Here is a 69,616-nt window from a genome sequence, read left to right as displayed (position 1 = left end):
CATACCCCACCCCCATGGGCTGATGGTGCAGGAATTTGATGTAATCTTTCATAGGCCAGCACATGAGCAGAGGACCATGAGTGCTGGACACTTGTGTCACCAAAGACCAGCTGGGGCTCTCAGTTACAGAAAAGACACTGAGGGAAAAGAAACTCCTGAGAATGGGAGGGCTTCTAAGAGAGGAAAAAACAAACAAACTGCTGAACTTTCTTGTCTGAGGTCTTTATTGGGCAATGGCAGAAAGCAGAGAAAGGCTGAGTTGCCAAGATTGGTCATCTCTCTGAGGTGCCATGTCTGAATGGGTGGAGGTCCGCGCTGAGCACGTCCTGATGGGATCTGATGGTGTGCAGCATTGTGCTGCCTGCCTGGTTTACTTCACAGTACTTGAGGCTTCCTTTGTCTGTTTGATATTGACCTTGACTGTTGGCTAGCTGTGGCTGGTGTCGGTCCCTGGGCTGCTGTCACTAACCCCTGACCTTACAAGTGTCTCGTCTATTATACTAAACACTCTGTCCCTCAGTCGCCACAGTGCAGCTGCAGCCCTTCTGAGGCAGCAGCTCCTAATGCACAGAGTAGTTGGGGTCTCTTTTCTGAAACAGGTACAGGCTTGTTAGAAGTCATCTCTCTCCAACTTAGTCGGCTGTGAATGTGCCCTAGGGTGACAGCCAGTCTGCCTTGCCCTTCCTCATACTAAGCTGCCACCATTTTCGGCACTCTAGACTTCCGTCATACTAATAACCCTACTCTTCCTTTCAACCTCAGCCTGCCCTCTCTGCGGCGGCGGCTGTGTAAGGCATGCATTTTCACTGTGGGCGTCTCCTTTCCCGCCTTCTCCCTCACTGAGATGTGCAGTCACGCCTGGGCTGTCGAGACAGTGGGGCCTGAGGGGTGCAGTTGAGGTTGATCCATGTGAGGGTGGAGTGTCTGTTGTAGACAAGGCTGGCCTCGAACTCAGAGATCCATCTGCCTCTGCCTCCTCAGGGGTTAAAGGTGTGCACCACCACTGCCAGGCATCTGGCGTGACTTCTCGTCCTCACACGGGATGGGATGGTGTCCCTCTTTCCTGCAGAGGTTCTTATATGCTCTGGGATTCATCCCAGGCTGAGGTGTCTGAGAACGGAACACCTTTTAGGTGCAATCCTGAGGTGGTATGTGGTGGCACACACACCTTTCTTATTTTTATTGGGCACAACTTGATGAGTCAGTTCTGTCACGAGTATGGGGACACTCTGAAAACGGCTAAGTACTAAATGGCTAGTCTTCAGAGTGGCACTCAGTGCTGTGAGATTTGTGGGTCTCTGCTTCCCTGGGGGGCGGTGGGCAGAAGGTAAGTCACAGGGATCCAAAGGCCGTGAGCACGGAGAAGAAAGGCTACTCCAGGAAGCACTTCAGGGGGATAATTCAGCTTTATTTGGGGGAGAACAAAGGCTATAGAGTCCCGGGGAGCGGGTGGGGGGCTCCCAGGACAGGTGTACGTAACTGGTTGAAAGTAGGCGCTTTAATAATGCTTGATTTGTGTTTGGCAGCATGTTCCTACCGTATCAACGGGAACACAGCACCTAATTAGCCTACAGGCGCAGGGAGGGGAGGGCTAGCGGGAACTGTGTCAAAGGCCATGTAGCAAATGTGGTCAGAGGTATCTGTGCCTAAAGACACTGTCCAGATGAGGTCAGGCAGAGAGCGGGAGGCCCTGCTGGGGAGAGAGAGTCCTCTGTCTAGGGCAGAGCTCAGTGTAGCTGCCCGGACTGGGAGGACTGCAACCTCAAACATGAGTCTTTCCAACAGAGATTCTTTGAAAGCACAGTATGATGCATGACTGAGGCCCAGAGGGAAGGACGCGTGGCTAGCACCTTCACATTAGCCTCTGATTAGGCAAAAGGGCTCATTCAGAGAATATGAGATCCGGAGGCGTTGGCTTGCTCTTTCTTAGGCTGGCAGGGGTCGGGCGTTAGGGTGTGTGAGAGAACAAGCAAGCAAGATGGCTGTTGAGAGCCCTCCCTGGGGCTGAGGGCAGCGGCGCACACCTGTAATCTCAGCACTTGGGAGGCAGAGGTAAGTAGATCACTGTGAGTTCGAGGCCAGCCTGGTCTACAAAGCAAGTTCAAGACAGCCAAGGCTACACAGAGAAACTCTGCCTCGAAAAACAAAACATAACAAAAACCCCCCAAAATAAAAACCTAAAAACCAACCCCTCCCCCCCAAAAGTAGAAGGGGGCCAGGTGTTGGTGGCAGCGGCGCAGGCCTTTAATCCTAGTACTCAGGGAGGCAGAGGCAGATGGATATAAGTTCGAGGCCAGCCTGGTCTCAGAGTAAATTCCAGGACAGCCACGGCTACACAGAGAAACCCTGTCTCAAAAACAAACTAACAAATCCAAAAACAAAACAAAACAAAATAAACCAAACTAAACCAAACCAACCAAACAAAAGTAGAAGGGGTCAACTGGGAAGAGGAGTGGATAATAGAATTTGTATGAAAATGCAATAATTCCAGCACCGAGGAAGCAGCGGCAGGCTGATTTCTGTGGGTTCGAGGACAGTCTGGGCTACACAGTGGGCCCTTGTGTCAGAAAAAAAAAAAGGGAAACTAATTGTTATATATAAATAACATATGCGCTGGAAAGATGGCTCAGAGTGGTTAAGAGCACTTGACTACTCTTCCAGAGGTCCTGAGTTCGATTCCCAGCAACCATACGGTGGCTCACAGCCATCTATAATGTGATCTGATGCCCTCTTCTGGCCTGCAGGTGCACATGTAGGCAGAGCACTGTACACATAATAAATAAATAAATATTTTAAAAAACATTAAAGGGGGTGGAGAGATGGCTCAGCAGTTAAAAGCACTTGTTTCTCTTGCAGAGAAACCATGTTCAAGGTCCAGTATCCACATGGCAGCTCAAAAACATCTGTGATTCTAGTTCTTTAATGTCCATGGGCACTGCACATACACGGTGCACACACACAGATGCAGGCAAAGCACTCATCCACATAAAAGCAGTTTTAAAAGACATGACAAAAGGGGCTGGAGAGATTACTCAGCGGTTTCGAGCCGGCGCTGTGGGATGATACAGCACCATCAAAGGGGATGCAAGGGGAGTTTCCTGATCTGCAACAGCAAGAGTGAGGACTGGCCAGATGGCTGTGGGGGCAGCATGCGTGTCAGCGACAGCTGTGCCACGCACCTGTTCCTGTGTCAGCTGGCACCCACCCACAGGATGCTGGGAGGAACTCTAGGAGTGAGTTTAAAAAAAAAAAAAAAAAAAAAAGAACACTTCTGAGCCTTTAATCCCAGCACTTGGGAGGCAGAGACAGACGGGTCTCTAAGATCTCTGGTCTACAGAGTGTGAGTTCCAGGACAGCCAGGGCCACACTGTCTTGAGACACTAAAGCCAACCAGCTATGGTAGCAAACACCTTTGAGTTCAACACTTTGGAGGCAGAGGCAGAGGCAGGCGGATCTCACGAGGGCCCCTTTTTGTTTTGTTAGACGGGGCCTCACTGTGTAGTGCTAGTTAACTTGGTCATTCCGACATGAGCCAGACTGGCTTCGAACTCACAGAGATCCATCTGCCTCTGTTTTTGGTGTGCTGAGATTAAATGTGTGGGCCGTCACACCAGGCGGAGGCTCTTTTACACACTAGCCAGAACTGTGCCCTGGAAAACTGTCAGGGGTCTCACCAGCACTGTAGTACTCTAGGGACTAAAGCTGGAGGCAGAGGCGGAGAGAGCTGGGTGATACTTAACAAGTCGGCGACATGGCCCAGCAGGGAGAGGCCCTGCAGCCTGATGAGCAGAGTCCAGTCCCTGGATGACACGGGAGAAGGGGAGAGTAACAACTGCCATCAACTGTTCTCTGACCTCTGCAGGTTGCCCCCTCTCCCTTCTGCTCCATGCATGTGCGCATGCACACACCACTCAAACGCAGTAAACTATAAATTCTCAAATCCCGTCTTTGCTAGCCACAGTATCAGATATCTGAAGTCTCAGAACTTCAGAAGTTGAGGCAGGAGGATTTCCAGACCAGCCTGATCTATACAGTGAGTTCTAGGCCAGCTTGGATTCCAGGGTGAAACTTTGTCTCCAACAGAGAGGTGCTCATCAGTATGAGGCTTAGGTGGGAATTCTGATTCTAACCCCCACCCACCCCTCTTTTTGTGTGTGTGTGTGTGTGTGTGTGTTTTTGAGACAGGATTTCTCTGTGTAGCCTTGGCTGTCCTGGACTCGCTTTGTAGACCAGGCTGGCCTCAAACTCACAGCGATCTGTCTGCCTCTGCCTCCCCAGTGCTGGGATTAAAGGCGTGCGCCACCGCGCCCGGCCAGATCCTACCCTTTAGAGCACTGGGAGCACGAGTGTGTGCCACCTGGCCTGCTTATTTTCTCATTCTTACACGTCTCAGCTCTAGAGACACTGCCATAGGCACTAGAGACCAAACATCATCCAATGACCAAGTCCCTCTCCTTAGCCTTACCTATTATCACCCCCCACCGATACTGGAGTTACTGGTGGTTGTTAGCATCCATATGGATACTGCTCTCTGGAAGAGCAGCCAGTGCTCCTAACTACTGAGCCATCTCTTGAGTCCTTACACAGCATTTAACAAAAATTGTCCCTGATAACTGGAACTTGGAATTTTTCTAGGAAATGGAGCAATAATACAGTGTCAACTGTCAATGTACCGGATCTGTTCTCATCAATATCACTGATGAGGGGCTGGAGAGATGGCTCAGAGGTCAAGAGCACTGGCTGCTCTTCCAGAGGTCCTGAGCTTAATTCCCAGCAACCACATGACAGCTCACAACTATCTGTAATGAGATCTGGTGCCCTCTTCTGCCGTAGGCAGAACATTATATAAGTAATAAATCAATCTTTAAATAAAAAACACCACTGATGACTTCTATTTTCTGTAATCCATAGGGTCAATTCTATTAGTGTGAATGGAACTTGTCAGTGTGCCACTTTCCTTACGGGCTAGGAACGGGATGTTTGGTTCTAAGGTTTCAAAAGTCTCTTGGTTCCCTCCTTGCTCTTTTTCCTCAGTCCCCTTACGAGCTTGTAATTCCCCTGGATGATTTGTGGACTTTACCTTCTTTCTCCTTGTAGCCTTGGCTGTCCTGGACTCACTTTGTAGCCCAGGCTGGCCTTGAACTCACAGTGATCCACCTGCCTCTCCCTCCCGAGTGCTGGCATTAAAGGCGTGCGCCACCACGCCCGGCTGTCTTTATTTTTTTGAGTGTGTTGTCTGATTATAGATATGTGTACTGTGTGTGTGGTGTATGAGGGGGCCAGGAAAGGGCGCTCGATTCCTTAGAACTGGAGTTACAGACAGTTGTGAGCCACCACGTGCATGCTGGGAACCAAACCTGGGGCCTCTACAAAAGCAGCAAGAGCTCTTAACCACTGATCCATCTCTCCAGCTGTTTTTAAAACTCAGAGGCAGGACCTTACTGGATAGCCCAGGCTGGAACAAAACGTGTGCTTCTTGCCTCAGCCTTCCCAGTGCTGAGTTTCCAGGTGTGCCAACACAGCCTTCTCTTCCTCCTCCTCCTTTCTTCTCTTCTTTTGCTTTTTCTTTCTTTCCTTTTTTTCTGATACAAAGAGGTTTATTTGAGGGAAAAGGGATGGGAGGAGTTAGAGCCTGGGTTAGCAATGAGGGTGGAGCAAGAGACAGAGATCGTGGGAGACTGTAGGAGAGAGAAGTGATAGTGAGAAAGGGGGACCCTAGAGAGAGACAGGGGTGTTGTGGGGGGGAGAACCAAGGGGGTAAAAGCCCTTGGTTTTCAAGACAGGTTTCTCTGTGTAGCCCTGGCTGTCTTGGAACTCACTCTGTAGACCAGGCTGGCCTCGAACTCAAGAGATCCGCTTGCTTCTGCCTCCTGAGTGCTGGGATTAAAGGTGTGCACAGCACGTCCAGCAGGCATGAAACCCCTTTGAACAACCTTCAGATTCCACATGACCAGACTCAGCTCTCTATCTGCTAGCCCCCGCCTCACACTACCACAGAGAACATTTTGTGCCTCCTTCCTGGGGTGTCCCTGACCCGGAGAGCTGCAAAATCAGTCAGCTCTTCTGGGATTATTAGATTGCAATCTCACCAGCAAAGCACTCACCCATGTACCCTATCTGAAATACACCCTCTCACACTTCCTGTCTTTCTTTCCTGCCTTGACATTTTGTAATCTAAAAACGTTCCTAGTTTTCAATTTTTGGGCCCCCTTTGTTGAGACAGGGTTTCTCTGTGTAGCCCTGGCATTCCTGGACTCACTCTGCAGACCAGGCTGGCTTTGAATTTAAGAGAGATTTTTTTGCTTCTGCCTCCTGAGTGCTGGGATTGAGGGTGTGTGTGCCACTACTGCCAGGCTGAAATTTTGTTTTGTTTTTTTAAAAAGATTTATTTATTTATTATGTGTACAATGCTCTGCCTGCCAGAAGAGGGCATTAGATCACATTACAGAGGGCTGTGAGGCACCAGGTGGTTGCTGGGAATCGAACTCAGGACCTTTTGAAAGAAAAGAGAGTGCTTTTAACCTCTGAGCCATCTCTCCAGCCCCAAATTAATTTTTTAAAAATATACTTTACCTACGGATGTTTAGGTTTATAGAAAAATTGGGCAAAAAAATACAGATGGTACTCATATATTCCTCATCAATTTCCCTTATTATCTCTTTGAATGATGATGCATTATCATTATTTAGTAATCACTTTCGTGACAGGCTCTCACTACGTTAACCAGGCTGGACAGGAACAACTGGCTGTCAGTGAGCCTGCTCGTCTTGGCCTTTGGAGCGACTGAGACCTCAGCTTTGTGAGACTGCCCAGGTCACACCGGGGTTCTGGTTTCTTTAAGTTTATGGTGGCCTTGAAGGCGTGCTCCTCCTGCCCCACCTCCCAGGTGTTGGGGTTACGAGATGTCTACCACTATACCTAGTGTGAAAAATATTTCTTAAACAAATGACTAGCACATCTAACTGAAGAACAAATTTCTAGACAGAAGCTCCTGGCGAGGGAGTCTGTAATTCAGCATTTGTCCTTTTGGATCCTCAAACTTTTAGCCTCGCTGCTTTTGACTTTGTCAGTTAGTCTAGCTTGCCCTGGTTTGTTTCCTTTCAATAAGATGGCTATAAGCTGGGCGTGGTGGCGCACACCTTTCATCCCAGCACTCGGGAGGCAGAGGCAGGCGGATCGCTGTGAGTTGGAGGCCAGCCTGGTCTACAAAGTGGGTCCAGGACAGCCAAGGCTACACAGAGAAACCCTGTCTCAAAAAACAAAACAAAAAAAACCAAACCAAACCAAACCAAAATACTATAAAGATATTTTCCTCTAGAGTTGTGGTAAAGATTAAATGAGTTAACATAAAAGTCTAATCATAATACACATCTATGAAATAGTAATTAATAAATCTATGGAAAGACCCAGAAGAGGGTGTGGGAATGGAATGCTGGTCGGTCAGGTCCGGTAGGAGGCTTTTACCCCGTTGGCTGACACACGAAGAGCACCTCTGACTTTGATACTCCTGCCTCCATTTCAAACGCTGGGATTATGAGCATGGGGGACTACCACAGGGTCATAGGATACAAATAAGCTACGAACTGAGCCACATCCTCTGCTCTCCAACGAAGTCTCAGAGAAGGAAGGCTGCTGTGACCGCAGCACCTGCAGAGAAAGATGGCGGGTGAGGTGGAGGTGGGACCATTCATCCAGTTTGCTATTGCTTTATTTTTTGGTTTTTCGAGACAGGGTTTCTCTGTGTAGCCTTGACTGTCCTGGACTCACTTTGTAGAGCAGGCTGGCCTCGAACTCACAGGGACTAAAGGCGTGCGCCACCACCGCGCGGCTGCTACCGCTTTATAAACAGCGCTTCTACATTCTAAACTTTGCGTCCTCCCAAAAATAATCTTGGCAGGTGGATATTATAATTACTATTTTATTCATGAGACAATAGGTTCAGGGAGGCAGAACGACTTGCCGGACTCCGTCGTGCGGAATGCGGTGGTCCCAAGATTCCCACCCGTAAGCTCGAGCTTTCTGGGCCCCAGGGCAGGAAACAGCCTCCTTTCAAAGGCTTTACCAAAACCTGGGCCTGGTGACTCAGCAGCGTAGCCTTAGGTGAGACAACTTAGTGAAAACCCCGTCGCCAAAAGTGAGCTTCCGTGTTGCTGCATCTGCCTAGCACGTGCGATTGCCTATGTCCATCAGTTAAAAACAAACAAACAAAAAACCTCGACAAACTTCCTGCAATGCTGCCTGCTTGGACTGGGTGACGGCCCAGCTTCCACTCTCAACGCTGCAAAAAAGGTGAAAACGAAACCCAACCTTTCCAGACCCTAGTCCCGTGGGCCGGCAGACGGATCCCGCGAAAGCGTGCAGCCGGGTGCGCGGCAAACCCCGCCCCTCTCCCCGCCCCGGGGGCGGGGCCTCAAAGCGCGGGAACGCTCAACCCGAACAGCGTCGCCAGCTCGTGCAAGGGGCGGAGAAGGGGAGGGAAGTTAAAAAGACAAAAAAAGCCCCCTTAAACGGGAAGCGGCTCCGAGCGCCGCCTCCGCTCGTGTTGAGAGGCCTTTCGGCGCACTACCTCACGCTCTCTTTGGATGTGGCCCAGGCCACGCCAGCACTCCCAACGTCACCTTCCCCACTTCCGGTCCGCAGCGCGTCCGGGGTCCCGGTTCCGGTTTCTTCTACGACTCGAATCCCAAGGCTGGTCCGGCCGTCCCGCAGAGGGAGGAGCTGCGCGCAGTGCGTACGCCCCAAAGGCTGGCCCGCGCGAGAACCGCGCGCGTCCGGATTACAAAGCCGTCCGGGCCGCGCGAGCGACGCGAGGCGGCGGCCACGCCGATGACGTAATGTTTGGGGGTGGCGCCCCATCTTGTGCCCCCCCGCCCGCCCCACCGGCACGAACGCTTAACGAGCACTTAGGTTGCACCCGCAGCCGACGAGGTTCCCCTAGGCGCGCCGCCGCCCTGCTAGAGTTCCTAAGTTTGCAACGTGATGGGGGGAGACGGGGGTGGCGGCGTCCAGCTCCGAGCGACCAATAGCGAGAGGGCGGCCACGCTTCTGGGCTGAAGTCACCCGTCGCGTCCCGAAGCCGAGACTAAAGGGCTGTGGCTTCGTGCTAAAGCGACGGCGGCGGCGGCCAATGGCTTGCGAGCTGCGCAGACGGGGCAGGTGGACTCCCGCAGCAGCCCAATGGGGAGAGAGGCTCCTCCGCCGGGCGCAGGCCCTTCCTCCAATCGCGGTGAGGGGACGGAGCGGGCGGGGGCCCTTCCCGAGCGGGGCACGGAGGGCCAACCCCGTGCGGGGCTGGGTGGGGCTCAGCCGTGAACGACGGGCCCCCTGGCCAATGGCGAGTAGGAAAGCGGGCAGCCCGGCCCGGGATCGCGGAGGGAGCTGAGGGGGTGGGAGGAGGAGGAGGAGGAGGAGGCCTGAGCGGAGGGAAGCAGGAAGTAGCGGCGGCCGCGGGGAGGGCGGCGGCGACGGCAGCAGCAGTGGCGGCTGGAACCGGGTGGAGGCCGTGGGGGGGGTCTCAGCCCGCACCGGGACCGGAACAAGTGAGCGTGCACGCGCGAATACCCGCCCTTGGCCCCGCCCCCCGGGGGGGCGGGTAAATACCCCTGCCCCTCCCCCCCGCTCGGTCAACTACCCCCTTCTCCACGCCGCCGCCGCCCCCTGGGGCGGCTGCTTGCCAGGCGGGGTCGCCGCCTTCGTGCTCGGGGGCTGTTGGTGGGAACTCCAGTCTGTTGAAAGCACTGCTCTAGTCCGGTAATGTGGGAGAGGTGTGTGTTTGGGGGGGCTTGTTCCTGGACACCCCCCTCCCAAGTCCTGGCGCTCCTAGACCCAGAGGCAGTCCGGAGTGCGGCAAGGGGGGACTGGAGGCTGCGGGATGTCGCGACCTAAAATGGTGTCCGTGCCGGGCGGTGGGGGCGGCGGGGAATTGGGCCCAGCTGGAGCAGAGCCTGCATCCCGACCAGGTGCTGCTGGTCAGCGTCCGGGCCCGGGGCTGGACTCAAGCTGGCGTCCCGGAGCCTGGTGCGCGCCTTGCAGTCACTCGGGTCTCGAGAGAATCTCTCGGGGGGGGGGGGGACGGGTGGTCGGAGCCCGGGGCAAGACTGCTCGGCGCGCAGAGATGGAGGGGACCAGGTTCGAGTTGGGACTGACCTGGCTACAGAGCTTAGAGTCACGCAGGGACCGCCGCCCCCGCCCCCCCAGCCACCCCGCTTGTGTCTCCACTCGCCTCGCGCCACTCCCCACTGCTGGGGACTCCTGGCCCCCCACCCCCCCTCCACCTCCGATTCGCAGCGCCGCAGGTCCTAAAGGGCCTGGCCTGGCTGAGGCCTTGCCTTGAATTCTTAGCCCGTGAAAGTGAAAGAAGCGCCACTCGGCCTCAGTTTACCCTCCAGATTTTTAATGTACTTCTCGTTCCCTGCCCAAAACCCCGGACTTGCTTCCCGCGCCAGTCCCTGGCAGATGGCAGGGACTTAAATGCCGCCCGCTGCCCAGCTTGGCCTCAGCCTAATCGCCCCCCCCCCCCCCCCCCCCCCGGCCGTGCTCTGGGCTCTTGGTTTTTGCTCTGCACTGCAGGCCTTGGGCAGAGGGCAGTGGAGCCCCCACCCGACCGGGGCCTGTTCACCCCCATCCTGTTAAGCCCCTTCTAATTTGCTTTTGGAGAACAGAGGGGAAAGGCCGGAGGGAGATGGCAGCTCCACAGGCCTGGTGGCTGTGAGTGGCGGATCCTCACTGGCCTTAAGCCTCTCTCTGCTTGGCCCACTGTCTGCTCCAGGTGGCTATTGGATGACCTCCGAGTCACTCGCTCGCCTGAGGGAGGTTGTTGGGAGAGGCAAGTAAGCAGGTGTTGTCTGAGTCCCCATTGGTTTGTCCTCCTCCGACCGACCCACTCTGCTGGGAGCTGAGTGTGAAGGTAGCCCAGGTCTCCCGACTTGGGGGAGCTTTGTTTAAACCCAGGATGTGTAGAATTAAGTAGAGGAGTAAGGTACAGGGAAGACTCCTCTTTCTTCTAGTTGGTACCCTTGTCCCCTACCCCCCACCTTGGTTCCTGCAATGCCAGCCGCCACCTGCTGGGCCTCTGTCCAGTTACACCCTGAAGGCTGGGCCCAGGTGAGAGAATTGGCCCTGGGAAAATGGCTTGCGTCCTGGGCACAGACTGTATCGGGGAGTGAGCGAACCTGCCCCTTCTCTGTTGCTTCTTCCTAGATACAGAAATACTTCTGATTGTGAAGCTAGCGCTGGCGTCTCCCACAGTCTCTGAGCAGGCTTCATTGTGGCTCTAGTGACACATCAGTCTTGTGGGACTGGCCGCCTCCCCCAGCCCCCACTGGGCCAGGTTAAAGTTGGGGGAGACTTCCTAGGCTACCGTTACCCAAGAAGATGGAATTTGAGTTAGAGGGTAGACTGGCTGAGGAGCTTAGAGCAGAGATGACTGGGCACGAGGAGCTTTGCTGTGGTAGCTGTGTTGGACCAGTTTGTACCCTGGGGTTTCAACCCTGAGAGAGAAGGCAGAGGAGGGAGCCACTCTGGGGAAGGCAGGTGAGCAAGCCGCAGGTGTTTGTGACAGGGGAGGACTCAGCTGGGGCTCTTGTGACTGCCCTCCCCTCCCCCAACCTCCTTCTGTTCCCTATTCTCCTCGATCCCTGCTGACCCTGCTAGAGCTCCAGGTGCCCAGAGTGGCTCCAGGTCACATGACTTCAGGTGACCTGTGACCCTGGCCCTAGGTGGGCAGTGCAGCCAGCTCCTTCGTGACCTCACACGGCCCAGCTGCATTACTACATTGTATTTTGGGTTTGACTCATGCATACAGTTTTGTTTGTAGAAGAACTTTAATAAATGCATTTTTTTGTGACGTAGTAGAAGCAGGGCAGTGAAGGAACAGCCGGGGCAGAGCCGAAGGCAGAGACGCTGCAGAGATGGCCTTTCAGAGCTCTGTGGACCCCCAGTTCATAGTCCACGAAGAGTATGAATTGATCCCATGCTGACACAAAGAAGCCCCGAAAGTCTGCTGTCCTCCTTAATAGTCCTAAGGTTAGTTGGCTCCGGGCCAAGCCCAGGAACAGTCGGGCTGAGATGCTCCCTGAGAACCTTTAACTTCTACTCTTCTTTGTATTTCTACGAGTCTCTTTCCGTCAGTACCTGGTGTTTCCCCACTGACCTGACTTTAGGGTTTGGCACACTGAATATCTTAAGTGCATCTCTAGGACTCACGGTATGGTGGAGATGTGCCAAGTTGGAGGGGGCAAATACAGAGTTCCTGAGAGAAGAGTGAGGTTCAGGGTCTCTGTTTCAGGCACCCTGGATTCTCCTCACTCTCACTATCTTCACTAGGTCTGGGACCTGTCGCTATGGGGGACATGAAGACCCCTGACTTTGATGACCTCCTTGCTGCTTTTGACATCCCCGACATTGATGCAAATGAAGCCATTCATTCTGGGCCGGAAGAGAATGAGGGAGCAGGAGGCCACGGGAAGCCAGAGCCCAGCGTAGGAGGCGACCCTAAGGACAGGGCAGCCGCCGCCAAGGGTGACCCTGAGAGCCCAGCTGAGGCCTCTGATCATGGCCTTCCACAGCCCCCGGACACTTCCACGGTCAGCGTCATTGTCAAGAACACAGTGTGTCCTGAGCAGTCTGAGATCCTGACTGGGCATTCAGGAGAGGAGGAGACCAAGGCTGGGCATGCAACTAAGGAAGGACCTGTGGCGTCTTGTTTAATGCAAAATGGATTTGGGGGTCCTGAGCCATCCCTCTCAGAAACCCCCCATTCTCCAGCCCTTGCCAGTGGGGGTGCCTGGAAAGAAAAGGCTATGGAAGGCCAAACATGCTTGGACCTCTTTGCTCACTTTGGGTCTGAACCAGGACACCGCTCAGATCCCCTGCCTCCCAAACCTTCCCCGCCTCATGATGGTGACATGGCCCCTCGCTCCACTCCCTATGAGCTGGCCCCAGAAAATGGCTCAGCCCTGCTGCCTCCCAGCTCTCTCCTGCCACAGGTGACCGTGAAACAGGAAAGCTGCAGCCCCCAGCATTCCCAGGGCCTAACCCAGAGGAGCTCAGGTCTCAGCCCTGAGGCAGCGGGCATCCCTGCCAGTGCCTCGCCCGCCCAGGTGGCCGGGGTGTCCTTCAAGCAGTCTCCAGAACACCAGGGCGCTCCTGCTTCCCCTGTAAAGGCACCCAGTTGTACACCTCTGAAGGAGGAAGATGAGGGAACAGGGGACAAGACGCCCCCAAGAAGTCCCCAGAGTCCCTCAAGTGGAGCCGAGGCTGCCGACGAGGACAGCAACGACTCCCCCACGTCCTCCAGCTCCTCTGGGCCCCTCAAGGTGCGGATCAAGACTGTTAAAACATCCTGTGGCAATATCACAAGAACTGTCACTCGGGTTCCCTCAGAACCTGTCCCTCCTGCCCCTTTGGCTGAGGGGGCCATTCTGGCTGAGGCTAGCTTCTTGAAACTGTCCCCTGTAACTCCAACTCCTGAGGGTCCAAAGGTGGTGAGTGTCCAACTGGGTGATGGCACGAGACTGAAAGGTACAGTGCTGCCTGTGGCTACCATCCAGAATGCTAGCACTGCCATGCTAATGGCAGCTAGTGTTGCCCGCAAAGCAGTGGTTCTGCCAGGGGGGAATGCCACCAGCCCTAAGACTATGACTAAGAATGTGTTAGGTCTGGTGCCCCAAACTCTGCCTAAGGCTGAGGTGCGGACAGGGTTAGGTCTTGGGGGTCAGAAGGTGAATGGGGCCTCAGTGGTGATGGTACAGCCTTCTAAGTCTGCCACTGGGCCAGGCACAGCAGGCGGCTCGGTGATCTTGCGGACGCAGTCCAGCCTGGTAGAGGCCTTCAACAGGATCCTCAACAGCAAGAACCTGTTGCCCGCTTACAGACCGAACTTGAGTCCACCAGCTGAGGCTGGGCTGGCCCTACCTCCAACAGGCTACCGCTGCCTTGAGTGTGGGGATGCCTTCTCACTGGAGAAGAGCCTGGCACGGCACTATGACCGCAGGAGCATGCGCATAGAGGTCACCTGTAACCACTGTGCCCGTCGCCTGGTCTTCTTCAACAAGTGTAGCCTGCTTCTGCACGCCCGGGAGCACAAGGACAAGGGGCTTGTCATGCAGTGCTCACACCTGGTCATGAGGCCCGTGGCGCTCGACCAGATGGTGGGGCAGCCCGATATCACACCCCTGCTGCCGGTGGCTGTCCCACCTGTGCCTGGACCTCTGGCCTTGCCTGTTTTGGGCAAGGGGGAGGGGGCTGTCACTTCCTCTGCCGTTACTACCACAGTTGCCCCTGAAGCCCCTGTGCTGCCACTCCCAACAGAGCCGCCTGCTGCCCCTGCCCCCTCCGTTCACACGTGCTTTCGCTGCCTGGAGTGCAAGGAGCAGTGCCGCGACAAGGCTGGCATGGCAGCCCACTTCCAGCAGCCGGGCCCTCCTGCGCTCGGTTCGGCCGGCAATGTGAGTTGTCTCTCATGTCCCTTCTCTGGGGGAAGGGACAGCCAGCCACTATGGAGGTAAAAATCCAGGAAGGTACTGGGAGCTTGCTTAGACAAAGTAAGCGGGTCCAGTCCGGGCCCCCTCATGCGCTGAACCTTGGTTAACCTCTTGACAGGTGTGCCCGTCGTGTCCCATGATGCTCCCCAACCGCTGCAGCTTCAGCGCCCACCAGCGCACGCATAAGAACCGCCCCCCCCACGTCTGTCCTGAGTGTGGGGGCAACTTCCTACAAGCCAGTTTTCAGATCCATCTTCGAGAGGCCTGTCTGCACTTCTCTCGCCGTGTAGGATACAGGTGCCTCATACCTCCCCGTAGAACTCCAGGATCTGTTTCGTAGCAGTAACTTTTCAGATGCTCTCAGGGAGAGCCGTGTGTTGTGTTGACACACCTCATGCCCTGCCATCAGGTCACGCGCTGGGCGAGCAGTGGAGCGCCCAGCCCCCGGTGGCGTGAGCGCCAGCTCTGCCTCCTCAGAGCTCCGCTGGGGCCTGAGCCCCTTCCTTTCTCTGCCTTGCTCATGTTCCTTTTCTGATTTTCTTTTGAAATCCACCTTGTCCCAAGAGCAAGTGGGGTGCTTAGATGCCCCTACCTCACTGCAGTACCCTCCACTTCCTCTCCAAGGTGCCCCAGCTGTGCAGTGGTGTTTGGGGGTGTGAACTCCATCAAGTCCCACATACAGGCATCACACTGCGAAGTTTTCCACAAGTGCCCCATCTGCCCCATGGCCTTCAAGTCTGCACCCAGCGCTCACGCCCACCTCTACTCCCAGCACCCCAGCTTCCTCTCCCAGCAAGCCAAGTGAGACTGGGGAGAGCATGACAGGTGGTGGGCTGGAGGGTGGGGTGCCGGACAGGGCTCTGCTGGGCTGTTGTGGCGTTGACACTGACTTCTTCTGCCTCCACAGGCTGATCTATAAGTGTGCCATGTGTGACACAGTCTTCACTCACAAACCCCTCCTCTCCTCACACTTTGACCAGCACCTGCTGCCCCAGCGTGTCAGTGTCTTTAAGTGCCCATCTTGTCCTCTGCTTTTTGCCCAAAAAAGGACCATGCTGGAGCACCTCAAGGTACAGGAGGGGAGGGCCCGGGAATGGCTGCCGAGCTATTTGGCCTTTGGCAATGGGTTGCCAGGCTCTCCTCCACATGGCCATCCTCCGTGTCTTCCTTTTGTAGAACACTCATCAGTCTGGACGTTTGGGGGAAGAGGCAGTTGGGAAAGGGCCTGGAGACGCCCTTCTGACCCCTAAGACTGAGCCTGAGGAGCTGGCTGTGTCTCAGGCAGAGGCAGCCCCTGCTACTGAGGAGTCCTCTTCTTCTGAAGAGGAGCTGCCCAGCTCCCCTGACCCTCCCCGCCAAACCAAGCGACCCCGACGTGACCTGGGAAGCAAAGGCATCAAAGGTGGGGGTGGGGGGCCCGGGGGCTGGACTTGTGGCCTTTGTCACTCCTGGTTTCCTGAACGTGATGAGTATGTGACTCACATGAAGAAGGAGCATGGCAAGGTGAGCTGGTCCCGCCCTGGGGAAGGTGGGCTGAGGGCAGCCTTGGGGTTGGCATGAGTGGCTCAGGAATTCGCTCTCCGTGCTCTCCAGTCAGTGAAGAAGTTCCCCTGCCGCCTGTGTGAGCGCTCCTTCTGCTCTGCCCCCAGCCTGAGGCGCCACGTCAGGGTCAACCACGAGGGCATCAAGCGAGTTTACCCATGCAGGTAACCCTCCCTCCCCACCCTTCCTACCTGCCAGGCAACCCTGACTCCCACAGAGCACCTGTCCACCTGCCTCGTGCTTGGGGGACCCGAAGGTTGAGGCCACCCTTTCCTCTGGCAGCCTTCCTTCTTTCAGGAGCTGTGTGTGGGTCTTGGTCTTTGCCCGTGCCTCGGGTGCCATCTTGCCCACTTTCCCTCTGCTAGGTATTGCACGGAGGGAAAACGCACCTTCAGTAGTCGCCTGATCCTGGAGAAGCATGTCCAGGTGCGGCACGGCTTGCCCCTGGGGACCCAGGCCCCTTGTGGCCGAGGGGGCACGCTGGTTCGAGGCTCTGCTGGTAGAGCCCAGGTGAGAAAAGGCCCTCCTTGTGTTATGTCATGGGAGTGAGGAGCTAGTGAGCCCTTGGTCTCAGGAAGCCAGAGTTTCTTCCACTTCTCTCCAGGGGCCAGGACGGAAACGCCGCCAGTCTTCTGACTCATGCAGCGAGGAGCCTGACAGTACAACGCCACCAGCCAAGTCCCTGAGGGGTGGCCCTGGGTCAGGAGGCCACGGTCCTCTGCGCTGTAGGAGAGGTGGCTCAGCAGAACAGAGCCTTGTGGGGTTGCGGGTGGACGGTGGCACCCAGCAGTGCCTTGACTGTGGCTTGTGCTTCGCCTCCCCCGGCTCCTTGAGCCGCCACCGGTTCATTAGCCACAAGAAGAGACGTGCTGGGGGTAAGGCCGGTGCCCTGGGGCTGGGGGATGTGGACGAGGAGGCTCCTCCATTACGCTCTGACCCAGAGGGTGCAGGCTCACCTTCGCCTGCTTCTGGAGACCTGCTGACGTGTAAGGTCTGCGGTAAGAACTGCGACAGCCCTCTGAACCTCAAGACCCACTTCCGCACGCATGGCATGGCGTTTATCAGGGCCCGGCAGGGAGGCAGTGGGGACAACTAGGTCCCAGGCCCAGGCCTCTTCCCTGGGCTGGGGAGCTTAACATTTAATTCTTTCCACTCAAGGGAAAGATTTTGAGGATTCTAGTGACTTGCACCCTCCTCCCTCTTGTGTTTGGCCTCTGGGTCCTACTTAGTGGCACCTTTCTTCCTTTCTGAATCCAACACTAATGCTCCTGCTGCAGACCCCAGTGACTGGATGGGAGGACGGGATCTTGGCAAGCCTGCCAGACAGGCACAAAGAAAGGGCTGAAGGATGTGCAGGGTCGAGCTTCTGTCCCTCTGCTAGATTTCTCCGGGCACAGAGCAGGGTTTCTTCCTCTGGGCCGGGTTCTGCCCTAGTACCCCTCCTCCAGCACTCACTGGCACTAACGCCTCCACCCCAGTCCCTGCAGTGCCTTCCATTTGTCTTTTCACCCAGAAGTTTAGGGGTGGGGGGTTGGTGGGGATGAGTCCTGTCAAGTGGGGTCCAGGAAGAGCAGAGGACAGGCTCTCAGGAATCCTTTATTCTTGTAGTAGTAATCCTAACAGTGGGAGAAACGAGGGAGAAAACCAGACCATTAAAACTGCTTGTGGTTTAATCCCCATTCAGGCCTTTCTTTTTATGTGAGCTGGACAATGTGCACTGATAGGGAGGGGTGAGTCAGAACTGGGGAAGACCTTCTCAGGGAGACAGTATTGACAAGGAAGGACAGAAAAGGCAATCTTCCTTCATCTCGTGGGTCTGCCTTTTGTATGCTGGACTTAGCCTCTCCTACCCACCCTGCCCCCAGAAGCCACTCAGACCAGACACAGATGGCTAACTAAGGACTTTATTTCAAACGAAAAATTAAAAATTAAAAAAAAAAAAAAAATTGAGAGCTATTTCCCTGGGTGTGAGGAAAGGATCAGGGCAAGAAATTCCCCGTAGCTAGGCCAATACCTCAATACATTAGAGGGATTGTGTCAACTCCCTTCCTTACTCCCATGATGGGGAACCTCAGCAAGTGTCAGGGGGAATGTGGGCTGGGGCTCAGCCCCCGGGAGGGGACAGCTGGGCAGCAGCATGGCCAAACATAGGATTAAGTCCTAAGTACCAAGAACCCACTCCTCTTCACTTGCTGGACCCAGGGAAAATAAAAGACGGTTTGTAGAAAAACCTCTGAGACCCTGGAGAGGGGAAGAAGGCCCCAGTCCTCCTGTGCGTTTCTGTTGTTGGGAGGGCAGTGGATCCTGGGACCTGTCAGGTGGTAATACTGACACAGCAAGAGGTGGGGAGGAAGCCCCAGCAGGCTGGACCCCGTGGGTGGCTCTCCTACCCTCTGGTGAGCTCTCATGGTTACCACATGATCCTTTGTATTTCTTGCCTTCCATTTCCCTTGGGTAGGTGGTTAGGTAGGTGGGGCTTTGTGATTTTGGGGGTTCTTAGGCATGGGTCCTCCTGGGGAGGATGCCTTCAATCCCACCACTTGTAGGCCTGAGAAGGGTGTCACATGATGCCGTTGGTGAGGTACTGGAAGCCATCGTAGAGTTTGGTGGTGATGGACCTCATGCTGCCGTCTACCATCTGCTCCACCAACAGCTGCAGCTGCTCCTCCGTCATGCTCATGTGGAACCTGTCTTTGAGGTTGCGAATGGTGCTGGAGCCATGGAAGCAAGGAAGCTGAGAGCCTGGGGGAAGCAGTGGCTATTAAGGCTGTGGACGGTTAGGAAGGCAGCTAGCAGGTAGCCACGGGAGCAGAGGGGTGTCAAGTCCCTTTCCTCCCCCCACCGGGACCCTGACGGTGCAGAGGAAGCAGTCAGGAGGCCTTGCTTTGGTCCATCCTCATCCCATACTCCTTAGTTCTCCTGTAGGTGGGAGTGTGTGGGCAGAGGAGGGAAAGGCAAGCCCACAACTTCCCCCAGTAAGATTGCAGGGGAGGCTGGGAAGAGGCTCTGGGACTGGGCCCTGCACTTATCTGGCGGCGGGCCTCTGCCTATGCTATGTCTGACACTCACAGATGACCTGGGCCACCGTCACCACGGGGCCAGATAGAGATGCTCCTGAGCAACGGCGGCAACCTGTGGGGTAGGGGCGAGGATGGGGAGGAGGAGACTGGCAGCTCAGACAGGGTAAAATGTCCAGAGTCTGGGGTGGGGGCAATAAGAGAGGGCCGAGAGGAACTGGGAGAGGAGGGGAACCTGTGCAGGAGACAGGACAGAGTGAGAGGTAGAAGATGAGGCAGGAAGGGCTCAGTGCAGAGCAGGAGGAGGATAGCTCAGGTTGGGCACTCAGGACAGGTGTAAGGGGAAGAAGTGTGGGCGGAGCTATCAGAACCAGAGATGGTGATGGCGGAAGACGGGAAAGAGCAGGAGGTGGGAAACGGTCAGTTTCCCCTGTGAGGGCACCTGCAGCTTTCTGCTGCTCCTTTCCGCCTGCCCCCCCAAGTCCCTGTTCTGCCAGGGTGAAGAATGGTCTAAAGGGAAAATGGGAGGAATCCCCTGAGAAACGCTCCCCCACCTGGGTTGTGAGGTAGGGGCTGCTTCCTGGAAGTTGCAGTTCCGGGCCCCCTGGGCTGAGGCACAGGCCGAGCCCGAGCCCTACCTTGCTGCATGATCTCCACGATCTGCACCACCTTGTCCATGTGCTTGCGCGCGGCGATCAGCCCCTGCAGCATGAGCATCTTGTAGTAGTTGAACATGTCGCCGTCCAGGCCGCCCATTACCTGGGAGTGAGGACAGGGTCTGTGTGTACAGAGCGATTCTGGTGGCTCCTTTTCCCATGGGCCTCCTGGAATTTCCTTCTCTTAAGGCAAGTGTGTTAAATTTCACTATTTTCACTTCTCTTTTTCCCATAAGAAAGCTCCCAGGAAATCCTGCCTGGTCCTGACTTAATGCCATTTCTGTTCTACTCCTAATTTGGGGGAGCCCATCAGCTCCTCCTCTCAAGAGGAAAACCACAGTGACCTCTGGAGGCCGCTCTCCTTTTTGACTCACATCCACAAACTCTGTGGTCAGCTTAAAGGCTGACGTCTCAAAGCCCAGGTTTCGGGGTGAGCTGGAAAGGATGAAGCCGAAGTCGATGTGGATGATGTGGCCTTCTGCGTCCAGGAGGATGTTCCCATTGTGCCTGAGGGAGGAAGGGGAGGAGGAAGAGGCAGCAGTAAGTCTGGCTTAGGTTGGAGGGCTCAAGCTGCAACCCTGGCCTCACCATACTGGATGGGACGCCCCAGCCATGTTTCCTGTTGCTTACAAGTATGGGTCAATTTCCTAGACCTAAAACTAGCAACGAAAAGGAAGTCAGAAAACTAAGATAGACTGGGGTGTGAAATTCAATTATTAGCATCTTAATAAACATAGTTTTAAGATTAAGTTACAAGGCTGAGGATGGTGGAGTGCCTGCCTGTGACGCAGGGCCACGGGTTCCCGGCTTCATCCCCTAAACAGCATAAACTGAGTGTGAGCGATGGCATATGCCTGTGACTGTAGCACTTGGGTCGCCCACAAATAGAGGGTGAGGCCGGCCCAATACATGCTGAGTTCTCCCAAACTGTACTTCTAGTACCCAAACTTGAACCTGACTTAGCAGTAAACACACAGGTAAGAGAAAAAGGCCCCTGAGGCTCCAGCAACGAGTTGAATGAAGGGAGGCCCGTTATTCAGAGTCAGCTGACGTGTTTGATTTTTTTGTTTTGTTTTGTTTTTTTCATGACAGGGTGTCCCTGTGTAGCCCTGGCTGTCCCGGACTCACTTTGTACACCAGGCTGGCCTCGAACTCACAGAGATCTGTCTGCCTCTGCTTCCCAAGTGCTGGGATTATAGGCATTTGCTTTGTCTGATTATTTATTTATTTTTGAGATAGGGTCTATGTAGCCCTAGCTTGTCTGGTACCACTATATAGACCAAATTGGCTTCAAATTCAGAGTCACCTGCCTCCTGAGTGCTGGAATTATTTTAACTTCTAATTAGCTCACAGCAGAACCAAAGCCCCATCTGTAGAGAACAGTTAGAGGCAAGTCGACTAAGCTGTCTACCTTTTTAAAGACAGGTCTTACTGCCTGGTGTACTCAATGAATTCCCCTCAAGCTCAGAGCTCCGCCTCCATCTGCCTCTGAGTACTAGGACCCCTGACAGCTTGCCCAGGAAACCTTTCTGCTTCCCCAGCATTGGGAAGGGTGTACCACCACCCTGACTTTTTTTTTTTTTTTTAAGGTGTATTACATATACAGTGCTCTGCCTGCATGTACCCCTGCAGGCCAGCAGAGGGCACCAGATCAAATTGTAGAGGTTGTGAGCCACCATGTGGTTTCTGGGAATTGAACTCAGGTCCTCTGGAAGAGCAGTCACTGCTCTTAACCTCTGAGCCACCTCTCCAGCCCCATACCTGGCCTTTTTATGTGGGCTTTGGGGATTGAACTCAGGTTCTCGTGATTTTATGGTAGTAACTTTATGGACTGAACTGTCTCCTCAGGCACCCCCCTTCCCTAATGTTGTTACATCATATAGTCCAGGCCTGCCCTAGCCTCCTAAGTGCTGAGATTATACGAATGAGCCACATGTCTGCTGAGAAGAGTCTAGGTAGAAAACAGGCTAAGGGCAAATCCCTTACAGAAGACGCTCTTAGGAGTGGTATTCTACAGGCCAGCTGCGAGGGAGGAAGAGTTAAAGGGAGAAAGACCCAGGTCTGTGTTAGCATGCTGAGCACGCGAGGCTGGCCTGTTCAGCATGACCAGCCTTTCCCTATCAACAGAGGCTTTGTTAGGCTCAGCACTCACCCCCCTCTGAGGGCCACCTCTAAGTTGGTCAGACTGGCTGAAAGAGGAGGGGTGGAGAGAGAGCAGGGCCCACCTGAGTTGTGAGAAAGCACTAACAATGTAGCAGCCCATACAATCTAGAGACCCAGAGAAACAAATGACCCCACTGCTACACCCTACCTCCCACCCCCCCCAGGTGTCCAGAAGCCAGTGATGGACAATGTCTCTTGATCACCAGGCTAGCTTCTCTACCTGGAAACTGCCTTGGGACTTCTTCCGCAATGCAGAGTTTTGTTTTTAATTGTCTTTGTTTACTGTTTTCTGATTTGTCTTGACTAACTTTTTTGGATAAAATTTAAAATGTATTTATATTTTACCTTTTAAAACTCAGAACATAACAAATTCTATTTGCTGGAAATTCACACTATTAGAAATCCCTGAAGAAGGTAAGTAAGTTTCTTGGTTGCATCAGCAGACAGACATGCCCTTTTCAGTTCCCACAAGACAATTTTGTCAAATCTCCCTCCAGACTTCTACTGAGATCTTAATTCAGGGATACTACCAGAAATAAGAGGGAAGAAGTGATCCTTCCAAGTGTTAATACATAAAAGTTATTTCTTTTGGGCCAAGTGAGTTCCAACTTTGTTGAGCTAACTTCTCCCCAATAGGCAGAGAGACTCAAAACAGTGCATGGCTAAAAGGCTGGTGCCCTTTTGTTGCATCAGCTATGGATGAAAAAAACATTCATACGCAAACTAGACATGTGACACGAAAAGTGAATCCATATGCCTTTGCTGGTTTGTTTAAATTTTTTTAAAGAAGAGTCTCATGTGCCCCAAGCTGTCCTGGAACATATGAGGATGACTTTTCTTCCTCAATCCCCCAATGTGTACCACTGTGCTTGGTTTTATGGGTTGCTGGAGACTGAACCCTGGGCTTTGTGTATTCTAGATAAACTCTGCCAACTGAGCTACATACTCAGCCCTTCCACCTCCCTTTCTAAAGTTTGGGGGGATGGCTCTACAGTAAAGACCCCTGGCTGTTCTTCAAAAGGACCAAGGTTTGATTCCCAACATCCACTTAGCAGGCAGCTCACTGTAACTCCAATTCTAGGGGATCTGATATCCTCTTCCGGTCTTTGTGGGTACAAGGTATGTACACGGTGTGTATACACACATGCAGGCAAAACATACATGAAAATGCAATAATAAATATGTTTTGGAAAATTATACTAAAGAAAAAAATTTTTTTGTTTTGTTTTTTGAGACGGGGTTTCTCTGTGTAGCCTTGGCTGTCCTGGACTCACTCTGTAGACCAGGCTGGCCTCGAACCCACAGGGACCTACCTGCCTCTGCCTCCCGAGTGAAGGCGTGTGCCACCATGTCCGGCTAAAGAAAAATTTGAATGGTTCGCTCTTCCTGGGCCTGTTTTAGCAGGCTTGTGTTGATGTTAAAAATCACCTGATGGGGCTGGAGAGATGGCTCAGCTGTTAATACTGGCAATACTGGCTGCTCTTCCAGAGGACCCAGGTTCAAGTTCTGGCACTCACATGGCAGCTCACAACTGTAACTATAGTTCTAGGGACCTGACACCCTCACACAGACTGTACATGCAGGCAAGACACCAGTGCACATAAAAAAACCAAAAACCCAGATATTCTGCATGTTATGACCAATTTGCTATTACTGCCACTGTGATAACAGGCAACGGTTTTGTCCAACACTTTCCCCGAGGATGGCAGACTCTGCCCTGCCCTGCTGTGACCGTGCTGCAGCTTAGACCTAACAGGTGACCAACACCAACAACTTCCTTTCCTTTGTTGCTCAACGGTTCTTGGTTCTCTTTTCCTTTTCTTTTTGGGAAAGGATCCCATGTAGCTAGGATGATCCTGAACTTCCTACCTCTGCCTCCCAGTGTGAGGACCTTTCTCCAGCCCCTAAGTTTTCTAAAGGACTTAGCACCCACACAGTAACTAACACCATCTGTACCTCTACTCCCAAAGGATCTGACACCCTGGCTCTCTTGGGCACACTATGCAGGTGGTGCACACACATACATGTAGGTAAAACATTCATATATTTAGAAAAAATAAAATACAAAAAAGTTCGAGGCTAGCCAGAGCTGTTACACCGAGAAACTCTGTCTCAAAAAACCAAAAATAAAGTAGTTAGCTCCCTGCCCTGCAAAAGGAACAGGCTTTCATCTTCCAAACATTTTCTTTGGTGGTTTTATTATAATCTATTTTATCCTTTTTGTTTTGTTTTTTTTTGTTGTTGTTGTTGTTGTTGTTTCTCTGTATAGCCACGGCTGCTGCTTTGGAACCCCCTCTGTAGACCAGGCTGGCCTCAAACTCACAGAGATTCACCTGCCTCTGCCTCCCCAGTGCTGGGATTAAAGGTATCACCACTGCCAAGCTATTTTATCATTTTTACATATCAGTTTCTGAAATGAAATTCCTGAGGCTAACTGGTGCCAGCTTTCCGGTTCCCTGGCTTACTCAATCCTGAAGCTGAGCCTGGGATTCTAGGCCTTGGGTTCAAAATCCATGACACTCGGATGGTCTAAAACTTGTAGTCAAGACCTTACGATTGCACCCCAACAGCTCTCACACCGAGACAGCCCTTGCTCATTTCCTTTAGGCCCAGCAGGTGAAATGACCACAGGCCCCCAAGGCCACTGCTGCCCCTTCTCTGCTTCATGAGGGTGTCTCCCTGACAGTGCGTGTCACATACATGGCATATGTTTACCAAACAGACACTAGATTCTGAGCCGCTGCTGAACTGTCTGTCATGTGCTGCTTTGTCAGCTGGGAGCCCTGAGGGCAGAGGCCATCACACTCCTACTTAAAAAAATGGTTTTTTTCTTTTTCTTTTTTTTTTTTTTCTTTTTTTTTTTTTTGGTTTTTCGAGACAGGGTTTCTCTGTGTAGCCTTGGCCATCCTGGACTCACTTTGTAGACCAGGCTGGCCTCGAACTCACAGCGATCCGCCTGCCTCTGCCTCCCGAGTGCTGGGATTAAAGGCATGCGCCACCACGCCCGGCTAAAAAAATGGTTTTTTTTCCTTAAAGATTTATAGTGTGTATGTGAGTGCTCTGCCTGCATGTACACCTGCAGGCCAGAAGAGGGCACCAGATCACATTACAGATGGTTGTGAGCCACCATATGGTTGCTGGGAATTGAACTCAGGACCTCTGGAAGAGCAGGCAGTGCTCTTCGCCTCTGAACCATCTCTCTAGCCCCTTAAAAAAATGTTTAAGGGTGTATGTGTGCATATGGGCACATGCCATAGCGTGTATGTGGAATCAGATGACAGCTCTGTGGAGTTGGTTCCAGGGATTAAACAATTCCTTTTACCCACTGAGCCACCTTGCCAGGCCCCAGGCCCTGTGTGTTGTGGGACAGGTACAAGCCGCTGAAGCGCTCAGGCCCAACTCCCAACACTGCCTGTGGATAAGCCTCAGCTGGCAGAGGACGGCTGGAGCCATTGTTAATGCTTCACCTGTGTGAGGTCAGGCTTTATAAAAATCACGTGATAACTGAAAGAAACGACAATCTAGGTAAAACAAAAGTACTGAAAAATTGTGGAAATTAGCCGAGCCTAGTGGTGCACACCTTTAATCCCAGCACTCAGAGGCAGAGGCAGGCAGAAGATCTGAGTTCTAGACCAGCCTGGTCTACAAAGAGAGTCCAGGACAGCTAGTGCTACACGGATGACTCATTGGTTAAGAGCACTGGCTGTCCTTGGGGGATGCAGAGTTACTTTCCAGCACCCACATGGAAGTTTACCACTGCTTTTAACTCTATTCCAGAGGATCCACTGGCAATAGGCATGCACAGACATATATATAGGAAAAACACCCAAACATAATAATAAAAAAATAAAATTTAAAAAGGGGGAGGGGGTGAGATGGCTCAGAGGTTAAGAGCACTGGCTGCTCTTCCAGAGGTCCTGAGTTCAGTTCCCAGCAACCACATGGCAGCTCACAACCATCTATAATGTGATCTGGTGCCCTCTTCTGGCCTGCAGGTGTACATGCAGGCAAAGCGCTATATACATAATAATAAATAAATTTTTTAAAAAATAAAGGGAAATCATGTTGGAGTGGGGAAGGAGGAGAGCTCATAACTGGGAAATGCAAGTTTATTTCCACAGTCTCCCTCATCCATTTACTTTCTGCGTTTGGTCACTGACACACTACCTTTGCACCAGGCTCCATTATCTCTTGCTTTCTTGCTAAGGACCCAGTCAGACCGGCCCTCATCCACAGCACCATATGGCGTCTACATAGAGCAGAGCACATCCTTCCTATCCTGCAAAATAAAATTCTTGCTGAGCGTGGTGGCCCAGGCCTGTAAATCCAGCACTCAGGAGGCAGAGGCAGGAGATCTCTGTGAGTTCGAGGCCAGCCTGGTCTACATACCAAGTTCCAGGACAGACGGGGTCACACAGAAAGACCCTGTCTCACCGAGGGTGGTGGCGCCTTTAATCCCAGCACTTGGGGGGCAGAGGCAGGCAAGGCAGATCTCTTAAGTTCGAGGCCAGCCTGGTCTATAAAAGTGAGTCCAGGACAGCTATGGCTACACAGAGAAACCCTGCCCCCCTTCAGCCTCATAATGAAGGGCCTCCTCGTAGTCTTGTGCTGATGGCACTGCCCAATCCCAGGGGACATTTCCTCATCCCGCCCACAGCTTTATCTGTCTTCGTTTGCCCTTCAGCCCCTCAGTGAGACCTTCACCTACAAATGCCCATTCTCTTCTCACTTCCTCCACACTTGTCTGTCTTGTGGCTTCATGTCACATAAACAAATCTCTCCTACTAAGTCTGCGTTGTGTCATCACTGAGCACTCTATGTGAAGGGACAGAAGACCCTGTGAAAGATTCGGATGAGGGCACAAGTCACTTACCTGTCCTTGACTTGCAATAGGTAGCAGACCAAGCAGTAGCCAGCACAACTTTGTACAAAATTGCGCTGGGCACTGAGGAATGCCTCGGTGGTGTAGCTGCCATGTTCCTGTAGGAAGTAATCGAGCAAGGAGAGCTGTGACTGTTTCTTCACCTGGTGGATGGACACAGCATTGACTACTGGCTCGATCATGCCACTGTCAGCTGAAATCACAAGAATCTTATATGGCCTGATCCAAAGAGGCACGCGCTCCTGCTCCCAGATGCTCTGTGAAGAGACACAAAGGCACCGGGGATTGAGAGGGGCTCATCTTGCTCCAAACTAGAGAATAGGGTGTTTCTTCTCTTTAACTGCTCTTCCTTGGTGTCTTGGATTGAAGGAAAACCCTGGTTACAAGAGAGTCAGAGGTCAGCCTGAGTTACATGAACCTCCACCTCAAAAACAAAATCAAAGTCCTTAAGCCATCTGTTACATACTGTTTATAATCCTAGTATCTGGGAAGCTGAGGTAGAAGGTGATGAGGGGGGGACACAAAGACAGCAGTGACCTTGGCCAGGAGTAGAAAGGGTACAAAGCAAGTTACATTTGGCCTAGGCTACAAGTGAGACTCTTTCTAAAAACAAAACCACTGGGAGGTGGTGGCGCACACCTTTAATCCCAGCACTTGGGAGGCAGAGGCAGGCGGATCTCTGTGAGTTTAAGGCCAGCCTGGTCTACAACCAGAGTCCAGGGCAGCCAAGGCTACACAGAGAAATCCTGTCTCAAAACCAAACCCAACCAACCAACCAAACCAAACCAAACCAAAAATCAAGAGAAAGTTCAAGTTATCTCTACCTCTCAAGAAACCTGTAAACAAATATAAAGAACTGAACAGGTGAAGCCACTTGCAGATCACCAACCCAGGGAGGCAGGGGCTCAGCATCTCGACACAGCGCAGCAGCGCACATCTGTAACCCTCATACGGAAGCAGAGGAATGAGGACTGTCATGAATTCAGTGCCAGCCTGGACCACACAGTAAGTCCAGATAAACCACAACTGCGGAGTGGACCCTGGGAGGTGGCTCGGGGGTTAAGAGCACCTCCTGCTCTTACAGAGGACTTGGGTTCAGTTCCCAGCACCCAGGAGGCTTCTCACAATTGTTACTCCAGTTCCAGGAGGATCTGCCGCTGTTCATGGACACTGCACACATGTGCTGTGCAGAATGCATGCAGGGAAAACATCCATACACATAAAATAAATTAATCTTGAAAAAGAGACAAAGCAAAACAAAACCCAAATACTTGAACACAGTGTAAATCCATCCATCCCAGATCATTTGGAAGGTTCTGATAAAAAGGAAAAACCCAAACCTCGGTGGTGCACACCTGTAACCCTAGCCTTGGAAAGTGAAGGCGAAGGAGCAAGGGTGAAGCCGATCTTTGGTTATAACTGAGTCTGAGGCCAGCCTGAATGACGAGCAACTTTCTGAAATCACACTCCTCAACCAAAAAAGACCGCCTGACAGTCAGTGGCCAAAACAGGGCAGATGCAGTTCCAGAAAGAACCGACAGAGGCCGCCATGGAGCCGCTCATCACGTGGCTGTGCTGCTTTGGAAGGCTGCCCGCCAGCTTCAGTTTAGCCATTCAGACCTGGACAGGCAGCAGGAGCCCAGGAGGCTCTGGGAGGGAGAAGTCCTCAGGGGGCTGGAGCTGTACTGCCAGCCTTTCGTTTCATGACCCCTGTCTCTGTTCCTTTCTTCTCTGTGCTGAGTTCTCTTTCCTTTCCTCACCTGCAGTTGTTTCAACACCTGGAATGCCAGCAGCTCCTGACGCAGGTCATCTCCACACTTGACAATGACTGACAGGAGTCTCCAATTGGGGAGATGGCCGTAGGGGGAGCCTTCTCTGATCCTCCTGTGAAGACGGAGTCACAGGATGATGGCCTGCAGCGTAGGTGTTTAGAGGGGAGGGGCAGTGGAGGAGGAGGCCAGGGAAGGCTGAGAGGCGACTACCACCCTCCACCCTCCTCACCGCACTTTCTCCTGCCAGGGCTCCTTCAGGGCGACTGCAGAAGGGTCTTCAGGGTCCCGTCTGAAGGCTGTGGGAGTGTGAGCTAGCTGTTCCGACAGGCGCCGTCTAGCAGGAAGAAAATACACAATTTATTTGGAAGAGTTATCTCAGAGCTGCGTGCATGTCTTGCCCCCTTTCCCTTGCCACTGTTGCTAGATTCTGGGCACACAGATTCTTGGTGCTGGGAAAGCCAAAAAAGGAAGCATATGGTACCATTTTGCTAACCTGGTAGTTTGTGATCATGTTAAAATGCAGAGAACCTAGCTGGGGGTTAGTGGCGCACGCCTTTAATCCCAGCACTTGGGAGGCAGAGGCAGGTGGATCGCTGTGAGTTCGAGGCCAGCCTGGTCTACAGAGTGAGTCCAAGACAGCCAGGGCCACACAGAGAAACCCTGTCTTGAAAAACCAAACCAAACAACAAAAGCAGAGAACCTGGCTTTGCTCACTCCTCTATCCCCACACTCAGAACGGGTGAGACTACAGAACCTGCATGTCTAACAAGGTCTCCTCCCATCTCACCCTGAAGGGTACCACTTGGAGATCTCACTTGGTTATTGTTTTGTTCTGTATTTTCTGTGTGTGTGGTGCTGGGGACTGAACCCAGGGACTTTCACATGCTAGCCACGTGCAACTTGGAGAACTGATATTAGATGCCCTCTGGGGAACTTTCTTTTTGGATCTCTCTCTCTCTCTCTCTTTTTCTTTTTTTTATTTTTTATTTTTGAGACAGGGTTTCTCTGTGTAGCCTTGGCTGTCCTGTACTCACTCTGTAGACCAGGCTGGCCCCAAACTCACAGAGATCCGCCTGCCTCTGCCTCCCTAGTGCTGGGATTAAAATTGTATGCTACCATGACCAGATTTTGGAACTCTCTTAAAATGTCATTTTTGTAGTAGCTCAAGCAATGTCTCAACTGCACCTTCACAGCCTCAAGAATGGCGGCCTCAGGACAAGGACAGAATTAGGAGATAAAGGAGAAAGACAAGGCCGGCAGCCGGTGATTAGACACAGGAAAGGGATAAAGAGAGAGGCAGAGTCTGGAAAAGAGAAGAAAATGAAGGATGGTGTGATCCAGCCATACCGGATGTCCCCTGCTGCAATGAACACAGGCTCCTTGCTTTCCTGGCTGGTGATGCTGTCCACGGAGAACTGGGAGATGTTGTCACAGCTGTTGGTGTGCACTTCAGGGAGCTGGGGAGAGCAGGTCAGAGGTGCTAAACACCGATCCCACTCTTGCCCCCTGCTCACTTGCTACTAACTACCTAGGCCTGCTGGCCTGCACTCCATCCCAGCCTGCTCCCAGAGCCACCATCTTTCCACATCACTGTGGCCTTCTTGAGCCACAGGCCCCACCGTGGTGTTCTGTGTGGACCACTCCATCAGAATTCATGGAGATGCTTAGGAAATGCAGATGCTTAGTTCTCCCCATCAGCCTAAATTAGAGCCCCTGGGAATGAGATCTAGAAGCTGAGCATTAGCAAGCTCACCAGAATACTTCCAACATGCTAAAGTGTGCAAACCACTGGCACAGCTTTGCGGAAACCCCAATCTTTGGCCTCATGCTAGAAGCCCCCTATGACTAAGGATGTACTGTTCACCCCTGGATCCTCCCAGACTGTGAGTATTTATTCAATATCGGTTCCCTACCCCCACCCCAGACAGGGTCTGTGTAGCCTTGTCTGTCCTGGACTCACTTTGTAGACCAGGCTGGCCTTGAACTCACATTCACAGCAATTTGCCTGCCTTTGCCTCCTGAGTGCTGGGATTGAAGGCGTGCACCACCACGCCTGGCTTTATTCAATTATCTTACTTATTTCCTGCCCTCCCTGCTTCCACTTAAATGCTGGGACCCATAAGTGAGCTACCACACCCAGCTTCGCTTCTTCAGTCTGAACACTCAACTTGATACTGTGCCATCCTCTGCCAGCCCCACAGGCCTCTCTTCTCCTGTTAGCAGAGCACTGTCAATTCCACCCGCCAGTGACAGCCCCAGCGTAGAGCTCCCGCGTTTTCACGTGGCTGACAGGACTGAGCAAGGCGCTGTGGCTCGTCAGGCCCATGCCTGTCTCCAGCCTCACTGGCCGCTCCTCTCACCTCACACCATGTACCCAGTGCACGCACGTGCCCTGCAGCTCTGACCCTGAGCGTGTTCCATTTTCTCTCTCAGTCCCTGCACACGTCCCTCTGTCTGAATGTCGTCTGTTCTGTAACTCCAGCCATGTTTGGGTGCTTGTATACCATCCCCAGTGCAGGCAGATCACAGCACAGGGCAGCTACCGGCGTCTGGTGACTCTTGTCAGGTCGTAAGCTCCTGCAGGCTTAAGCCAAGTCTTATTCATAGCATGCTGTTCTCAGATGGCACAGCGAGCCCTCCATGGATGTTCTTTTTAGTTTTTCAAGAAAGGCAGACTGGCCTTGAACCCCCATCCTTCTGCCTCAACCTTTCAGGGACTGGGATTATACCCTGCTATAAATACTTCTTCCTTTTTAAAATATTTGTTTTATGTATATGTGAGTACTTCCTGTATGTGCACCATGTGTATGCAGTGTCCACAGAGGACAGAAGAGGGCAGCAGGTTGCCATGGAGTTACTGCCGGTTGTGAGCCACTACTAGGAAAGGGACGCAGTCCTCTACAGGAGCAGCCAGCGCTCCTAAGCCTGAGCCATGTCTGCAGCCCCTTTCTATAGCTGACTGAATGCACGCATGGCCTGTCAGTTTCTGCTGTGCTAAGCCAGCTTTATATAGCAGGTGTTTCTTAAGTAGTTCACCAGTCCCCTCCTCCCCTAGGTCTCTCTCCATGTGGCTCCTCCCATTCAATTAGAGCTCCTGCTGTAGGCAAGCAAGCCTGAACCTGTTCCAACCAGCCGTCCAGAGTTCCCCTTCCTACCCCTCACTACCACAGCATTCACATGGGCAGAGGCCTCACTCTGCTAACCTCTGTGTTATTTCAAATGCATCAAAAGCTCGCAGAGAACAGGCGTTCCCAGGGCTCTGTCCTTGGAGCCCCCTCACCTCCACCTGCAGCTCGCCTATATCATCCACCGACCAGGCCTCATCATCATTGTCATAATTGGGCACCGTGCTGAAGCTGCCAGCGCGCTGCTCATGAGTGATGCCACATTCAGGCAGGTTCTCTACAGACCGCGTGCTCCGAATTCGGTTCTCAGGGATCCGGGCAGGAACACTAGTTGTGTCGAAGTTTTCACATTCAAGAACTTCCACGTAGATCAGGTAGGGAGCCTGGTGGGAGGGTCGGGGAGAGAGCATGTGCCACTGCCCCCCACCTCAGTACCACTGCCCTCCCACCTCAGTCCCACTGCCCTCCCACCTCAGTCCCACTGCCTCCCACCTCAGTCCCACTGCCTCCCACCTCAGTCCCACTGCCCCCCACCTCAGTCCCACTGCCCCCCACCTCAGTCCCACTGCCCCCCACCTCAGTCCCACTGCCCTCCCACCTCAGTCCCACTGTCCCCCACCTCAGTCCCACTGCCCTCCCACCTCAGTCCCACTGCCCTCCCACCTCAGTCCCACTGCCCCCACCTCAGTCCCACTGCCCCCCACCTCAGTCCCACTGCCCCCCCACCTCAGTCCCACTGCCCCCCCACCTCAGTCCCACTGCCCCCCCACCTCAGTCCCACTGCCCTCCCACCTCAGTCCCACTGCCCTCCCACCTCAGTCCCACTGCCCCCCACCTCAGTCCCACTGTCCCCCACCTCAGTCCCACTGCCCTCCACCTCAGTCCCACTGCCTCCCACCTCAGTCCCACTGACCCCCCACCTCAGTCCCACTGCCCCCCACCTCAGTCCCACTGACCCCCCACCTCAGTCCCACTGTCCCCCACCTCAGTCCCACTGCCCCCCCACCTCAGTCCCACTGCCTCCCACCTCAGTCCCACTGCCCCCCACCTCAGTCCCACTGCCCCCCACCTCAGTCCCACTGCCCTCCCACCTCAGTCCCACTGCCCTCCCACCTCAGTCCCACTGCCCCCCACCTCAGTCCCACTGCCCCCCTACCTCAGGCCCACTGCCCCCCACCTCAGTCCCATTGCCTCCCACCTCAGTCCCACTGACGGTGTTTTCTGCTCCCATCCCTCTGACTGTGGACAACACGTACGGGCAGGGACGCACAGCTGGCCTCCTAGCTCTCAGCAGGGCTTCAGAGTGCACACGTCCCACTACCAGTGACAGTCCTTCAGAGGGGCCTAGGGACTCTGTGGGCTCATGAGAAGTCAGGCCCAGGGAGGGAGACACAAAAACTGGATCCCAAGGAGAATCCTAATTTCCAGTACTTGCTGTGAGAGGAGACCATGAGCCATGGGGACCATCACCCCAGTAAGCAGACAAACATAGCTTACTTTCCCTAGTAAGAATTGAGGATATTTCTTTCCTTTCTACCCACGCTGTTCAAAAAAGTCTTATAAAAATTTTCCTTTACACACATGGTGGTTGTGCCTGGATCGCTGGAAAGTTACAGAAAGACAGGAGGGGCTACCAAAAGGAGGGTGAGCAGCCACAAGGTGAACGACTTTAGTTCATAAAAACAAAGGCCAAGAAGGCCACAGGAGGGGTCTCAGGTCCTCACATCACAAGAGTAAGGAGGTGGAGTTGCAGCCATGAGAGCGCAGTCAGGGGAGGGGAGGGGCTCGGGCCAGAGCCCGCTTACCTTATCCTTGGAATTGAGAACAACAGCTTGTGTGTGGGGCACACGGACCACGTGGTGGTCAAATCCAGCCGTGGGCAGCCAGACACGGGCAGGGAGCTTATGGTTGAGCAGGGAGAGCTCTGAGATCAGCCTTTGTGTCTTCTGCTCTTTCGTGGGGAGCGTGGCTAGCCGTTTGCCGATTGCCATCAAGGACTTGATGAACTCTCGTTCGGGGGCCAGCCGGATAGGCTACAGAGGGTTGGATTAAATAAAGATGGTAAAGAACACGTTGAAAAAAGTGGCCTAGCCCTCCTATTGCTCCTGGCCAGGGCCCCCAGTGCTCAAAGAACCATGGCAGGGATTTCCCCCTATATTTCTTTCAGCTTGAATTGGGAAGAAGACATCTCTCTGAAAGTTCCTTCCTGGGTACTCAGGATGCTTTGAACTTGGCTAACTGGAATAGAACCCTTTCCTTGGACTTGAGTCCTCAAAGCCTGCCCAAGCCCAGGCAAGGGGACAAAGTCTAGAAAGGCCACCCAGACCCTCAGATAGAGGAGGTCATACCTGAAGTGCTCTACTCATCTCAAAGACAGGGTTATCCTTTTCTCACTTTGGCCCCCAGGCTGCATCAGTGCTGAGGGCTCTGCCAGGCCCTGTGAAACTAGGGAAGGGACCTGAATCGGTATTTTCCCACCCTTGCCCAAGTCTCTCCTACTCCCTTTTGAATTCATGATCCATTCTATAATAAAAATTATATTTTTGAAAGTAGATGCTGTTTCCTGAGACCTCTGTTGTTCTCCACAGAGCACACCCCGACCACCCCACATTCTTGTAAGAGCTAAGTGCACATGCAGGTGATGAGAAGAGGGTGAGCAATCAATGAGGACATAATCCATCAGAAAAGAAAAGGCAGGTGGGGGTGGTGTGCACAGGTGGGGAAAGCAGGAGAGGAGGCAGGTGGGGGTGGTGTGCACAGGTGGGGAAGGCAGGAGAGGAGGCAGGTGGGGGTGGTGTGCACAGGTGGGGAAGGCAGGAGAGAAGGCAGGTGGGGGTGGTGTGCACAGGTGGGGAAGGCAGGAGAGGAGGCAGGTGGGGGTGGTGTGCACAGGTGGGGAAAGCAGGAGAGGAGGCAGGTGGGGGTGGTGTGCACAGGTGGGGAAGGCAGGAGAGAAGGCAGGTGGGGGTGGTGTGCACAGGTGGGGAAGGCAGGAGAGGAGGCAGGTGGGGGTGGTGTGCACAGGTGGGGAAAGCAGGAGAGGAGGCAGGTGGGGGTGGTGTGCACAGGTGGGGAAGGCAGGAGAGGAGGCAGGTGGGGGTGGTGTGCACAGGTGGGGAAAGCAGGAGAGGAGGCAGGTGGGGGTGGTGTGCACAGGTGGGGAAGGCAGGAGAGGAGGCAGGTGGGGGTGGTGTGCACAGGTGGGGAAGGCAGGAGAGGAGGCAGGTGGGGGTGGTGTGCACAGGTGGGGAAGGCAGGAGAGGAGGCAGGTGGGGGTGGTGTGCACAGGTGGGGAAGGCAGGAGAGGAGGCAGGTGGGGGTGGTGTGCACAGGTGGGGAAGGCAGGAGAGGAGGCAGGTGGGGGTGGTGTGCACAGGTGGGGAAGGCAGGAGAGGAGGCAGGTGGGGGTGGTGTGCACAGGTGGGGAAGGCAGGAGAGAAGGCAGGTGGGGGTGGTGTGCACAGGTGGGGAAGGGAGGAGAGGAGGCAGGTGGGGGTGGTGTGCACAGGTGGGGAAGGCAGGAGAGGAGGCAGGTGGGGGTGGTGTGCACAGGTGGGGAAAGCAGGAGAGAAGGCAGGTGGGGGTGGTGTGCACAGGTGGGGAAGGCAGGAGAGGAGGCAGGTGGGGGTGGTGTGCACAGGTGGGGAAGGCAGGAGAGGAGGCAGGTGGGGGTGGTGTGCACAGGTGGGGAAGGCAGGAGAGGAGGCAGGTGGGGGTGGTGTGCACAGGTGGGGAAGGCAGGAGAGGAGGCAGGTGGGGTGGTGTGGCACAGGTGGGGAAAGCAGGAGAGGAGGCAGGTGGGGTGGTGTGCACAGGTGGGGAAAGCAGGAGAGGAGGCAGGTGGGGGTGGTGTGCACAGGTGGGGAAGGCAGGAGAGGAGGCAGGTGGGGGTGGTGTGCACAGGTGGGGAAGGCAGGAGAGGAGGCAGGTGGGGGTGGTGTGCACAGGTGGGGAAGGCAGGAGAGGAGGCAGGTGGGGGTGGTGTGCACAGGTGGGGAAGGCAGGAGAGGAGGCAGGTGGGGGTGGTGTGCACAGGTGGGGAAAGCAGGAGAGAAGGCAGGTGGGGGTGGTGTGCACAGGTGGGGAAAGCAGGAGAGGAGGCAGGTGGGGGTGGTGTGCACAGGTGGGGAAAGCAGGAGAAAGGCAGGTGGGGGTGGTGTGCACAGGTGGGGAAGGCAGGAGAGGAGGCAGGTGGGGGTGGTGTGCACAGGTGGGGAAAGCAGGAGAGGAGGCAGGTGGGGGTGGTGTGCACAGGTGAGGAAGGCAGGAGAGGAGGCAGGTGGGGGTGGTGTGCACAGGTGGGGAAGGCAGGAGAGGAGGCAGGTGGGGGTGGTGTGCACAGGTGGGGAAAGCAGGAGAGGAGGCAGGTGGGGGTGGTGTGCACAGGTGGGGAAAGCAGGAGAGGAGGCAGGTGGGGGTGGTGTGCACAGGTGGGGAAGGCAGGAGAGGAGGCAGGTGGGGGTGGTGTGCACAGGTGGGGAAGCAGGAGAGGAGGCAGGTGGGGGTGGTGTGCACAGGTGGGGAAAGCAGGAGAGGAGGCAGGTGGGGGTGGTGTGCACAGGTGGGGAAGGCAGGAGAGGAGGCAGGTGGGGGTGGTGTGCACAGGTGGGGAAGGCAGGAGAGGAGGCAGGTGGGGGTGGTGTGCACAGGTGGGGAAGGCAGGAGAGGAGGCAGGTGGGGGTGGTGTGCACAGGTGGGGAAGGCAGGAGAGGAGGCAGGTGGGTGTGGTGTGCACAGGTGGGGAAGGCAGGAGAGGAGGCAGGTGGGGGTGGTGTGCACAGGTGGGGAAGCAGGAGAGGAGGCAGGTGGGGGTGGTGTGCACAGGTGGGGAAGGCAGGAGAGGAGGCAGGTGGGGTGGTGTGCACAGGTGGGGAAGGCAGGAGAGGAGGCAGGTGGGGTGGTGTGCACAGGTGGGGAAGGCAGGAGAGGAGGCAGGTGGGGGTGGTGTGCACAGGTGGGGAAGGCAGGAGAGGAGGCAGGTGGGGGTGGTGTGCACAGGTGGGGAAGGCAGGAGAGGAGGCAGGTGGGGGGTGGTGTGCACAGGTGGGGAAGGCAGGAGAGGAGGCAGGTGGGGGGGTGGTGTGCACAGGTGGGGAAGGCAGGAGAGGAGGCAGGTGGGGTGGTGTGCACAGGTGGGAGGCAGGAGAGGAGGCAGGTGGGGGTGCGTGTGCAACAGGTTGGGGAAGGCAGGAGAGGAGGGACAAGGTGGGGGTGGTGTGCAAAGGTGGGGAAGCCAGGAGAGGAGGGCCAGGTGGGGGGTGGTGTGCACAGGTGGGGAAGGCAGGAGAGGAGGCAGGTGGGGGTGGCTGTGCACAGGTGGGGAAGCCAGGAGAGGAGGAGGCTAGGTGGGCGGTGGTGTGCACAGGTGGGACTGGAGGAAGCAGGAGAGAAGGCCAGGTGGGGGGTGTGGTGTGCACAGGTGGGGAAGGCAGGAGAGAAGGCACGGTGGGTGGTGGTGTGCACAGGTGGGGAAGGCAGGAGAGGAGGAAGGTGGGGGTGGTGCTGCCACAGGTGGGGAAGAAGAGAGAGCAGGGGGATAGGAGGCACAGGTGGGAGGGAAAGCAGGAGAGTAGCGCAGGTGGGTGGTGTGACACAGGTGGGGAAGGCAGGAAGAGGAGGCAGGTGGGGGTGGTGTGAAACAGGTGGGAAGGAAGGCAGAGAGAGGCAGGTGGGGGTGGTGAACAGGTGAGGAAGGCAGGAGAGAAGGCAGGTGGGGGTGGTGTGCACAGGTGGGGAAGGCAGGAGAGGAGGCAGGTGGGGGTGGTGTGCACAGGTGGGGAGAGCAGGAGAGGAGGCAGGTGGGGGTGGTGTGCACAGGTGGGGAAGGCAGGAGAGGAGGCAGGTGGGGGGGTGTGCACAGGTGGGGAAGGCAGGAGAGGAGGCAGGTGGGGGTGGTGTGCACAGGTGGGGAAGGCAGGAGAGGAGGCAGGTGGGGGTGTGGCACAGGTGAGGAAGGCAGGAGAGAAGGCAGGTGGGGGTGGTGTGCACAGGTGGGGAAGGCAGGAGAGGAGGCAGGTGGGGGGTGGTGTGCACAGGTGGGGAAGGCAGGAGAGGAGGCAGGTGGGGGTGGTGGCACAGGTGAGGAAGGCAGGAGAGAAGGCAGGTGGGGTGGTGTGCCACAGGTGGGGAAGGCAGGATAGGAGGCAGGTGGGGGTGGTGTGCACAGGTGGGGAAGGCAGGAGAGGAGGCAGGTGGGGTGGTGGCACAGGTGAGGAAGGCAGGAGAGAAGGCAGGTGGGGGTGGTGTGCACAGGTGGGGAAGGCAGAGAGGAGGGCAGGTGGGGGTTGGTGTGCACAGGTGGAGAGAGCAGGAGAGGAGGCAGGTGGGGTGGTGGTGTGCACAGGTGGGGAAGGCAGGAGAGGAGGCAGGTGGGGTGGTGTGCACAGGTGGGGAAGGCAGGAGAGGAGGCAGTGGGGGGGGGGGGTGGTGTGCACAGGGGGGGAAAGCAGGAGAGGAGGCAGGTGGGGGGTGGTGTGCACAGGTGGGGAAGGCAGGAGAGGAGGCAGGTGGGGGTGGTGTGCACAGGTGGAGAGAGCAGGAGAGGAGGCAGGTGGGGGTGGTGTGCACAGGTGGGGAAGGCAGGAGAGGAGGCAGGTGGGGGTGGTGTGCACAGGTGGGGAAGGCAGGAGAGGAGCAGGTGGGCAGGTGGGGGTGGTGTGCACAGGTGGGGAAAGCAGGAGAGAGGAGGTGGGGGTGGTGTGCACAGGTGGAGAGAGCAGGAGAGGAGGCAGGTGGGGTGGTGTGCACAGGTGGAGAGAGCAGGAGAGGAGGCAGGTGGGGGTGGTGTGCACAGGTGGGGAAAGCAGGAGAGGAGGCAGGTGGGGGTGGTGTGCACAGGTGGAGAGAGCAGGAGAGGAGGCAGGTGGGGGTGGTGTGCACAGGTGGGGAAGGCAGGAGAGGAGGCAGGTGGGGGTGGTGTGCACAGGTGGGGAAAGCAGGAGAGGAGGCAGGTGGGGGTGGTGTGCACAGGTGGGGAAAGCAGGAGAGGAGGCAGGTGGGGGTGGTGTGCACAGGTGGGGAAGGCAGGAGAGGAGGCAGGTGGGGGTGGTGTGCACAGGTGGGGAAGGCAGGAGAGGAGGCAGGTGGGGGTGGTGTGCACAGGTGGGGAAGGCAGGAGAGGAGGCAGGTGGGGGTGGTGTGCACAGGTGGAGAGAGCAGTAGCTCCTTTAGCTCTGGGTGGCCCTTCTGAAGGCCTGTCTCCATCAGCTCCCCTATGTCCTCTTCCCCTGCCTCTAGGCTCCTCAATTTAGGTCCCTGTGGTAAATTTTGGTCCTCAGAGTCAGTCTGAAGAGTAAGGTAGGGTGGGGAGAAAGATGGATCCGGATAGACATGATGAAGAGCGCACTAGTCTCAGCTTTCCACCACAGGGACACGGTATCAGACAGCCTCCATGCTGGGCAGATCGAGCACCTCGACAGGCAAGGCAAGGAGGGTCACAAGCTGGAAACCAGCCTGGGCTATATAGCAAGAACCCAATTCAAATAAGCAAACAAAACCCACATGCTGTGCATGGTGACCCACATTCCAACACTTGGGAGGCTGCCACAAATTCTGGGGCAGCCTGGGCTAGTGAGTACTAGGTCAGCCAGGGCTACACACCACTACACAATTCCGTATCTCATCATATCTCCTCAGCTACATAGAACAAGCTCCTCCTCTCTGAGACAGGGTTTCTTTTTCTTTTTAAAATTTACTTATGTATTGTATATGAGTGCTTTATCTGCAGAATAGGGCAGCAGATACATTATAGATGGTTGTGAGCCACCATGAGGTGCTGGGAACTGAACCTCTGGAAGAGCACGCGGTGCTTTTAACCACTGAGCCATCTCTCCAGCCCTGAGACAGGTTTCTCTGTGTAGCCTTAGCTGTCTTGGACTCGCTCTGTAGACCAGGATGACCTTAAATTCTCAGAGACCCGCCTGCCTGTGCCTCCTGAGTGCTGGGATTAAAGGTGTGCGCCACCACGCCTGGCCTCCCTTTCTATTTCTTTGAGGTTTTTTTCTTTCTTTCTTTCTTTCCAAGGCTCATGTAGACCAGGTGAACCTTGAACTCACTGGAATCCTCCTGCCTCTACCCTCTCAGTGCTGGTCACTACACCAAGCTTTCTGATGCAGAGTCTCCACCCTCACTGCTCACACTAGAAGGAAAAAGAGAATAACACCTTTTGTTTTCTTCCTTTCTTTTTTTAGGTTAAGAACAAGCTTTATTTAAGACTCCATTTATTAATGAAAAAGTTGTTTTGAGAACTTCATATATGAATATACTGTGTATCATCTCTACCCTTGCCCACGTCTCTCCTACTCCCTTTTGAATTCACGATCTCTTCTATAGTAAAAATTATATTTTTGAAAGTAGATTAATTCAGAGTGTAGACACAATGGGAGCAGAAAGACCCAGTTTCTTTCCACCTTTTCTGTAATAGTGTTACAATACTGTAGAAAGGTGAAACTACTGGGCTTAGACATTGTCTTTGCTTTTGAGACAAGGGCTGCCTATGTAGCTCTGACCGGCCTAGACGTCGAACTCAGAGATCTGCCCACCTTTGCCTCCCAAGTGCTGGGGTTCAGGGCACACACCACTACACCTGGTGAATTTCTGGAGAATGTATTTATGTGTATGGGTATTTTTGCCTGCATGTAAGTCTATACACCATGTGTGTGCACTGCCCATGGAGGCAAGAAGAGGGTACCAATCCTGAGACTGGAGTTACACACAGGTGGTTGCGAACCATCATATGGGTGCTGGGAATCAAACCAGGTCCTTTGCAAGAACAACCAGTGCTCTGAAGCACTGAGCCACCTCTCCAAACCCTTACTCTTGCTTTATTCAGCTCTTACTAAGGCCAATTAGTGCTGCACATATATGCAAGTGTTTAAGGCTGGTCAGGTAGTGTTGGGAAACCTATGAGTCTGTCTCCCCCGCAGCTCCTGACTGCCCGGAGCTCTTCATTTAGGGTGGGCTTTGTCAAGTTTTCCCCATCCAGAAGCTTCTTTTGTGAGCTGGGCAATACTATGTTAACCTGTACATGTGGAATAGAGTCGGGGTGCAGAGGAACCTCATGGCCTCCACCCCATGATGGGAGGAAGTGGGCTGGCTTAGAGCCCGCACCGTAGTGAGGAAGGGGAGCCTTGGGGACAGGGTTGAGAGAGAAAGGAAAGAAACTGGAAGTAGATGTCAGAGGCACCTACAAATATCCTGGGAGGGGGGGCAATGCATCAAGAAAGGAATGGGGCCCTGGACTCATCCCAGAAAGAGCGTGTTGGGGCAGGACCGAGAGCTACAGACTCATGTGTTGGGGGTGGGACAGGACCAAGAGCTACAGACTCATGCCTTTATCCTGATCCCTGAATCCATCCACTCAGGTGGCAAAGGGTCACTGTCCCAAGGACCCTCCACCCCAACCAATTCACAGTCATTTCATATTAGAAACACCAGAATTCTTTTCCATCCTCAAATCAGCCTTTCAGTTGTAGGCCCCTGTGTTACCTAATCACACTGGATGTGACCCCATCCCCTGCCACATGTGAGGAGAAGGGATCACGGTTAAGGGTCAGCGCAGGAACTAGGGGACATTGGGTAGACAAAGAGTAAAATGTTAAACATCATCCAAACTCCCAGAGGGTCCAGCATTTCCTCTCACGTCTTTGCCCGGGAACAAGGTCCACGACCCTGTAGGGTTGGCTGAGAGGGACTAAGAAAAGAGAGCAGGGATTAAGGGGTACCCTGGGCAGTGAGCTGGGGAAAGGGAAGAACTCAGACCTAGAAGAAATGAAGTTAAAAAGGAAAACCAGTTGTGGGAAGGTACAGTTTTCCCTCAGGCCAATTCCTTTTGTTTCAGGAGTTGGCTCAGCCAGCACAGGGCCTAACATTTAGAAAACTGGATAAATATTTGATGGGCTGATGGCAGAAGCCATGGGGAAACGGTTCTTGGTGGGAGAAATGGGATCCTGAAGGTTTCTGCCAAGCAGTCCTTGGCTTTAATCCAGGAGTAAATTCTACCTCTCCCAGCTGTTTGCTCCAGAGACCTAGGAGCTAAGGCTAAGCAGCACCACATCGCAGCTGCTGTCTCTGAGCCTGTCTGGGCCTAGGCTCAGGGGCAATGCCTGCAGGTCCAGGAAGCCTGGCATGGAGATACTAATCTCCTGCAACTAAAGGGGCCTTCACTGGCCATAGAAGACATGGGACGGAGAGGAAATGCGGCCGTGGGGGGAGCCTGCCACCCAGTCCCAGCCTGGCCCCACTTACGGAACTGAATGAATTATCAACACTCTCGGTGCTGGAGGAGAGCTCCTGGGAAAGGGCCAGAGGGCATGGGGAAGAAGGGGCGGGTGGGGAGGGAAAGAGACAAAGGCAAAGAATTTAGCTCCAACTCGGTTCATAACTGCTTCTCTTGTGCAGCTACATTATTCTGCTTTAGTGGAAGATGGTCAGCCTGGCCCCAACACTTGCCCAGAGTCCAGAGACTATGGGATGTTGGAAAGCCAGCCCAGACCTCAAGATCAAGGTTTTCTAATTTAGCTTCTCTTCTTGCCTGAACACATCTTCCTGTTAGATCAATACCCTGAGCTGGTCTCTAGTGCAGTGACTGCCTGCCCAGGTTCACTTCTCATGTCACTCGTCCACAGACTTTCAACCATGGGGACAACCACACACTGCATGACCCTGTACTAGAAGGTCTGTTCCTCCAGCTTCTCGGCAGTCTCAGGAAGAGCTGGCCTTTAGGGTTAGGTATCTCCTCTAAGCCCTGCACTCTAACCCCAACCTTGAACCTGTGTGGCAAAGGCATCCCCAACCCAGGAACCTGAAGCTGCGGGCTGGACCCTCACGTCAGTCTCACAGCTATCAAACCTTCTGGGGCTTCCTGTCAGGCTATTACACATGACACTGAAGATATTATATTTTGTGATTGTTTTTGGACAATTAGATCCTAGCTAAATCCATCTGAGTAAGCTAATTAGCAGGGCAGGAGCAGTATTGATCTCAGCCCAAAGTCTAGATCCCAATAATCTAGACATCACCCCAGCTAAGTGCAGTAACACACGCCTGTAATCTCAGTACCTGCAAGGCTGAGGCAGAAGGATCAAGAGTTCAAGGCTAGCCCCGGCTACATACTGAGAATCTTTTTTAACAAAACAAAACAAAACAAATTAATGTGAATAAATTATAATAAAATAAGAAAAAGAAACCAAAATAAAAATAGAATTAAAAAATGGCAAAGAAACAAAAATACAAAATAAACATCATCTGTCTCCTGCGTTGAGCTGATTATCTGGGAACAAAGTGAGGGGCAGCTCATTCCGCAACTGTGGAGCAGTGCGCATGCATTGGGCCACCCTGGGCTCTACCCACACAGCCTACGGGCCACCCTGGGCTCTACCCACACAGCCTACGGGCCACCCTGGGCTCTACCCACACAGCCTACGGGCCATCCTGGGCTCTACCCACACAGCCTACGGGCCATCCTGGGCTCTACCCACACAGCCTACGGGCCACCCTGGGCTCTACCCACACAGCCTACGGGCCACCCTGGGCTCTACCCACACAGCCTATGGGCCATCCTGGGCTCTACCCACACAGCCTATGGGCCACCCTGGGCTCTACCCACACAGCCTATGGGCCATCCTGGGCTCTACCCACACAGCCTACGGGCCACCCTGGGCTCTATCCACATAGCCCACCAGGGCAGGCAGCAGGAGCAGCATGTGTGCACAAAGGCGGGGGGGGGGGGCAGGGGACTGGACGAAGAGGCACAGTCTTGGGAGTTCCCACAGCAAGAGGGCAGTGGCCATTGTTCTTGTCTGGTTAGCATTTCAAGCATCTGCTTAATTCAGTCCTATGGCTGAAGTTCTTGATCGAGGCACTGAGCAGAAGAGCAGGGTATAGCCACATTTGGAAACACCCTGTTAAGGGTACAACTCTTTCTTTTTTTTCTTTTTTCTCTTTCTTTTTTCTTTCTTTTTCTTTGGGGGGGGGGACAGGGTTTCTCTGTGTAGCCCTGGCTGTCCTGGACTCACTTTGTAGACCAGGCTGGCCTTGAACTCACAGAAATCCGCCTGCCTCTGCCTTCCGAGTGCTGGGACTAAAGGTGTGTGCCACCACGCGGGCCAGCTCTTCTACTTTGGGAGGAAGTGGGAAGTAAAAGGCAGTGGGACAGCAGGGTCTATCATAACCCACCTGTTCCTTCTCCACTCGTCAGCTGGTGGGGAAGAGCAGGCGGACTGGCTCTAGCCAGCCCTCTCCCAGACAGGCCCCAGGGGACTCATTATCATCCATGGCTGTCAGGAGGGTGCCATGACCTGCTCTCCTCCTAGTCCCTAGGCCTGAGTCACTAGTACTGAGTCAGTGTCGGGGACTACAGCTGAAGCCAAGAGCTGACATCACACCCTTGTCAGCCTGGGAGGGCTTCCAGTGTGACATGCAGCAGAGTTCTCTGTACAAAGGTTACAGTCCTGAAAAGACAAAGCTCATGTCTTTGGGGTGCCATTATGTAGGGGAGGGTGTGATTAGGGGTTGGTACCTAAATCACTCTCTGATTCTTGTGCCACCTTGCCAACTTTATGCCAAAATATTTGTCATTTGACTACAAATAGGAAGGGAAACCGAGGTGGTGAGGACTGCTTTAAAGGAGTGGGCTCGTGTGTGTTGGCTGCGAGAGAACAAAGAGAGAACCCTCTGTGGGGAACATAAAGGAATCCTCACAAGAAAACGGGGACTTCTGTAAGGTCTGACAAAGAATTCTGTAAGGAGATTTGGAGGCAAAAAGTAGTCCAGGACGCTGCTCTCCCCTGAGGCTCCACTCCACTTCTCTGGAGTTCTTCCACAGTGGGAGGAGCATGGGGTTAACCAGAGCCCAAAAGGAAAGTGCGACCGGGAGCAGTGTCAGGGCCTTTGGAGCATCTTGCTTAAGCTCCTCATGTTGGAGCTTTGGTAAATACCCTGCATCAGCTCCTAGCCCAGGAATAGCATTTCATCCTCCGTGCTCTGGGCATTGTGCAAGGATGACAATTAGCTGTTGACTCAGTGAGTGTTTCATACAACGGAGGAAGAAAAGGAAAACCAATTCCCTTGGTACCACGAGCACAGAGGCACTGATGGACATAATCCTCAAAACGTCAGCAGGACCGGCAGGAACCCCTGAGCTGAGGTCTCCGTGTCTGGAGACTTGGGCACTTATGCTTGTGTTCTCTGTTTCTCTTTCATGCTCTCACATTTCCCAAGGAGCCTCAGTGGGTTCAAGGGTCTCACTGTTAGCATCAGACAACCCAGGAGGGCCTGGGGACGTCCTGTCTTCTTCCTTTCCTGCATCTAGTAACCCAAAAGGAGCCAAGTGGGGAGACAGGCAACTGGAGAACCGAGCTAGGGATGTAAACACTCATAGGACGCCTGCCGCCCAGAGTCACCCACAATGCTGCAGCAGAAGTTAGATGCTTAGGACCCCAGCACAAGGTAAGAGAAACCCTAAGGCCTCGGCTTTTCTGGTCCTAAGATGTAGACTAAAAACAGATACAGGGAAAGGTCAAGCCAGACGAGAGGCCGCAATGAATCCCCGCCCAGGTGCGCACACTCATCCAACCAGGGTTGATCTTAGATGAGGCAGCCTTCAGATAAGCGCAGGCCCTTTAGGCCTCAGCTCCACCCAAACCTGGAGAATCCTTCTTGCTGCACCTTCCCTTCCTAGACCCTGCACTCCACTGCCAAGCTACACAGAGACGGCACACGCCACACTGGTTCCCAGAACAGCCAGGGTTTTGCCTGTACATGGACGTGGAGGTGTGGGCTGTCACATCCTGGGCTCTTCTTTCCCGTGACCCCTTACAGCTGGGATCTGGGGAAGCGAATGCTGAGGACTAACCTAGGCAGCTCAGCTGAGTGACTGTGAGCCTGAGCTGTGGACTGGGCTCCTGAGTGACCTTAGTGAACACGTTCGCTTCTCTAAGGCCTGTTCCTCACTGGTGAATAACACCAGTTAGAGCAGCTGTGAGGAGCCCATGGACATCATCTGCTCACTGTCCAGCACGTCAGTGGTCAGTAAATGTTGGCACATTTGGCTTCAGTGTTGTTAAAATGTCATAATGAAATATATTTCCAGGGAGAGCAGGCTCTGAGTTTCCCTTGCCTACTGCTTTTCCTTCCTCTAACCACTGACTGCCCTCTATTGCATCCATAATGTGGGTGGTTGACACCACCCACAGCCAGATGCCAGGACCATGGGTATAATCATTTCAACAGTGCAGATTCTTTCTTTCTTTTTTCATATTCCGTCTTTCCCAGGCTTGGCTGGCAGCCAGGGCGAGAGGCTGCCAACAGTGAACCAGAGATGAAGACCAGAGCACCACTGCCTGCCGGGGACACCAGGCCACGGAACTTGTTTATCCACTGGGTACCTTTCCCCACTGTCTGTCCTTATGTACTAAGCTACTGCCTGCTCACTTCCTGCTCTGTACTGTACACAGATACCCTGCTGCCGCCGAGCTTCCTTTTCAATCACCCTCAGCTCCTCAACTAGGCATTAGGTTTACTTTGCCAAGGCTCTCTCTCTCTTCCCTTTTGGGTTATCTCAGAGAAAGGCAGGCTGCAGTACATTCTGCTGAGGCCCCACTGGTAGAGAATAAGCCTTACTCTAGGTGAACAGAAAGTAGGACCTTTGCGGGCTGGAGAGATGGCTTAGTAGTTAAGAGCGCCGCCTGCTCTTCCAGAGGTCCTGAGTTCAATTCCCAGCAACCACATGGTGGCTCACAACCATCTATAATGTGATCTGATGCCCTCTTCTGCAGATAAAGCACTCATATGCAATAAATAAATAAATCTTAAAAAAAAAAAAAAGAAAAGAAAAAAAGAAAGTAGGACCTTTGGGGTGTGAGGGAAGGAGCCGTGAGCAGGGCCAGGAGGAGAAGCTGGTGCTCTTTCAGCGCCCTCTCTCTCGCACACAGGAAGAGCACAGCCCCCTGTCCTTCCCTGTGGTGGCTGCCGTCGTCTCCACTAGGCCAGGTCTCAAGCAGGGTGCATTAGGCCTGTGTCACAGTTCTTAGTATGTGCTTAATGGGATGATAATGCAGTTTAGTGAAAGCAGCCCTGGACATGGTTAAGAGTATCGGCCTTGCCATTAGCTAGATGACCCAAGGCAAGTCACTTTATCTCTCTAGTCTCTGAATTTTTCCTGTGTAAGATGAGGCCACCGGAATACATGAATCCCAAGGTCTCTTTCCAGTCTAACATTCCAAGCTTTATCAGTGAAATGAACAGAGGGGGGAACGGAAATTAGAGTCAACCCACGTAAGACACCCTGTCTCCATGCGACCCTCAGATCCCTCGCCATTTGCCCCTCCCCCACACCTTACCTCATCCTCATTCTCCACTTTAGGGTTGCTGGCTGTCCGTTTCAGGTTGCTGCTGAGACTTATGCTGGCTGTAGCGTCTGACTTTGAGCGCTGGTGAGTCCTTTTGGAGGGAGACAGCCCTGTGTCAGGGGCTGGGCTCAAAGATGGCAGCTCCCTCTTTCGGTGAGCTGGCTTCAGCTCATCTGAGAGGATTAGTTTCCTTAACTTGGTCCCTCGGGAGTGTCGCTGAGTGGAGATGTGCATGTCTGAGGAGTAAGCCCCGAGCAACAGGGCGCACTGTAGAGAGAAGTTTATGCTCTGGCGACAGCGGTGGACGATGTAGGGTTTAATGGCATCGCCCACGTCCTCATCCATGTGGATGTACATGTTAAGCAACTGGGGCAAATAGAAGTCCACATCCTCATTGCGAAAGCAGAAGAGTCGGTTGCCAATGTAGGCCTGCACCCCAGGCTCCTTGGAGTTATACAGGTATGAAATGGCCATGGAGATGTCGAATAGTTTTGACTCAAACAGCCTCAGGAGCCAAGACTGTTTGGCTGAGTTGTTCTGTCGTCGTCTTCTTGCTCCTTTGGCTGTGCCAGAGGCCACAGTGGCCCCCATCTCATCTTCTTCCTCCCTAATCTGGGCAGGTGGATCATCTAGGCAACGGATTTCACTGTCCACACTATCCCCATTAACCAACTCCAGCGGGGTGCCTTTGCTAGAGATGGCTACACCTCCATGCAAAAGTTTGACTTTCTCCAGCACCTCCTGGCAGGCCTTCTGGGCCACCTCAGGGTCAATCACTGCCAGCTCCCCCACCCCCTCCGTGATGGCACTTAGCAAGGAGCCCCCATTCTTCCCTGACGGGCTAGCAGCAGGCTCACAAGGTGGCTTCAGGGTGGCAGGCTCCACCACCATGTCTCCCATGGCTACAGCCGAACTTCGAGCTTCCAAGCTGGAGGAGGGAGGGAGAAAAGAAGACACACTGGTTAGTGATTCAGGTCTTCCCGCTACTGTCAAGTTTGCCCGAGCTCCTCCTCCTCCTCCAACATCAGATGACGTCATCAACTGGCATCTGCCCTCACTTGTGATCCTTCCTTCTCTACTTACCCAATCCAGCCTTGGTTCTTGGCGTGTATGCACAAAATGCTGTTTTACATGTGATATGCTTTACAGTCTTACAGTTTTTTCAGTGTACTGGGAAGTAACTCAAATTTTACTCTCTTTTCTTTAAATTTTTTTTTCTTGTTCTTCCTGTGCGCCTGTGGTGATACTTTTCCTGTTTAAACGGTATTCTCCTTATTCATAACATAATTCACATGTTAAATCCTCTGCCTCTCTCTCTATTTAGTATGAAAGCTGCTGCTGTCTTCTGAGACAGACAGTCTTACAGGCTCATTGTAAACTTGCAGCACTCCTCCTGCCTCAGCCTTCCACGTACTGGACTTTCAGACACCAGCTGCCGCTCTAGGATCTGGTAACAGATACTTTCCCTTCCAGACTCAGGGCCCCAGGACCAGGAGCAGACACCACACGAGGCTTCTCTTAGTAGAAAGCATGTTAAAACAGCCACATCAGCCTTGCAGAAGCTGCAGCACTTTTCTCATCTGGCTTCTTAACATCACACCCTTGCTCTATGTTTATAAATTGTACAAACTCAACTATACCACGTATTTTCTGTTTCAGTTTCAATTGCAAATTGAGGGGAAAAATACTTCACATTGCTGCTGTATAGAAGACAAACTTATGTGGATGAAAGGACGTACCACAGTTCCTGGCATGTGGCAGTACTCACTAATGCTAGCTGAATCCTAACCCCATACGAGGTTAATAAACGGCATGTGCACATATACCATTACTATGTAAGGGGCATGAATTGCATTAGTCATTGTGACTATTACCTGACCACTTTCCCCACTGTCATGTACACACTCCAGGGACGGGAAGGGCCCTAAGAAGGTGCACCAGCATGGTTTGGTGCATAAGCAACTATTTATGGAGTTACAGATGGGAAGTAGCCCAGACAGAACTTATTAGAGCAGCTGACGTGGGGTGCGGGACTGGGAGGTAAAAGTAGTTTAGGGGGTTAATATCTGCCCAGCCCAGGTAAAATAAAGCTTATGTAAAATACAACAGGTTTTTTTTTTTTTTTTAATTGATTTTATAGTGGGTTAAATAAAATGGCTGTAATAATTATAGGCTTCTAATAATAAACATTATTAGCCATATTTATATTTTCAACAAACAGAAGACAAAAAGAAATCAGGACCCATGGGTCTATAACTTCTAAAAAAAAACTGGGACATATAGGAATTGAAACTAGGAACTCTCTGGATGGACTTGTAGAAGTAGTCAGATAATGTTGCAGATAAAAGCTATTGCCAGGCTGGGCATGGTAGCGCACGCCTTTAACCCCAGCACTCGGGAGGCAGAGGCAGGTGGATCGCTGTGAGTTCAAGGCCAGCCTGGTCTACAAAGCGAGTCCAGGACAGTCAAGGCTACACAGAGAAACCCTGTCTCAAAAACAAAACAAAACACCATTGCCTCCAAGAGCAGCTTCCAGAGTGTCACCAAACCAGGTTAGAAGAATCCACAGTAAGCTGAGGGCTAGGAGAACAGATGTAGAGTATTTTGTTAGGTGGTCCTGGCTTCAGATCCGGGCATGGCCATCAGAGGACTTAGAGGCCTTGTCCCAAACTGGCAAAGAGAACAGCCAATGTACACGCTAGAAGAAGGGAGAGGCTTTGCACAAGTAGAATGGAAGTGATTTCTAAGTGCTATCACCTTGCCCTGTGCTCTAGTGAGGCTGGGCTATCCATACTTTGGGTGGCTAGAAAAGGGTGTTTGGGGCTGGAGAGATGGCTCAGAGGTTAAGGGCACTGCCTGCTCTTCCAGAGGTCCTGAGTTCAATTCCCAGCAACCTCATGGTGGCTCACAACCATCTATAATGTGATATGATGTGCACTGTATATACAATAAATAAACAAATCTTTTAAAAAAAAAAAAAAAAAGAAAGAAAGAAAGAAAGGAAGGAAGGAAGAAAAGAAAAGGGTGTTCGGTATCTTTTTGTGGTCATTCTGAGGAACTTTTATTCACTTTTTCCCCAGACAGGGGTCTCGTGCATTTCTGGCTGGCCAAGTGCTAGGGTAGAGGCACGGACACTGTGCCAGTGTATGCAGTGACAGGGGCTGGATCCAGGGCTTCATGAGTGTTAGGCATGCACTCTGCCACCTACGCCACCTTCTCCTCCCTTCCTCCTCCCATCGCACTCACTTGTCCAATGTCATACAGTCCAGTTTACTGCCCCCCAGTTACTACCAAAGCTTTGCAGAGAGAGGGAGAGAGATGGGAAACTCTCTTCTACTCCCAGATGCCAACAAAAATAGACACTTTAGTTCATCTTTCTCCCAACTCTATCACCATGAAATGTGTCTCTGCACTTCCTGATGAGGTCGTGTTCCCTCACTCTGCTCTCTGCCAGGGTTGGGCAGTGCCTCTGATCAGGGGAGCCAGCATGGCTGCCTAGATGCCCGCCTGAAACCGCAACTGTGGATCGCACAGGAATAAGAAAGAAGCTGGAATCTCTCCTGCCACACTTCTGTAGCTGTCTCATGGTCTCTCTAATTCAACCAATACGTCTACCTTCTAAGTTTTCTAGTCTAAACCAATCCTGTTCAGCTAACTCTTCCCCAGGATCTATATGCCTGGCTCATCCTTTCTTTTTTTTTTTCTATTCCAGAGACTTGTAAATCACAGAGCTCCTGAAAGTCTGTCTCATTTCAACCTTAGCGAGGGTCTGGTATGGAACGTAGAACTGTAATCCCTGAGAGGCAGAGGCAGGAGGATCAACAGCACAAGGTCATCCTCAGTCACATACAAAGTTCAAGGCCCAGACACAGGGCCCTGAGAGTGCAGCGTTAGTGGCAGGCAACAAGACAACCAGGCCCAGACTTCCAAGGGAAATGAAGGTCAGTCACTCTCACACACAACAGTGCCTTAGACTTCACCAGGAAATTCATTTTCCTGTCCCAACTAATTGGAATTGTTTTTATTATTGGGATCAGGAAGGCAGGTAAGCCAGCATCACCCTCTACCCTGTAGGGAAAGAGGACAATCTCTGGGCTCAGCAAGGAGCCCCACATCAGGTGCTCACGGGCTTCCACAGCAAAGACTCTCGCAGCGGCCCAGGAAGCCCAAGGGTGTCAACATGTGCAGACAAAGCTGAGCCCAGGCAGAGGCTCAGTGGGGAGGAGCACGTCAGCCTAGTGCCTCAAGCGAAGGAGAGAACCAATCAAGTCATGAGAAGTTGTCTCACCTTCACATGCATGTGCACCCACACAAATAAACATATAGGGGCAGAGACACCTAAGTAATAGAAATAAGAGATTTTCCAAAATTTAATTCAAATATGGTGTTAAACATTAATATCTGGCCCCCCTCTCTCCAGGGTTTCTCCATGTAGCCTTGGCTGTCCTGCACTCGCTTTGTAGACCTGGCTAACCTTGAACTCAGAGATCCATCTGCCTCGGCCTCCAAGTGCTGGGATTAAAGGTGTGCGCCACCACATCCAGCTCAAAACATTAATTTCTTCATCTTTAAATGCAATGAGGGGTTAGAAAGACAGCTCAGAGGTTAGGAGCACTGTCTGTTCTTCCAGAGGTCCTGAGTTCTATTCCCAGCAACCACACAGTGGCTCACAGCCATCTATAATGAGATCTGGTGCCCTCTTCTGGCCTGCAGGCAGAATGCTATATACATAATAAATAAATAAATACTAAAATAAACAAACAAACAAATAGAATGAAACTAAACCTTGGAACAGTAACTATTCTGAAGAAAGTAAGAGGATTAAAATAAAAAAACAAGGCCGGGCAGTGGTGGCGCACGCCTTTAATCCCAGCACTCGGGAGGCAGAGGCAGGCGGATCACTGCAAGTTTGAGGCCAGCCTGGTCTACAAAGAGAGTCCAGGACAGCCAAGGCTACACAGAGAAACCCTGTCTCAAAAAACTTAAAAAAAAAAAAAACAAAACTAAAAAAAAAGGTCTCCATGAAAAGACTTACTGACCTGGTCTTTCAGGAGAAATGTTACGAGTCCCAAACTTACCCAATCAATACTGCTTCTTCAAATCTCTTTCCAAGCATGATAAATATGAATCCTGGTGTTTTAACATGCTCCTGCATTCACAGAATGACTTTTAAGAGATCAGCTGATCTACTGATAACAGCAGGCCAGCTCAAGTTCCCTTCCTTTAAAGGATCCTTTGAGATGGGTCACAAGAAGTAGAAAAAAGGTAAAGGAGCCAATATCTTTCTCACTGTCTGAAGTGGGTAGTAAAGGAAAGCCCTCAGAAGTTCATGGGGAAGAGGGCCAAGGGTCACGGGCAGTAGTGGAGGGTTTACCTAACATGAGCATGTATCTGGGTTCAATCTCCAGCAAACCCCACCCCAGTTAACGTAGCTAAAGCTACGCGTCAGGCTGAAGAAACAAAAATATTGTCATAATTACCTAGACAATCCTCTATCATCAGACCTTCTCCTGCACAAAGGGCCAAAAAATAGTCACGAGCATTCAAGTGAAACTACAGTAATAAGCTTTAGATAGAACTTTGTACTGCAATAGTTAAAGAGGTCAGCCCCAACCTGTGGGAGTACACATACGGATGAACAGAAAGGACTGCTAGGTTGACCATAAATCCCTACAACACTATTGAATGTTACCAAGTGCATACACTCCTTTAGCAGTAATTTTTTTTTTTTTTTGGTTTTGTGAGACAGGGTTTCTCTGTATAGCCTTGGCTGTCCTGGACTCACTTTGTAGACCAGGCTGGCCTCGAACTCACAGCGATCCGCCTGCCTCTGCCTCCCGAGTGCTGGGATTAAAGGCGTGCGCCACCACACCGGCTAGCAGTAATTTTAAAAAACAGGCTGCTCTTCAAAAGGAACTCTGTCATCCTAGACCATTTGTTCTGATGTTACGAAGTTCCTTGCTAGCTGGGCAAGGTAGTGCATGTCTGTAATCCCAGCACTCAGGAGGCAGAGGCAGGCAGATCTCTGTGAGTTCAAGGCCAGCCTGGTTTACCGAGTGAGTCCAGGACAGCCACGGCTACACAAAGAGACTGTCTTGAAAAACCAAAAAAAAAAAAAAAAAAAAAAAAAAAAAAAAAAAAAAAAAAAAAAAGAAGAAGAAGAAGAAGAAGAAGAAGCAGTAGTAGTAGTTCCAGGCTGGAGAGATGGCTCAGCAATTAAGAGCACTGGCTGCTCTTCTAGAGGACGCGGGTTCAGTTCCCAGCACTCACATGGAAGCTCATAACTGTAACTCCTGTTCCAGGGGATCTGACACCGTCACACAGACATGCATGCAGTCAAAACACCAATGTACATAACATAACAAATAAATAATTTAATTTTTTTTAAAAAAGTTCCTTGCTGGGGCTGGAGAGATGGTTCAACAGCTATGTACGTGGTGGCTCACAACCATCTTTAACCCCAGTTCCAGGGAACAGACATGCTTTTCTGGCCTCTGGAGACAACAGTCACATATGTGGTACATGCACTTACAGGCAAGCAAAAAAGCCATACACAAAATGAAAATTTTCTTAAAAAATAAATTCCTTTCCATGTCTTAAGGCTCATCAGAAAGCTTTAAGAACTCATCTCCCCTTCTCCTAACTGGTAGAGAACAATTTCTCCATCTTTCCCTGTGGAAACTCTGGACGGAGCAGTCCAGCAAGCTCAAGCCCCACCAGGAAACAAGTATGCTTGCCTACGGTCTCAAAGGACGGTGGCATCAGGGAAGAGGGCATTCTCAGCTAGAGCAGCAAGGGAACGGGGAAGGGCAGTGGTCTCACAGTAGTTAGGTCAATATTGATCAAGCTGAGAACTCTGTGCAAGGCCATGAAGCAAGTATAAGCAGATTCCAGCCAGACAGCCCAAGCCTGCTCCAGGAGCCGCTGCTGAGACTGACAGCTGGCAAAGACAGCAACCTGTACTGCTCACCTCTCTCTGAACCAGTCCTCCTTGGTCAAGTCGCAAATGTGCTTAGACTAGGTTCTCTCTCTCTCTTTCTCTCTCTCTCGTTTTTTGAGACAGGGTTTCTCTGTGTAGCCCTGGCTGCCTTGGATCTCCCTTTGTTTTTTTTTTTTTTTTTTTTTTTTTTTTTTTTTGGTTTTTCGAGACAGGGTTTCTCTGTGTAGCCTTGGCCATTATGGACTCGCTTTGTAGACCAGGCTGGCCTCGAACTCACAGCGATCCGCCTGCCTCTGCCTCCCGAGTGCTGGGATTAAAGGCGTGCGCCACCACGCCCGGCTTGGATCTCCCTTTGTAGACCAGGCTGGCCTCAAACTCACAGAGCTCCGCCTGCCTCTGCCTCCCGAGTGCTGGGGTTATAGGCGCGCGCCACCCCGCCAGGCCGACTAGGCCCTCTCTTGTCCCATGCCAATTATTGAAAAGATCCTCCCGATCTCTTCCCCAAACCACAGCAGCTCAGTTTGCTGTATTAGAGAGCGTACAGCAAACATGTCCTCCTGCAGTGCGGAACCAGATGGGAGGCAAGGGAACAACGCAAGGGCAGGGTTTTTGGTTGAGGGTGATTCTAAGGAGGCAAATATTCTCCCGTAAATGGGGATCACTAGGAGACTGCACTCTGAGTAACTTCAGGGTACAGAGAAGTGGGCCAAGATGGTGTAACTATTTTCAAAACTGAACAGGCCTAGAGTTGGAAAATGAATGGAGTTGCCTTCTTCACTACCTCAGGCTGAGGGAGAGGCTGTGAAGTCCCAGCTCGGCTCTTCTATAGACACACTCTTCTGATCACAGAATCAGGTACACACAGAAAAGCACAGGCGGCACGGCACTTAATGTGGTGGAAGAGAAAAAAAGCAGAGTGAAAGGCAGTCTTTACACTCATGGCCAGAGACCAGAGAAATAAAAATATCAAAATAAAGGGAAATTCTCAGATGACAAAACTACTAACAATAAATACCTGTTGCCTGAGAACCTGCAGTGTTTTATGAATTAAAAAAAAAAAAAAAAAAAGTATAACTTTCCCCTCAACAGACATCCCAGTAGTAGCCTATTACACTGGTGCTTACAGAATGGGCCATTTTTCTCAAAAGATCACCCCAGAGTTCAAGTAAGGAGGCTACAGGCTGAATCAAGGGTCTTGGCGTTATGCTCCTTTTCCTGGTCACCCACCCACCCCAGCTTCATCGCAGGTCCAGCTGCTCATGAAACTAACCAACACCAGGCCACTAAGCTTCAGTCAGTAAGGCAGGAGAAGGAGATACTATCCTGTGACCTAACAAAGTCCCCAAACAAATCATCTACAGCCAGATTTCTCACAGCCACATTCAGTTGCCATGCAGACCCCCTCATCTCTCCTAAGTAGCCAACTAAACAGAGATGCTCCATCCTTCAGAAACACATATGTGTCAAAAAAAAAAAAAAAAAAGCCCAAGGCAGGCAGAGGCTCCCCCTCCTCCCAACACATTTTTTTCTGAGTTCAAGGTTTAGGTGATAGCGAATACTTAAGGACCACAGGGAAAATAGAAATGATGAGACAAAGATAGCAAAACCCAGGAAAGAGAGGTGTCAAAAGTTAGAAATCAGCTGGGCAGTGGTGGCGAACGCCTTTAATCCCATTAATCCCAGCACTCGGGAGGCAGAGGCAGGTGGATCGCTGTGAGTTCGAGGCCAGCCTGGTGTACAAAGCAAGTCTAGGACAGCCAAGGCTACACAGAGAAACCCTGTCTCAAAAAACAAAAACCAAAACAAACAAACAAAAAAAAAAAAAGTTGGAAATCAGTCGGGTGTGGTGGTGCGTGCCTTTAATCCGGGCACTCAGGCAGAAGCAGGCAGATGTCTGAGTTCGAGGCCATCCTGGTCTACAGTGTGAGCTCCAGGGCAGCCAAGGCTACACAGAGAAACTCCCTGTCTCGAAAAACCAAGCCAAAACAAAACAAAACAAAAAACCAACCCAAAAGTTGGAAATCAATACTCCGTAGGGGTGTTCGCGTCCGATCTTTTCTCCTATAGGAGGCCCTCTGGAGCACCGGAGATTGAAAGGGGAAAGGAAAGCCAAAGACAGCGCCAGGTATCATCAGGCATCTCAGAGAGGGGTTGAGGACCAGGGTTAAGTGGATGGTATCTTGGGTGTGATGACAACAGTCTGAGAGCCTTTCAGGAGCAGGGAACAGGCAATTCTTGGAAGCCAGCAGCCGAGGGAGCGGGCTGCGGTAATGGGCTCCACGTAGAAGAGAGGGATACAATCTTCAGCTGAGGGAAATGAGAACTCGGTGCTCACGACCTACAGAGTTAAGGGACGGAGGCAGCAAGGGGTGAAGGAGTCTGTGTGCGGGTGGTGGTGGGGGGAGGTGGAATCCACGGGGCAGAGGGAGGGGCTAAACAGAAGAGGAAGCCAGAAAGCAGGACGACGAGCCGGGGGCCCGAGGGGAAGGGGTGAAGGGGACCCCAGGGTGCAGCTGCCACCAGGAGAGGGCAGTTTTGTAGTCGAACCCAGGTCGCGGTAAGCTGTGCGAGACAGGATGGCAGAAGGACCCCCCTACCCCCTCCCCCCAACACACAGGCAAAGGCGACTCATGGGGGAGGAGCCGCTTACCTCCGGGGGACCCTCGCGGAGGGGGTGCAGGCGGTCGGGGCCGGGCTGCCGACACCGCCGCCTCAGCAGCAGCGGCCGCTCCCGGGTTCCATTGGCCGCCTGCGCTTCCCTGACAGCGGCCGCGGCGGCTGCACCAGGCCCCGGCTGCGGGGCTGCCCGCGGCGCCGCCTGAAGGGGCCTTCGAGCTGCCTCAAGTTGGACCAGGACCGCCCCCCCCCGCCCCCCGCCCCGCAAGCAGGACCCCAAAATAACAATTCCTCGGCGGGTTTTCGATGCACGAGTCTCCCGGGCCCGAGACTTTCTCCCCGGGGTTTGCTTTCCTGCTTCCCGGAGTGTTCAGGACACTGCCGAGGCCCTTAGTAATCCGAGTCGGGTGAGCTGCCCGAGTCACGCCTGTTCAAAAATAAAAAGGGGGCGGGGAAAGGGCTTTTGGAAGCTAGGGAAGGGGCGGGGTGGGGGTGGGAAGCAGGGAGGAGCTTAGCCGTGGAAGGAGGGCTCAGCGTTTGAGGGCGGACCAAGGAGGCAGGCTTTTCTAAGGAAGCCGAGAGGGAAGTACCGTAGGCTGGATCAGTGGCGGCGGCATGTGGATGGACTGGTATTTGATGTACTTCCACAAGTAGATCAACATGCAAATTATATGTAAACGAGTAATTTGCATAAACCACTGAGTTCTGAAATTGGCATCCGTAGCTCTTTCTCCCTCTCCTACCCTACAGGATTCCCTTCGGAAGTCAGCCGGTGGAACCCGTGCTGGAGGGCCAGAAAACACGAGAAAGAAGGGAGGAAGATAGGACAGTCACCTTCACTTTCCTTTTCCTACTCATCTCTAAGGATGATGCCGAGTAGGCCCCTGTAGCTTCAGGAATGACGCAGTCCAACCGCCTCAGTCTGTCGCCGTTAGCAGCAGCACTCTGGGCCCAGGTTCTGCCTCCGAGGTCACCGCAACTTGGTGCTTTTGGCGTCTAGACCTCAAACAGGCTGGACAAATCAGGCCAGGAGAGGTGAGTGGGGTGACAAACGCTTTTGGAAGATGGATTCCTTTTTACAAACCAAGCAAACACTAGACTCATAAGCAGCCCTCATAGAGAGGTGTCTACTGTTGACTTTGTATTATTTATTTGTTCGTTAATTTAAAAAACACCATTTCTATTTAATGTACATTGGTGTTTTGCGTCTGAGGGAAGTCATCAGATCATGGAGTTACAGACAGGTGTGAGCTGCCATGTGGGTGCTGGGATTTGAACCTGGGTCATCTAGAAGAGCTGTCAGTGCTCTTAACTGCTAAGCCACCTCTCCAGCCCAGGCTAATACCACGGAAAGCCCCCTCCTTCATCAGAACCCCCCCTCCCCCCAGTGCTTTTCCTGGGACTTTCCTTAGTATCTTGGGCCCCTTGTAGGGGTAGGACCGTAACACTGTGCTGGGAGCTGGTTGAGCCTAGCTCTTGGACGCCGCTTCATTGCACTTAGCAGCTGACTTGAGGTCATTGTTTCTGTCTTGTCTTCTCTTTCCTCTATAGCTTCCTCCCCCCCATCCTCCATTTTTCCCCTTTGGAGACAGAGTCTGTTTTCCTCAGGCTGCTGCGATGCTTCTGGGCTCCAGCCATTGGCCTGTGGAGGAGCTACGGATGCATCCACTTTTGTCCCCACGCTAGACTCAACCTCAGCTTCTGTATAGTAATATTGACAATATTGTTGTAACGATATAGTAACAATAATGTCTGATGTAATAATAACATTTTCCAAGGTTTGGGGGAAGATCAAGAAAGGGACAGGTTCCCACTACAGCACCACCTGTCTGTCACTGGGACATTGATACAAGGGACAAATGAAGAAAGTCCCTACTTCAGTATTTAACCGAGAGGTAGAGCTGTAGCTTACAGGTGCTGAAGAGATGGTTCGGTGGTTTAGCACTTGTCACTCTTGCAAGAGGACCCAGGTTCAATCCTCAGCACCCACATGATGGCTCACAGCCACCCACACCACCACTTCCAGGTGGCCCAACGCCCTCTTCTGTCCTCTGTGGGCACCGGATACATACACACACGGAGGCAAAACATTCATACCGATGAAATAAATGTCTTTACTTTTTAGAGCTAGAGATTGGAATGCCTGTATAAAACCTGCAGCGGGCACAAAAGTAGCACAAACCAAGTTCGTATTTGTTGGGAGATGAAGGCTACTTATAAATGCCCTGGCTGGCCTGGACACACTCTGCAGACCAGACCTGAACTGACAGCAGTCCGCCTGCCTCTGCCTCCCTGAGTGCTGAGATTAAAAGCGTGCGCTACCATGCCTGGCTCTTTGCCTTTATTTTTAAGTCTTAGTCCTACTTTGTTTTGTTTTGAAAGACCAAAAACCGAAAAAATCCCAGGATTTTGGCTGGTCATGTTGGCCTCTCAGCAGAGGCAGGCAGATCTTTGTGCGTTCAAGGCCAGCCTGGTCTACAAAGTGAGTTCCAGGATAGGCAGAGTTAACATAAAGACACCCTGCTCAAACAAAACAGCATCTCGCTATGTGACCTAGCCTGGCCTCAAACCTGAGGTCCTCCTACCTCAGCCTCCTGAGTGCTGGAATTACAAGAAGATCGCTTGCCTTCTCCACAGTCTCAAGTGTCAAATCATAAAACCGTTAAAAGCATACTAAGCTATTTATAATTCTAATTTTCAAATAATAAAACCATGAGAAGTACACTCACCATTGAAGCATATCTGTACTATTCTTTAAAAATTCCTCACTGCTGAACATTTTTGTGTGTTCGTGTGTGTGTGTGTGTGTGTGTGTGTGTGTGTGTACCGCTGCATGTGTTTGTGGTGCAGGCACACAAGCACTTGTGGAGGCCAGAGGACAGTTTTTGGTAGTGCTCTCTCAAGTACCATCTACTTTGGTATTTATTTATTTATTTATTTATTTATTTTTGAGACAATACTCTCACGTGGACCTCACTAAATAGGCTGTGCTGCTGGCCAGCAAGCACCAGGGTCCTCTTGTCTTTGCTTGCCCTGGCTTTTTTGGTTGTGAGCCTAGCCTTTAATGGCTGAGCCATCACTCCAGCCCAGCACCTGGCTTTTTAAATGTGCATTCTGGAGATGGAGAGATGGCTGAGTGGTTTAGAGCACTCAATGCTCTTATAAAGGACCCATCGTGGCACACAACCACCTATGACTCTAGTGGCAGGTGAACTGATGCCCTCTATTGGCCGCTTTGGGTACTGCACACACATGGCACATATAACACAAGCAGGCAAACCCTCTGACACATTTTTAAAAATCTTTTTCTTTTTGGTTTTTCGAGACAGGGTTTCTCTGTGTACTCTTTTAAGGGCTGGAGAGATGGCTCAGTAGTTAACAACACTGACTGCTCTTTCAGAGGTCATGAGTTCAATTCCCAGCAACCACATGGTAGCTCACAACCATCCACAATGAGATCTGGTGCCCTCTTCCGGAGTTCAGGTGTACATGCAGGCAGAATACTGAATGTATAATAAATAAATAAATCTTTTTTTTTTTATATTTTTTTAAAAAGCCAATGCAAGCCAGGTGTGGTGGCACATGCCTGTAATCCCACTACTCAGGGATGCAGAGGCAGACGGAGCTCTGTGAGTTTGAGGCAAACTTAGTCTATAAAGTGAGTTTAGGACAGTCAAGGCTACACAGAGAAACTCTGTCTCCAAAAACCAAAAACCAAAACAAACCCCCCAAAACAAACAAACAAACAAACAAAACAGATCGCGGTGAGTTCGAGGCCAGCCTGGTCTACAAAGTGAGTCCAGGACAGTCAAGGCTACACAGAGAAACCCTGTCTTGAAAAGAAAAGAAATCACTCAGGCATCTAAGTTTTATTCCTTCTCAAGTCTCTGAGGGGGGTTGAAGACCAGATAGCTTAGTTTTACAATGAAGTTTAGTTGGTTAGGGGGTAAGATCGCTTTAGATCAAGATAAAGGAGCTAAGTCAATAGAGATGAGATAGGACAGATACTGAATGTCATTCAGGAATTTAGACCCAACAAGACAGGGAAGATGTTTACTTCAAGTCTGACAAATGCAAATAGCCAAAGCACTATGAATGTAACATTTATATAACTCCTGATTGTCACATGGTTCTCTCTGCCGTATGTAGTTTGTTTTATTCATGTGTAATAAAATAAATGTATATGTTAAAAAAATAAATAAAAAAGAACAAAAGCCAATGCATTTTATACTTTGATTGCTGAAAAACATATGAGCACACCTAACCTGAAATTAGAGTCACATAACTAATACCTAAATGTGTGTGCAATGCTCTCATAGTTTGGGGCTTATTTTATTTTCCTTTTAAAAACAATGTTTTGTATTCTGCTTAAATGATTTCACAATCCAGTAATGGGTTGAAGTATAAACTTTGAAAAACTAGAGCCAGGCATGGTGGTGCACACCTTTTATCCCAACACTCAGGAGGCAGAAGCAGGTGGATCACTGTGAGTTCAAGGCCATCCTGGTCAACAAAGCCAGTCCAAGACAGCCAAGGCTACACAGAGAAACCCTGTCTCGAAAACAAAAAAAGAAAAAAGAAAAAGAGAAAACTAGACTAAATAAATATTCAAAATCATATGGTGGAGCTAGAGAGAGGACTAAGCAGTTAAGAGCACTGGCTGCTCTTCCAAAGGACCTGGGTTCAATTCCCAGCCCCACATGTGAGTTCACACGTTCCAAAGGATTCCATGCCTTCTGGCCCCTGCAGGCAACAGGCATGCGCACTGTTCACAGCACACAGACAAGCACTGCATGCATATACACAAAATGATAATAAAAACATCATATGGCAAGGAGAGATGGCTCCGTGTTTCAGAGTACTTGCTGTTCCTGTAGAGAACCAGAGTTCAGTTCCTAGATCTGACTTTAGGTGTCAGAAGGCTCAGAACAGGGGAATCTGACACCCTTTTCTTGCATCCATGAGCACCTGTACACATGCACGCACACAAACACACAGAGGATGAAAATAAACGCCTGTGGTGAGTGATAAAGCTATGCCAGGCATTCAGCATCTTCACAGTAAACAAATATCTGATATATATATATATATATATATATATATATATATATATATATATATATATATATATATATGTAAAATCCTAGCAGCTTGATTTTACCAATAAAGACTCAGGAGCCAGATACTGGCGTGAGAAAAACCCTGCTAGCTCTGAGAGGCTGAGAAAGCACCTAGCTGACCTTCTTACTCAACTTCTATCTCAGAGGAAAAAGCCCAAATGCTAAAGCTAAAGAGCTTGCTAGATCAAAGCTCAAAGAGCTTCTTCTTCTGTTAATTTTTATTTTATGTGCAGTGGTGTTCAGCCTGAGTGTGTATCCGTGTGAGGGTGTCAGCTCCTGGAGCTACAGACAGCTGTGACCTGTCACGCGGGTGCTGGGAACTGAACCCAGGTCCTCTGGAAGAGCAGACAATGCTCCTAACCACTGAGCCATCTCTCCAGCCCCAAGCTCCTTCTTATGCAGGATGTCTTAAACACCCCTCAACTCTTTAATCCCTGCCAGCTGGTTTCTTGCTTTGCCTCTTGACCTAGGGTTAACTTTATTAAATCCTGAGTATGGGAAAATCTTGGATTAAAGGTGTCTTTTAGGGCTTAGCCGCACCACAATCACCTGTTTACAATAATCAGAAAGTTCTTGAATTAAAGGTGTGTGTTAGGGCTGAGCCACGTCAAACAAAAGACAGATTTTTACAGTTCACTGTCTTGGGGTTCACAATGGGATCAAATATCCTGCAACATAATCTCATGTCTTTACTCAGTAAGAACTATGTGCGTGTGTGTGTGTGTGTGTGTGTGTGTGTGTGTGTGTGTGTGTGTGTGTGTGTTTGGGCTGGCCTCAGACTCAGTGATCTGCCTGCCTCTGCCTCCCAAGTGCCAGGACTAAAGGCTGACTGCATCACCATATGTAGCATATATACAAAGGCAGAATCTACGTAAGTCCTGGAACTCACTTGTCAGGATTTTAGGGTTTTGTTTATTTGTTTTGAGGAACTTGTATACTGACTTACATAGTGGGTAGCTTTTCCCTTTACTTTTTTTTTTTGGGTTCAGGTATTGGGGCCTGAACCCAAGGCTTGTGCATGCTACCCAAATGTTCTACCCCTAAGCTATATTCCCAGGCCTACCCTCCACTCTTGGAGAGATTGCTGGCTCAGCACTAAGTGGACCGTCTCTACCACATCTCTTCCCTCAGATGGGGCAGAGCTAGAGCCAGAGGTGGCGAGTGACTTCAGAAACAGTGTTCTCCACCGAGGACGCATAAGTAAACTTGGGGAGACCAACTGCCTGCCCGGGACCTGCTCAAGCCAGAGGCTTGCCAGCGCGGAGGTGGGGAGTGGGCGCCAAGTCTCACTCTTACCCAAGAAGCTATTATCAAATGGCAGCTGCTGGGAGAGGGAGAATCCTTTTCTTCTATGGGTGACATGTATCCAACCACACTGCCGGGCCGGCCCCGTTCTCAGCAGTCAGCCGAACAAATGTGCTCTGTGCTTGTTTAAGGGAGAAAGAGCGTGAGCATGGGTAGGAGGGCCTGGGAGGAGCTGAGCAAGGCAAAGACTATGGTAATATATTATATGAAATTCTCAAAGAATAAATGAAAACAATATTGCCAGACACGGTGGCCCACGCCTGTAATCCCAGCACTCAGGAGGCAGAGGCAGGTGGTTTGCTGAGTTCAGGGCCAATCTGGTCTACAAAGCGAGTCCAGGACAACCAAGGCTACACAGAGAAACCCTGTCTCAAAAAACCAAAACAAAAAAGAAAAAAAGAAAAAAAAACCCCAAAACTAAACAAAGCAACAAACAAACAAAAAAAGCCCTTGTGGTTGAGTGTAATAGTGCACTTGGTAGGCAGAGGCAGGCAAGATCACTGAGTTTGAAGCCAGCCTGGTCTAAAGTTCCGCGTCAGACAGAGAGAGCTACATAGTGAGACCCTATCTTAAAAAAAAGAAAGAAAAGAAAGCCAAACTGTGAGGCTGTTCATTTATCTATTTATTTAAAGTGCTTAGCTTTATCTCAGAAGGAATCACACGTTTCCAGATGAAGCTGGTCTTCTGACGAACTACATGAGAAACACCTGGGCTCAGTCAAAGGCTTGCTGATGCGAGCGTGGGGACCTGAGTCCCCTCCCCCGCACAGCTGGGCATGGTGGGCACACCTGTGCCCCCAGTGCTGGGGCCGTGGAGACAGGTGCACCCTGAGGCTTGCTCTCCAGCCCATCCAGCTGAACTGAGCTCCAGGTTCACAGAAAGACCTTGTCTCAAAACTGGTAAGTTCCCCTGAAATCCGAATGTCATCCCCACCTGCTCAGAAACCCTAGTTGAGCTCAGCAGCCACACAGGAAGAGGTGATTCAGATGAGGGGACACGGGGGGGGGGGGGTGACAATGACTAAAACTCACTCTAAATGTATGGAATTGTCAGCAACATGACTTGCACACACATGCACAGACAAACAAAGTACATAGACAAGAGGCCCTGGGTTCTACTGTCATCACCACGTACACACAAAGGCCACTTAAGACCCAAATGTAAACCAGGCGTGGTGGCGCATGTCTTTAATCCCAGCACTGGGGAGGCAGAGGCAGGTGGATCGCTGTGAGTTCGAGGCCAGCCTGGTCTACAAAGAGAGTCCAGGACAGCCAGGGCTACACAGAGAAGCCCTGTCTTGAAAAACAAAATAAAACAAACAAACAAACAAAAAACAAAAAAAGACCCAAATGTAACGACATTAATACACACTAATACAATTCAGCATGAACTTGCCTTGATTTCTACATAAGTTAATAACTTGCCACAACAATGATGGAATCATGTGTGAGGCTGTGGACTAGACACGCAGACTGGTTTGACAGGAAGGAGGCTAACATGAGATTTAAGAGAGGGACTAATCAGGTCTCGCCCCAAATCTTAGTTTAGCCTTTTATCTAATAAACGGAAGATTGCTCAAACATTGAAGGGTAACTTGTTTCATGTCACGTATTCTGTGTGTGCATGGCGATTCTTGCTCACATGTGGGTGTATGTGCAGGTGTGTGCGCGTGAGGGTAGAGGTGAGAAGCAAACACGGGGTGTCTCGCGTGATGCCTTGCGTCCTATGCTTGTGAGGGTAGACTGAACTGAGCCAGGTGCTCATGGAGCCAGTGAGCGCTGGGGTCCTCCTGTGTCTGCCCATGCGCCCAGCGCCGGGGTCAGAGGTGTGCTGTTGCCCTGGCCTCTAGGTGTACCTAACTCAGGCCCTCTTGATTGTACAGTGGGCACTTTATTGACTGAGCCATCTCTCTCTCCAGCTTCAAGTTTCATTTGAAAGTAGGATAGATAAAGCTATTTTATTTTTTTTGTCATTTTTTTTATTAATTTATTCTTGTTACATCTCAATGTTTATCCCATCCCTTGTATCCTCCCATTCCTTCCCCCCCCCCCCATTTTCCCATTATTCCCCTCCCCTATGACTGTTCCTGAGGGGGATTACCTCCCCCTGTATATTCTCATAGGGTATCAAGTCTCTTCTTGGCGATAAAGCTATTTTAAACACATGCAAATCAGGCTAGTAGGATGGTTCAGTGGGCAAAGACATGTGCCACCAAGTCTGACAACTTTCTCTCTCTCCTGGTTTTACCATGTTGTACTTCTGTGTCTCAAGCCCACAACCTTGCTTCTCCTTTTATTTTTCAAAAAAAAATTATTTATTTACTCTTATTTTATGTGCATTAGTGTGAAGGTATCAGATCCTTTGGAACTGGAGTTACAGACAGGTGTGAGCCACCATGTGGTTGCTGGGAATTGAACCCGGGTCCTTTGGAAGAGCAGGCAGTGCTCTTAACCACTGAGCCATCTCTCCAGCCCCACTTCTCCTTTTCACCCCTTCACCTCAAAGGGTCAATGAGTTCATGCCTGCTCAGCCTCTCCCTTCTGCCTGTCTGGATTGCTTGGCCCCACCAATGTCCCTGAATTTACAGCAGGAGCCAGGAGTCTGGTCCCTGCAGGCTCATTCTGCTTTGTGAGTTGGAACTGTCCCACGCCTGCTGCTCTCCTGGAAGTCGCCTCGGATTGCTGATCTATATGTTGCTTCTTTGAGCTTCGGTTGCTCTCTAGGCTTACTACTCGGAAAACCAACACCATGCTGTGGACCTATTTTCTTGTCAGTCTTCCTAACTAGAATGTCTGAGGACAGAGTCTAAACAAACTAGCGTTGTAAGTGCCTCACACTTCAAGAAACAAGGGGAAATACCAGAGTGGCATACAGGACAGACGCCTCGGACAGCATAGATAAGACAAAGACTCTCTCACCAAAGGGCAGCTAAGATTCTGGGTCTGTTACAACGATCACATAATTGGTTAGCATGTGGCTGAGTTCATTAGAAAGTAAGGGAGAATACTCCAGGAGAAAACCAGATGACATCGCCCTGAAAGCTACATGAAAGAGGAGCAATGGGTAGGAGAACTGGGTTCCCTGGGGACAGACACTCAAGCCAGCACCGTGAACAGTGAAAAACATGTCTGGTTAAAGACTGCAACTCTTGATTAAACTTGGACTTCCCCTCACTTGAACCCTGGGCCTCCCGTGGGATGGGTGCTCTATACCACCGAGCCACAGCCCACCAACTGCTCTCAGAAGGGCCGGCTTGTCTTTAGGTTGAATGCATGCCCTGGCTCCTGGCAGAACCCAATGGGGAAGGATCTCAAATTTAGGCCCTTAGGATTCTTGTAGATTGACAAAATATGCATTCAAAGCCCCAAAGTACAAAATCTATGAGTGAATGAGCTGCCACAGGCAGGAGGTATCATGGACCGTGACAGGGTTAGATTCCGAAGTTAAGTCAGAAAACATAAAAATTCCAACAAATTTTAAAGCTGGGCGCTGAGGTGTACTGGCAGCTGGCCTTCTGACCTTCCTGCTTCTGGCTCCTGAGTGTGGGATTACAGGCATGCACCCATACCTGGCTTTGTTTGGTTAGTTTTCTGAAATGGTCTCACACATAGAGTCCAAGACAGCCTGGAACTTACTATATAGCCCAGGCTGTACTCAACCTTGTAATCCTCCTGCCTCAGCCTCACAAGTGCTGAGATTACAGGCACGAAGGCACAGTACCCTGTTTCAGAGACATATTATTTAAACGTTAATGGTGAAGTTAAAAATCATTATCAAAAAGGATAGATGTTAAGTTTCTGGCTATTTGGAAATTTATAAAAATTTAAACATAACTCATAAAGTCCTAGGGTTATAGCTAGTGGTAGAGCATTAATTCACAAAGTCCTAGGGTTAAAACCTAATAGTGGAGCATTAGCAAAGTCCTAGGGTTATAGCTAGTGGTAGAAAATTCATTCACAAAGCCCTAGGTAGACTGGTGGCAGAACATCCCAAAGTTCTAGGGCTATAGATGGTGGTAGAGCATCCGCAGAGTCCTAAGTTTGGCCACCCCCACCATGTACACCAGAAAACAAGTAATAAAGGAAGCCGTGGAGGTGGCAAAATGGGTGAAGTGCTTGTTTGTGTGTGAAGACTGGAGTTACCAAGCTTGGTGGGCATGAAGGCCAACCTGTGCTCCCAGCATGTAGGAGGCAGAGTCAGGGATGCCCAGCCTAGCTCAGAACAGGAGCTCTGAGTTCAACAAGATACTCTTCCTTGATACGTAGGGCAAGAACCATGAAGACACCTAATGTCAGGGTTAGCTCTCTACATGTATGTGCACACATGCAAACATACACACCACATACACGCAAACTCATAAAAGGTCTTTGTTTTGCTTTGTTTTTTTTGAGACAGGGTTTCTCTGTGTAGCCCTGGCTGTCCTGGACTTGCTTTGTAGACCAGGCTGGCCTCGAACTCAGAGATCCGCCTGCCTCTGCCTCTGCCTCCTGAGTGCTGGGATTATAGGCGTGCGTCACTATACCCAGCTTAAAATTTTTTATTATTATTTTATTTTATTTACATTGGTGTTCTGCCTTTATGTATGTCTGTGTGGATGTCAGATCCCCTGGAACTATAGACAATTGTGAACTGCGATGTGGTTGCTGGGATTTGAACCTGGGTCCTTTGAAGAGCAGCCAGTGCTCTTAACAGCTGAGCCAACTCTCCAGCCACGAAGGTAATTTAAATGTTTTAAAAATAAAATAATAATGAAAATATTGTATGGCATAGAAAACCTCATGGGTTGTGGAAAAGTGGAATTCTAAAATAGCTGAGTATGTAACATATGCCTGTAATCCCAACACTTCTGAAGCTGAGGCAGGAGGATCGTAAGTTAGGGGCTGGTTTAGGCTACACAGGAACTTCCAAGGTCAGCCCGAGATACATACCATACCCAGACCCTATCTCAAAACGACCCCCCAAAAAAAGCCCCAGTATGTACCTGAGTGCTTTGAGTGCTTGCCCACTGCGTACAGGGTCCTCAGCCCCAGCTAGGGGTGGAGGTCTGTAACACATAAGAAAGCCCGCGGCCAGGTCACACCTGTGATTTCAGCACTCGGGAAACTGGTGATGGAAGTGTAAGCAGCTGTGTAAATACAGACAGTACAAAGAGGCAGGGCATACGGCTCCGTTGGCACCGTCTGCCTGCAAGCATGAGGCCCTGAGTTCAAACCCCACCACGGTGTGAGTGGAGCATGGCGGGGTGTCTGCAATCCCAGCACTTGAAAAGTAGAGGCAGCTGGATCAAATTTCAAGGTGAGCTTCAGCTACAGTGACTTTGAGGCAGCCTGGGCTACAAAAACAAAACAAAAAACCAAACGGTCTTTAAATAAAAGAAGAAAGAGACTACGAGCTGCTATATGGGAACATAGTATCAAACCTTACAGAAGTAGGAAACAATGCGGGTGATTAATGAAGTAGATGTAAGTCAGGGAACCAACAAAGCTCTCAGCAGCGTCTGATGATTTGCAACTAAAATGTTTGGTACAAATGATCAAAGAGGGGGCTGGAGAGATGGCTCAGTGGTTAAGAGCGCCACCTGCTCTTCCAAAGGTCCTGAGTTCAATTCCCAGCAAACACGTAGTGGCTCACAACCATCTATAATGGGATCTGCTGCCCTCTTCTGGCCTGCAGGCAGAATGCAGGCAGAATGCAGTATAAATAATAAATAAATGAATCTTAAAAAAAAAAAAAAAAAAGATCAAAGAGGGGAAAGGATGACACAACAGCAGAAATGAAAAGAAAGACAAAGCACATGAACTTCATGTTTGAAAAGAATGATGAGGGGGCTGGAGAGATGGCTCAGAGGTTAAGAGCACTGGCGGCTCTCCCAGAGGTCCTGAGTTCAGTTCCCAGCAACCACATGGTGGCTCACAACCATCTATAATGTGATCTGGTGCCCTCTTCTGGCCTGCAGCTCTACATGCAGGCACACATTCAGCAGAGCAATGTATAAATGATTAAAAAAAAAAAAACTTAAAAAAAAAAAAAAGATGAGCTAAGCATGGTGGCATGCACCTTCAATCCCAGCATGCTGGTGACAAAGGAGGTGGATTTCTGTGAATCTGAGGCCAACCTGATCTACACAGTGAGTTCCAGGCCAGCCAGAAATATATAGTGAGATTCTGCCTCAAAAAAAGAACACAAGAAAAAAGAAAGATGTGAAATGCACACTAAAGTGGAAAAATGACTCAGGAGCCCAAATAGTCTGTTAAAAAATGTGAACCAGGAGTTAGAATTAAGCCCACAAAGAGCCAGGCACAGTGGTGCACACCTTTAGTCCCAGCGTCAGGAGCAGAGGCATGCCTGGTCTACACAGCTGTAAGACTGCAGGTAGCTACACAGTAGGCCCTGTCTTGAAAGAAAACAAAAAAACAAACAAACAAACAAAAAAAAAAAAACAAAGCAAAATAAAAAAGTTATGCCCACAAAGAGACAAGTCTCAAATGGCTTTACAAGTGAGCTTTTATCAAACATTCGAGAACAGTTCATTTCAATATGGTGTAAACTCTTCCATAACGTAAGACAAGAGGCAGCAGTCCCCAGCTGAGAGGTACACAGACCTAGAGGCCCATCTAGGGACCGTCTCACACCCCTCTGTAAATCTTA

At 51.7% G+C, this 69,616-nt stretch overlaps 2 protein-coding genes across 3 annotated transcripts; one reads left to right on the top strand and one right to left on the bottom strand.

Annotated features, from left to right (window-relative positions):
* Positions 1 to 9,455: 9,455 nt before the first annotated feature.
* On the top strand, positions 9,456 to 17,129 carry Znf687 (zinc finger protein 687). The gene is made up of 9 exons (XM_051157686.1): positions 9,456 to 9,539; positions 12,325 to 14,447; positions 14,602 to 14,780; positions 15,108 to 15,284; positions 15,391 to 15,553; positions 15,660 to 15,986; positions 16,077 to 16,189; positions 16,391 to 16,535; positions 16,630 to 17,129. Exons 2-9 carry the CDS (start codon positions 12,342 to 12,344, stop codon positions 17,119 to 17,121), a joined length of 3,702 nt encoding a protein of 1,233 aa, XP_051013643.1. The 5' UTR covers positions 9,456 to 9,539; positions 12,325 to 12,341; the 3' UTR covers positions 17,122 to 17,129.
* A 784-nt stretch (positions 17,130 to 17,913) lies between these two features.
* On the bottom strand, positions 17,914 to 47,914 carry Pi4kb (phosphatidylinositol 4-kinase beta). Of its 2 annotated transcripts, XM_051157684.1 has the most exons (11): positions 46,979 to 47,914; positions 41,886 to 41,930; positions 33,446 to 33,673; positions 31,796 to 32,023; positions 29,863 to 29,972; positions 28,745 to 28,849; positions 28,504 to 28,627; positions 26,735 to 27,000; positions 20,073 to 20,205; positions 19,681 to 19,801; positions 17,914 to 18,767 (listed from the first exon to the last, which is right to left on the bottom strand). In XM_051157684.1, exons 1-11 carry the CDS (start codon positions 47,885 to 47,887, stop codon positions 18,586 to 18,588), a joined length of 2,451 nt encoding a protein of 816 aa, XP_051013641.1. In that variant the 5' UTR covers positions 47,888 to 47,914; the 3' UTR covers positions 17,914 to 18,585. The 2 variants fall into 2 exon arrangements, with proteins under 2 accessions (XP_051013641.1, XP_051013642.1); XM_051157685.1 differs by lacking the exon at positions 41,886 to 41,930.
* Between the last annotated feature and the right edge of the window lie 21,702 nt (positions 47,915 to 69,616).

The sequence above is a fragment of the Acomys russatus genome, chromosome 15 (genome assembly GCF_903995435.1).
Source record: "Acomys russatus chromosome 15, mAcoRus1.1, whole genome shotgun sequence".
NCBI classification, from domain to species: Eukaryota; Metazoa; Chordata; class Mammalia; order Rodentia; family Muridae; genus Acomys; species Acomys russatus.
Note: the sequence above shows the minus strand (reverse complement) of the source record. Positions and strands in the feature narration are given on the sequence as shown.

Excerpts from the sequence above, each read along its gene's own strand:
- Pi4kb (XM_051157684.1), bottom strand. The coding sequence starts at position 47,887 with ATGGGAGACATGGTGGTGGAGCCTGCCACCCTGAAGCCACCTTGTGAG. Across the intron at positions 29,973-31,795 it reads TAGGCGAGCTGCAGGTGGAG|CTCCCTGAAGTGCACACCAA; the intron begins GTGAGGGGGCTC and ends TGCTCTCCCCAG. Across the intron at positions 28,850-29,862 it reads ATTGCAGCAGGGGACATCCG|ACGGCGCCTGTCGGAACAGC; the intron begins GTATGGCTGGAT and ends TCTTCCTGCTAG.
- Znf687 (XM_051157686.1), top strand. The coding sequence starts at position 12,342 with ATGGGGGACATGAAGACCCCTGACTTTGATGACCTCCTTGCTGCTTTT. Across the intron at positions 15,285-15,390 it reads TTCCTCTCCCAGCAAGCCAA|GCTGATCTATAAGTGTGCCA; the intron begins GTGAGACTGGGG and ends CTGCCTCCACAG. Across the intron at positions 16,190-16,390 it reads AAGCGAGTTTACCCATGCAG|GTATTGCACGGAGGGAAAAC; the intron begins GTAACCCTCCCT and ends TCCCTCTGCTAG.